This window comes from Carcharhinus amblyrhynchos, chromosome 7, assembly GCF_965287045.1.
Source record: "Carcharhinus amblyrhynchos chromosome 7, sCarAmb.v2.hapA, whole genome shotgun sequence".
Classification (NCBI taxonomy): Eukaryota; Metazoa; Chordata; class Chondrichthyes; order Carcharhiniformes; family Carcharhinidae; genus Carcharhinus; species Carcharhinus amblyrhynchos.
Genome location: NC_137330.1, coordinates 95,154,751 through 95,226,839, shown reverse-complemented (window position 1 = coordinate 95,226,839; position 72,089 = coordinate 95,154,751). Strand labels below are relative to the sequence as shown.

At 44.5% G+C, this 72,089-nt stretch overlaps 1 long non-coding RNA gene across 1 annotated transcript; it reads right to left on the bottom strand.

Annotated features, from left to right (window-relative positions):
- Positions 1-19,560: 19,560 nt before the first annotated feature.
- On the bottom strand, positions 19,561-39,482 carry LOC145345542 (uncharacterized). The gene is made up of 4 exons (XR_013887081.1): positions 39,329-39,482; positions 32,558-32,635; positions 31,960-32,097; positions 19,561-20,068 (listed from the first exon to the last, which is right to left on the bottom strand). It is a non-coding gene; the product is annotated as an uncharacterized LOC145345542 (long non-coding RNA).
- Between the last annotated feature and the right edge of the window lie 32,607 nt (positions 39,483-72,089).

Below are 72,089 nucleotides of genomic sequence, written 5' to 3'. Positions count from 1 at the left end.
TCCTCAACTCCGTTCTAAACCGCCCCCCCCTTTATCTTGAGGCTGTGCCCCCTAGTCCTACTGTCCTTTCTGAGCGGGAAGAGTCTCTTCACCTCCATCCTATCCATCCCATTCATCATCTTATATGTCTCAATGAGATCTCCCCTCATTCTTCTGAACTCTAACGAGTACAAGCCTAGTTTATTCAGCCTCTCCTCATAGCTCAACCCCCTCAACTCCGGTATCAGCCTAGTAAACCTCCTCTGCACTCCCTCCAAGGCCAAAATATCCTTGCGTAAGTACGGCGCCCAAAACTGCACACAGTACTCCAGCTGCGGCCTCACCAATGCCCTATATAGCTGCAGCAAGACCTCCCTACTTTTATATTCAATCCCCTCGCTATGAAGGCCAGCATCCCATTCGCCTTCCTGACCACCTGCTGCACCTGCAAGCTGGGTTTTTGCGACTCATGCACAAGGACCCTGAGGTCCCTCTGCACCGTCGCCTGCTGCAGTTTTTCTCCACGTAAGTAATAATCCTTCCTACCATTATTCCTACCAAAGTGGACCACCTCGCACTTGCCAACATTAAATTCCATTTGCCATTTCCTGGCCCATTCGCCCAGCCTATCTAGATCCTTCTGCAGACTCTCCACACCCTCCGCGCAATTTGCCGTTCCACCAATCTTGGTGCCATCAGCAAATTTCGACACCATACACTCGGTTCCCTCCTCCAGATCATCTATATAAATGGTAAATAGCTGAGGCCCCAACACCGACCCCTGGGGCACTCCACTAGTCACCAACCGCCAATCCGAATAGCACCCATTAACCCCCACTCTCTGCCTCAATAAACCCACCCTGCCAGCAACCTTGGCTCATGACAGATTGATGCTCCTATTTAAAAAGTTATCCTGATTTTTACCAAAAAAAAAGGAATTATGCCCTCCCAAGGACACAGAAACTCCCAGAGTGGGCTACCCACTAGGGACGCAGAGCGTCCACCTCACGAATCCCTACCCCCCCCCCCCCCCCCCCCCCACCCATACTAAACTTCCCCAAGGAAGCCTCCCTCCCAGTACTGCCCCCTTGCAGACTGCCCTCTTGCACTTCCAGTGGATAGTTCTGAGGGACACTATCAGGGTACTTCCCGGGCATGACCCTCTCCTCCCTGGGGGCTGTAATTAGCCGTGCCCCCTAATGGGTTCCGTTCACCAGTTCCCCATTTGTAAAGATCTGTCGCTAACTCCGGCGACATGACATGATGCTTCTGAGAGGGGTTTTCCTACGTGGGAGAAGGCTTTTCCAGTGGAAGGGCCATTAATTATGTTTAAATAATTTCACTGCCAGGGGATGGGGAAAGTCGAGAGGGGAAAGCCATTTTGGGACTCCTCCTCGATTCACAACTATTGCCTCCATTCTCGCCTGTGAAAACAGGTTGGAAAATTCCCACCCATAATCTGGGGATGTTTAGTTTAGCTGTACAAACCTGGATGAGAGCCATTAACGGAGTGTTAGTTGACCTGGGTTTAGATTGGTCAATGCCACACAACCTATAATTTGCCTGCTGGTAGGGACTGATAATGTCTTGATGGAGGTAATGGCTGAAGTGCATGATGGACCATAGTTATTTCTCCTAATCTGCGTATTTTTGGACTGTGGGAGGAAACTGGAGCACCCGGAGGAAACCCACGCAGACAGCCACCTTTGCTGGAATTGAACCCGGGTCCCTGGCGCTGTGAGGCAGCAGTGCTAACCATTGTGCCAAGGTGTCGCATAATAAAATCTTTATTAATTAAGTCTATGGTGGGTAGGCTAGGCCTGTGGACAGCTTTACTGCTCCGCTGCCAGTTGAGGTCCTTCGGTAGGCAATTAATGCTCATCTCTGCTGTTAGCCCAGCCAGAAGGCTCACTGCATAGGGAGCACAATAAGCAAACACTTCAGCACCCAGGAGTGAGTTCCTAATTTAAAGGCATTAAAGGACCTGGCCCAGCCACCTACCCCTGCACTTGCTGCCGACCCCTTCAACCCCACTCCCTGAACACCCCTCATTGTACCATCACTAATCTGCGCTTGGGTCCCTCCTCAATCCTAAGCCTTGGGTGGGTGTCATATGGGCAGCAGCCATCTCCTCTGGGGGGCACTGCTGCGGACAGAAGAGCTCCCAGCCTCTGATTCTCTGGTAGTTCAGTGGGTGAGAATTCCACCGCCAAAGTCCCTGATTCCAGGGGAGGGCCCACCATTGGCTTGTTAGGTGCCTGATTGGCACAAGATATGGCTGGCCATTCCAGAAAGAGGTGATGGGGGGGTGGTCACAGCAGCTCTCCAGCCAGTGGCCAAGATCTTCTTCTCCTCTACAAGATTCTGCCCATTGTCTTTAAGATAAGAGATAGTGTCAGGAGCAGGAACTCCTAATGTCACAATGTGCTATGGGACTTCAATGAGGCTGACATATGATTGCAGACTGTGGGACCAACCTGGGGGTCTGGGTTGTGCCTGTGGCCTGGGAACAGTCCACCAGCTGCCCCAGTCCCGACATGTCTACTACATTCCTTCAGACTGTCTTCTACCTAAAGTAGGAATCTATTCAACCCTGGGTTGATCACTACTCTCTGTCCCATTTGGTCCCTCTAGCTAGGGGACTATCTTCTGCTGTGTTGCCCTTAAATGGACAATCAACAAAATCACCACATGATTGAAGACAAAACCTTTCCAAAGGAGACCCATCCTTCCAGTCTCGTCATGGGTAGGCAGCCAGATACACCCCGAGTGGCAGGGATGCCTACCATTGTTAAGCAATCTCCCTCTGATTTTGTAAAGTCCTCCAGGGTCAAAGGCAGACGTAAAAATAGACATAAAAATACCTGGAATTAAGTACCTACTGATGACCATGAAACCATTGTTGATTGTTAGAAAAACCCATCTGGTTCACTAATGAGCCATCAGGAGCATAGACACACAGAGAAATCTGGGAGTATATGTCCCCGATCCTTAAAAGTGGCAGCACAGTGGAAAAGGTGGTGAAGAAAGCATATGGTGTGATTGCTTTCATTCGTCCAGGCATCTAGTATAAAAGTTGGCAAATTATGTTACGGTTATATAAAATGTTGGTTTGGCCACATTTGGAATACTGTGTCCAATTCTGGTTGCCACCCTACAGAAGGATGTGGTGGTTTTGAGGGGAGTACAGAAAAGGTTTACCAGAATGTTGCCTGGCGTGGAGGGTATTAGCTACAAAGAGAGATTGAATGAACTGGGATTGTTCTTCCTGGAAAGACAAAGGCTCAGGGGTGACCTGATAAAAGTTTATGAAATGATGAGGGGTATAGATAAGGTGAACAGTTGGAAGCTTTTTCCCAGGGCAGAAATGACAATTACAGGGGGGCACAAGTTCAAGGTCGGGAGGATTTGGTTTAGCAGAGATTTGCGGGGAAGTTTTTTACACAGAGGGTGGTGGGCGCCTGGAATACACTGCCAAATGAGGTGGTTGAGGCAGACATTTTAGTGACATTTAAGACTTATCTGGATAGAGACACAAACTGGCAGGGAATAGAGGGATACAGGCAGTTGGTCTAGATAGGACAACGTGATTGGTGCTGGCTTAATGGGCTCCAAAGTGCCTGTTCCTGTACTGTTTTTTGTTCTTTGTTCTTTATCCTTTAGGGAAGGAAATCTGCTGCCCTTACCTGATTGGCCGACATGTGACTCCAGAGCCATGGCAATGTAGTTGACTCTCAATTGCTCTCCCAGGGCAACCAGGGATAGGCAATAAATGGTCTGCCAGCGATGCCCATGTCCCATAAATGAATTTTAAAAAAAATCTATCTGCCATATCTCAGCGCTGATATCATTACATATGATTTGTAATGTGATATCACATTAAAACTTGTAATGTGATATGCCCATTACAAGTTTTTGGCGTGAAGCTATTGCACCGGACGTACCCTCACAAAACAACTGGTTTTAAAAGCAAAATAGATTGTCATTGGCCAGGTAAGTGATCATAAATCATCCAGTCAAATCATTTCTTAAAAAGTACCATAAATATTTACGCCAAATGTTTCTCCTTTGGGAGCAGATTGTGCACAAAATTGCACTAATTTTGTGAGGTGGTTTTTTTCACTAAACATAAATCTGTCTTGAACCATCGCAATTGGGCAGCATTTCAGAGCTTTGAAAAAAATGAATTAAAACCATTCCTTGATGTGTTTAAGAGTAATGAAACAGAAAATTTCACAAGAAATGTATTTTTATTGGAGAGTGCCGAATCCACCACCTGGGAGTCATCCAATTTTTAATAACTGAAAACCATTTTTAAAAACTATACCAAAACATATGGACGGCACAGTGGTTAGCACTGCTTCCTCACCTCACCAGGGATCTGGGTTCAATTCCTGGCTTGGGTCACTGTCTGTGTGGAGTTTGCACATTTTCCCCGTGTCTGCATGGGTTTGGTCTGGTTTCCTCCCACAGTCCAAAAGATGAATAGGTGGATGCTAAATTCTCCCTCTGTGTACCTGAACAGGCGCCAGAATGTGGCGACTAGGGGATTTTCACAGTAACTTCACTGCAGTGTTTATGTAAGCCTACTTGTGATACTAACTTAAACTTAGTTAGACTGATAGCCAATGGTCAATTTTTCAGTAAATTAAAAAAAACAAAAGCTTTTAAAAGATATCCATTAATGTCATTAAACCTGAAAATGTCAGAAAGCTAGGAATGGGCATAATTAGCAGAAAGTCGCCATGGTGATTCATTTGATTTGCTGCTTAGCTAGTTTTGTTTAAAACCCACAAATAAATTGCAGAATTTCAATTTGCACTGAACTTAATTTGCACTTGTAATTCTCAATGTTTGGCATTGATTCGGCTGATTTTGGGATGTGTTGTATTGAAAATGCAACTAAATGGAAACTCCAGGCCAAGGTCATTTAAGTAATGTTTTTCAATGGATCTCCTCTGTGTACAACATAGACATGTTTATGACTTATCATGCCAAGTACACAGTACACTTCTTTCCACCCACCCTTCCACCGCAACACCCCACCCCCCACCCCCCTTGGTAGCTATAACTGAGACCCGAAGCTAAGTGTTTGAACATTACAAGGCCCAGCTTTGAAAATACTTTATATTTGTAGCTGTAAAAGGGGAGCTTTTTCAACATAAATCTCCACGTGGGGATTAGCACTCTGGCAACAAAACTACTGCTGCAGGGAAAAATAAAGGGTTGGGTTGGGTTGCGGTGGCGGGGCAGAGGAGGCGTAGAATATAATTTTCAGCGTTGTGCTCAATTAAGTAAAGTTATTTTGGTTAAATAATTGCACAGAAAAGGTTACTTTTGGAGAGTTTTGAAGATGTGACCTTCCCAGCAAAATGTTTATGTGACATTTTACTGTGAAGTTTGGTGATGGGGATGGTGAGCTAGACAGAGGCATTCTCTAGGGATTGTGAAAATCTGTATAGCTAAGTCAAAAAAGTGGACTTTATTTATTTGTCACAAGTAGGCTTTCATTCACACTGCAATGAAGTTTCTGTGAAAATCCCCTCGTCGCCACACACCGGCACCTGTTCAGGTACATTGAGAGATTATTCAGCATGGCCATTGCACCTAACCAGCAGATCTTTCAGAATGTGGGAGGAAATCGGAGCACCCAGGGGAAATCCACACAAACACAGGGAGAATGTGCAAACTCCACACAGATAGTGATCCAAGCCAGGAATCGAACCTGGATCCCTAGGCTGTGAGGCAACATTACTAAGCACTGTACCACCATGCTGCCCCAGAAGACTCGAATGGTAGTCACAGTGGATCCCAAGCCAGTTAGATGGCCCTGCACTAACCCAGAGATCGAACACGTACTCTCCACGCGAGACGTAAATAACTAATAGACCACCGAGCACCACCAGGAGTGTTAATTACATTTTCTGCTGCTTTATTTTCATTTATTCACGAGGAAACCTGCTTTTGTATCTTCTTTGAAACTATTTACCTCTGATTGAATGAAGAATTTCAGGCATTTGGTCTTAACAACAAAAACGATTGGAGACCTGGCTCCTACAGGCGCCTTGGTGATTGGAGCCTGGAACTTGATTCCAGCGATATACCTTCACTTCAGGGCTTCTGGTACTGTGCTGCTAGCAACCCTTGGAGTCTTGTCTCTGGACACCCTTGAACCTAACTTCAGTCAGACAGATCAGGAGAGAGGGAGGAAGGGATGGATGGGTGGATGGAGGGAGGGAGGGAAGGAGGGATAGATGGATGGAGGGATAGAGGGATGGAGAATGGATGGACAGATGTGTGGATGGACTGATGTCCTGACATTCCAGCATAGCTTAGGTAAAGTGGTCACGGAGGAAGAGGGCATGAGTGTTTGAATGAAAGAGTACAAGAGAATGACTGACCAAAGGAGCTTCAATGTGCATGAGTGAAGTTGAGAGTGTGACAGAATGAGCGAATGAATTAATGTGAGCGTGTAGGTGAATGAGAGAGTAAAAGTTTGAGTTACTGAGTATGAGAGAGGGGCAGCTGAGAAGATGAATGAGTAAGAAGCGAAGATTACTCTAACACCTAGGTCCCATTACAATAGTGCAGGCCTGACTCTTGCCCTAACTTGGCTAGGAATGGATGGAGGCCAGTTAGCAGGCAGTGGGACCTTAGTGAACGCATCAGGAAGCCTCATAGTCAGGTGGAATGGATTAGCTTTGCATTGCACATTGTAGAGTCGGAAGGGCTGGAGAAGAATTCTTCTGTCTCCCAAAGTAACAATTAATAAAGAATCATTAAACAATAAAATGAATGTCCTTCATTTTTGCATGTCAGTTACCCCCCCTTTGGTGATTGAGGTGAGGACTTGCACACTTCCCAAATCGTGCTGTTAAAATTCCAACCGTATGTGGATTAGGTGAATATTGCACTGTTGATATTTTAACTCCACAGGCCACATTCCAGTGAGGCAAATGAAGTTAAAATCAGACCTTATGAGTCCTTACTTAAGGATTTAAATTATTCAAGGTTAGTTTGAATGGGTGGATGAGGAACAATGGTTGAAGGGATTTGGGTATCAAATGAAATATAAGATTTTTGTTTTTTGGAAAGCCAGTTGAGGGATAAATATTGGTCAGTTCACCTTTCCTGATCTTAAAGGTTACCCCATGGAAACAGGTTATGTAGTCTAGCTAGTCCATGTTAACATTTATCCTGCCTCCTGTTCCCATGTCTAGCATGACTACCTTAGGGGTTTAAAAAAAAGGCAGCATGGACAAGTTGGGCCGAAGAGCCTGTTTCCATGCTATAAACCTCTATGACTCTATGTCCTTGTTAAAGTAAAATATAGCTGCCTCATGGAGAAATGCCAAAACAATAGACTTTTCATACCCAGAAACTCCAGGTATGAGTGCACAATCTTGGATTGCACTTTCGTGCAGTACTAAGGGAGTGCTGCATTGTTGTAGATGTGTTATCTTTTGGATGACATGTTAAACTCCATCAGCTGAATGCAAAAGATCCCATTGCATTATTCAAACAAAATAGGTGAGTTCTACCCATGTCTTGGCCAAATTCTATCCACATGATAGAATCCCTACAGTGCAGAAGGAAGCCATTCAGCACATCAAGTCTGCATTGACAACAATCCCATCCAGGCCCTATCCCCATAACACCACATATTTACCCCACTAATCCCTCTAACCTGTACATCCCGGGAAATTAAAGGGCAATTTAGCATGGCCAATGCACCTAACCCACACATCTTTGGACTGTGGGATGAAACTGAAGCATTCAGAGGAAACCCACACAGACATGGGGAGAACGTGCAGACTCCACAAAGACAGTGACCCAAGTCCGGAATCGAACTCAGGTCCCTGAAGCTGTGAGGCAGCAGTGCCAGCCACTGTACCATCCTTTAATGAAAGTCATTAAAACACTTCAGTTGATCATTTAACTTCTTGCTGTTTGTGGAATCGTGCTGTGCAAATATTGGCCACTGCATTGTCCTGCATGATAACAGTGACTTCAAGTGTAGTCTCTTCAAATGTGATCCATTGGCTATCAAGCATTCTGGGACTCACAACAGTCATGAAAGGCTCTATATAAACAGAAGCTCTTTGCTTTACCTCTCTCAAGGAATTAAAATTCATAAAAAGACAGAATAATGCAGGTGTTGGAAAACTGACATGTAAACAGGAAATGCTCATCAGGTCAAGCAGCACCTGTGGAAGGAGGAACAGAATTAATGGGCTGAATGTTATCAGGCCCTGGAAACAGCAGTAAAACTGCGAGGAGCCAATTTTAGGATAGATGCTTCCCGGCAATGGGATGTGATTTGTTGCCCACTCCAAGAAGGTGAGCAGCCAATTTGCATCATGAAATGCTCCATTCAGGGATATTTTACAGGGCTGCCAAGAATTTGGCCATGGTAAAGTGGCCCCCACGGTGAGGGGAAGGGGCTGCTGCCTTTCTGGCGATGACTTCTCAGTGACGGTTCCGGAGATATCAGATCCTGAGGTTCTGTGACCCAAAGAAAGGGTCAAAGCCCCTAATATTCTAAAGCTCATGCTGAAGGGGCTTCTCCTTATCCCTGGGGGCAGGGGGGGGGTGGGGGGGTGGTTACCACCCTAGCCTCTCGAAGTTTTAACTTTGACTTACTTTTTCAAAGGTGGCTCAGCTCTCCCTGTGGGGCTGCTGACGTTCCAGGCCTCACAGCATCAAGAGCCCACCCACCATCCTTAATTGGAAGGTAAGTCCAGAGGAAGACAATGAGGAGGTCGCCTGCGGTGAAATCACCTAGCCAGTGCCGCTGCCAACAAGCGTGCAACCAGGACTCCCATTTTGGCCAGATATTCCAAAGCCCCGGAGACAGCGGTAAAAATCCAGCCCAGCATTTCAGATCCTCGGGCCGGAATCTTATCATCGTTCACGTCGGTGGGATTTTTTCATCCCACGGCAGTGAACGGAGATTTGGCTGGCCCCCAAATCCTCCGACCTCGCTGCAGCGGGAACGTGGAGTGAATGGCAGGTAAGACCGCACCCTTAATCTTTAATCAGAACCGGAAAATGTTGTAGAGGGGGAGGATAGGGAGAGGAGAGGAAAGGAAAAATGGGATAGGATTGAGGGTGGAAGAGATTAAAAGACAAAAGGGATGATGGTGCAAAAGGGAGTGGTAATGGCACAAATAAAGATACAAAGGATGAGCTGAGAGAAGTTTATATGGCAATAGCAAAATCATAATCAACACATGCAATGTGTAGAACTGGGGGCAGTGGTTATCATCTAGAACTGTTGAACGCAATGTTGAGTCCAGAACATTGTGAAATGCCTGATGAAATGATGAGGTGTTAATTTTTGAGCTGTTATTGTTGTTAATAGAACAGTGTAAAAACTGAGGACAGAGAAAGAAAGGTAGGAATTAAGATGGGGAATTAAAATGTGAGGAGACTGGAAGCTCAGCGGTTGCTTACAGTCTGAAGGATGTTGTTCAGCACGATGTTCACCCAATCTACACTTGGTCTTTCCAATTGTAGAGAGAACACATTGAGAGATGCAGACAACCCGGTAAGTTGAAAGAGCTATAGGAATGTCACTGGATAGGATGGCAGAACAGAAAATCCCCGGCCAAAGTCAACAAATCTTTGGCCATTATCCATATGTTCCAGATGTGTCCACAACAATTCTCGCTGCTGGTGGAATCAGAAAATCCCAGCCACTGTCTCAAGGGGGACCGTACATGGGACCTGGAGTCGGTGAATCTGTTGCATCTCCTGCGTTCCCATCTTCCCTCTCAAGAGTACATCACGAGCTACAGTGCACAGATTCCAAATAATGGAGGAAAATGATGTGAGAAAAAATATTTCCACCCAGAGGGTAGTTGGACTCTGGAATGAACTTCCTGAAAGGATGGTGGAGGGAAGTTTGATTATGCAGAAGAGAACTGGATTGTTATCTGAAAAGAAAGATAGCGCAAGGATATGGGGATAAGGCAGGGGAGAAGGATTATGATAAAATGCTCTTGTAGTGAGCTGGTGCAGACTCAATGGGCCAAATGGTCTCATTTGGCACTGTAGGGAACACTGTGATGGGTTGGCGATATTTGACAATAAGTGAGAAAGATCATGCAACACTTGCTCCCTGGTGAACGGTCCTGAATTGTTAGCTTTTCCTGAGTCCAAGGTTGCTCCTAATATACTGAATGATTCTGGTATACTCTTTGGCTGTTATTCATGTTTGAGTCCGACAGTGAGTATTTGACCAGAGCAGATATCAGTGCTGATCTGCTGTTGACCAACAATCATACTGTCACACTTGCAGCAGGGCTTGTGGCCAATTTTATTCTGCCTGTTGAGTGTTAAACTCAGTACAGCTAACTGAGATCATCTAAATCGGTTCAGTCCAATGGCTGAACCTGGGATTCTCTTCATCTCTGTGGCTCAGCTACTTACCAGATTAACTTACAGAGCTGTCACCTGTTTTTTTTACATACACAGAATGCATCACCTCTGGCAAAAGCTTTATCTGAGGCTGTAAAATTTAAATAATTGCTTTTAAATTTGAAAGGGGTATTTTCATTTACAAATACCTGCGTGTGTTAAAATATGAAGGGTCAGTCACAGGGAGGCAAAGTTTCAAGGTGAGGGGCAAAAGGTTTAGGGGGGATGTGAGGAAAAGCTTTCTTACCCAGAGGATGGTGACGGTCTGGGATGTGCTGCCTGGGAGGGTGGTGGAGGTGGGATGCCTCACATTCTTAAAAAGTATCTGGATGAGTACTTGGCACATCATAACATTCAGGGCTATGGACCAAGTGCTTGCAGCTGGGATTAGGTGGGAATTCAGATGTTTCTCACATGTCCGTGCAGACTCAATGGGCCGAAGGGCCTCTTCTGCACTATATGAGTCTACGATTCTACAATTCTATGATGACAAGTGGAAAATTTAATATAACCACAAGTATGCCAGCCAAAAGTCAGACAGAAGGTCGTGTATATTCCACCTGTGCAGAAGACTCTGATTTCCCACAAGGTGATGGTTTTCACCCCTTCATGAATATTCAAATAACACATGATGAACAATGTACAATTTTTGAGGTGAATTTTTATATATATGGCTGACAGTCATAAGACAGAGAGTGGGGATAATGGGGTCCCTTTCAGGAAAGCAACTGGTGAGTAGTGGTGTTCCACAGGAGTCAATGCTGGGACCACAATTTTTCACTATATACATTAATGATCTGGAAGATGGAACTGAGAGCATGATTGGTAAATTTGTGGATGACACAATGATATGTAGAGTGACTAGTAGTGTTGAGGAAGTATGGAGGCTGCAGAATTACTTGGACAGGATAGGAGAGTGGGCAAAGAAGTGACAGATGGAATACAATATGGAAAGGTCTGAGGTTATGCACTTTGATAGGACGAATAGAGGTATAGGTTATTTTCCAAATAGGGAAAGGCTTCAGAAATTTAAAGCATAAAGGGAGTTCTGGTTCAGGACTCTCTTAAGGTTAACATGCAGGTTCAGTTGGCAGTTAGGAAGGCAAATTCAATGTTAGCATTCAGTTCTAGAGGGCTAGAATACAAGAGCTGGGATATACTTTGAGACTGTAGAAGGTTCTGGTCAGACCCCATTTAAAATATTGTGAGCAGTTTTGGGTCCCATACCTAAAGAAAGATATTCTGACCTTGGAGGGGGTCCAGAGGAGGTTCACAAGAATGATCCCAGGAAGGAAGGGTTTGTCATATAAGGAGCGGTTGAGGAGTCTGGGTCTATACTCGACAGAGTTTAGAAAGATGAAGAAGGATCTAATTGAAACTTACAGAATACTGAGAGGCCTAGATAGAATGTGCATGGAGAGGATGTTTCCACAAGTGAGAGAGCCCAGAACTCGAGGGCACAACTTCAGAGTGGAGGGACGACCCTTTAAAACTGAGATGAGGAGGAATTTCTTCAGCCAGAGGGTGGTGAATCTGTGGGACTCATTGCCACAGGGGGCTGTGGAGGCCAGATCATTGAGTGTCATTAGAACAGAGGTAGATAGGTCCTTGATCAATAAAGGGATCAAGGGTTAGGGGGAGAATGCAGGAGAATGGGGATGAGAATCATATCAGCTATGCTTGAATGACAGAGCCATGTGCCGAATGGCCTAATTCTGCTCCTATATATTATGAATTATATATATGCATTTTTATACTAAGGAGAGTAGACTGGTTTCAGTTTCAGATAGGTGGTGTATGAGCTCAGTGCTGAGAAATTTCGATGGACCTGTGTCTGTAAGGTCAGTTCTGTTGGGTTTGTTTGTATGCATACATTTCTAATCAGGCTTTACAACCCCTGAAATTAAAGAGATGGGTCAAAAGAGTTAAAGATTTGATGATTTTGGAAAACATAAAGGGCAGAAGGTGACACTCCACTTGTTGGCAGCGGGAGCTTATGGTCTTGCTATCGTCAATGAAGCTTCCCATTGAATGCAGACATCACCATCAGGAAACACACAACATGAGTGCACCATCAGTGGGACTGTAAGATCCCATTGGTGTGAACGGCAGCCGGGTTTTGGTAAAAGTCAAAAAAACTTGACTTTGTCTAATGACAGTTCTGAAATAACACGGAGACAGAGAAAGACAGGAACAAAGAGGCAGTTCAGTAAGTGTGTGTCAAAGAGGGAAGACAGGATTTCTCAGCTCTCTGAAAAGAAACAAAAATACAAGGTTAGTGGAACAGTAGTCAACTAAACAGTCATTGGACTCAGTAATGTGAACAATTGAGTGGCGCTGCTGCTTAAATAGTGAGTTCAAATTGCAGTTATTTTTAGGTATCTCAGGGAGAGATATGAGTTGGGCAAGAAGCAAATGAACTCTCAAGAACTCCCCAGAAGAAAACCTTTTGAATGTGTGCCAAATTGAAGCAGGAAGCCTTTGTGTCAAGTTAGTGGTAACTCTTCACTGGGTTACGTGCCTATGAATATATTGCTGGATAAAGGAATATTGAGAAATTGAATTACCTTCTTGTGCATGAATTGAGATATTTCCAATCTTTTTAAAGTTTATTTGTTAGTCACTAGTAAAGCTTACATTAATGTTGCAATAAAGTTACTGTGAAATTCCCCTAGTCACCACAGTCTGGCGCTTATTTGGGTCAACGCACTTAACCAGCATGTCCAGGAGGAAACTGGAGCACCCAGAGGAAACCCACACAGAAATGAGGAGAATCTGCAAACTCCACACAGTGATCCAAGCTGGGAATTGAACCCAGTCCCTGCGCAGTGAAGCAGCAGTGTTAACCATTGCGCCAACGTGCTGCCTGGTGTAATACAGTTCTCTGGTGTAACACAGTTCATTTTTCTTGTTTTAATAAAAATTTTATTCTTTGTGTTAGAAGTCCATCAGCAGACTCCTGTGAATTTGTTTAGTAACTTTCCTCCAGTTTCTAAGTAAAAGTTAAGATCTAGCAAAATCAGGTTTCAATTTGGGATCTGGTCTAGTATCACAACACCAGGTTAAAGCCCAGCAGGTTTATTTGCTAGCACAAGCCAGTAGCTTTCGGAGTGCTGCCCTTTCACCAGGTGAGTGGGAGTTCTGTTCACAAACAGGGCATATAAAGACACAAACTCAATTTACAAAGTAATGGTTGGAATGCAAGTCTTTACAGATAATCAAGTCTTAAAGGTACAAAGGGGTGAGGGGGGTGGGTAGGTGATGGAGAAAAGGAGGCTTACAGTAAAATGACCACTATTGATTCACATGAGTTTCAGAGTCCCAAAGTCAGAGTCCAATGTGGAATTCTTTCATGTAAGCATCTTGAGTTCAGCTGGCTGGAGACTGATTTTGTAAGATTTGATTTTCAGGTGGTGTTGATGTTGCAAGATCAATTAAGCATGCAAAGATTGAATTGGTTCTGTTGGCAATGATGGTACAGAATCTTCCAGCAGGGACAGGTTGGATGGGTCAGTTGTCCTGTCTGACACAGCCAGGTCACATGGCAGAACAGCAAACTGGGTGTGCAGCTCAGAAAGGTAATATTAAACTGTTCAAAACACCAGAATAATGTGACCTCCCTTCTTCACAATAACTTCAAAAATTTGGCCAATATTTGGAATTGGCTTTGTTTTCAGAACTGATAATAGGAGCGATCTTACAAAAAAAAATTTAAGTCTAGAACAAGCATGAAAACAGAAGAGTGTATGATTTTTTTTGGGTGAGTCCAAATCTATGATCTTACATACTTTAAGCAGAAAAAAAAATCAAAAAGCAATTCTTGCCTGTAGGGGAAGCAGGTGGTCTAAAATCACCAGAAGGCTGTCAGAGAGCAGTAGAGTGCACCATTGTACATGCACAGATCTCTCTATTCTGCCCCATGGCCATTTTACACTCTGGACATTAATTGGTTGGAGGCGGGGCTTCTACCCCTTACCTGGGAGGAATCAGAGTGGTTGCAGCTCTTTAGCCTGCACACTGCCAGAGCTGCAGCTGACAGGCTGGGACTGCATGTAATTCCTTAAGGTGAAGTTGCAGAATTCCATGAAAGGATAATCTTTGGAGTCACGGGGCAGGGAGGCTATGAGAGGCTTGGAGGGGTGTGTGTAGGGGAGGGATGGGCTTTGGTGGAAAGACTGGCATGAAGGTTGTTCCTATGGTACCAGATCATAAGAGGTGGGGGTGGGGTGCACCCAATATTAAAAGAAGACACCTCATGTTTGTGGAGGTGTCTCCACCCCTCTCCCATTCCACCCCCCCCCCCCCCCCCCCCACCGCCAACCAGGGCCTACCGAGGCCTGAACCCAATTTATTTTTGGGCTTCCCCCAGACCCAGAAACTCCTCTTGCTCAGCCTGAAGATTGAGGCTAAGTAGAAACAATCCTTAAGTGGTCAATAATTGATAACTCAAAGGTGGGCCAGTGGTGGGGCTGGCTGGCTGAGGTCTTGCCCAGCATCAAATTGCACTGAGGTAGGGTTGAGCGTGGATCTAGGGAACCAACGGGAAGCTCATCTGAGGAACTTAACACTCATCTCCTGCTCCTCCACCTACAAACCTGCTGACGGGGGAGTGTAAGATTCCACCCATAGGTGATTTTCAGTTTAATCTCAACTGACCTCTGCCTGTTTAACTGGGTGGGTTCTGAACCGAGGTAATTGTGGGAATAAAGTCTGTAGCATGGATGAATACTTTCAGTTCCATTCCAGATTTTTTACAGGTGTGCATTTCAAGTTTCTGGCAAACATAATGGGCTCTTTAAAAGATATCTGACTGGAAGCGATTACGGCTCCGCTGGAGTTTGGACTGAGGGCATATCACACATTTGGGTGTGTTTAACTTTTTAGCCCAATGCAGTGTCAAGCTTGAAGGGATTTTGTTTGTTGGAAAAAGCAATCTTTATGATTTTATTTTTATTTCCACTTTTCTCCCTATTTGCCCTGATGGTGCTAACCTTTAGTGAGTGTAATTCCATGTCCATTGACCAAATCCCAGGTGAATAACTATTTTTCCAGTCTGATTCCAAGACGGAGAACATTCACTCTCAGCATCATTTTAGCTGAGCCTGCATGCAACCTCACTCCATATCCATGTTGATGCATTTTCCACAATGGAATGCTGGATAATCGGGAATACTGAAACCAATTTTGACATATCCAACTTCCTGCGCAACATCACTCAGAAGTAACATCGGGCAGGGCAAGGCAGGGCACATCATGTGAGATCATAGGAGGACCTACCCCTCTGCATTATAGCTATGTGCTGATAGGATCTTACTCTGTATATTAGCGCTAAAGAAAGACAGATCTTGTATTTATATAGCCTTTTCACATCTTCAGGGCATGGGAACACCTGCAAGTTTATTCCAGGCCAGGCATCTTTCTGAATTGGAAATTGTTGTGGGGCTTTTTCAGAGGCTAAGTAATGCCAAAACTTCAACACAAAGACTCACAAAGTCAGTATCCTGGTTAAAGACCACTACTTTATTTGGCCAGCGATGGCTGGGAGGGATAGCATTGGGCAGTCCATCACCTCTCCGATGAGAAAGCTCTGAGCGTTCCAATACCACTCTGAACTTACAGTACATCAGACAGTACACTTTCATGTACATTTACATTTACTTTCCCAGCCTTCTTGTTAATTATGAACCAGTCACTTTTCTCACCCTCCCACCCTGCACACACTCCTCACCCTCCCACCCCGCACATGCTCCTCACCCTCCCACCCTGCACATGCTCCTCACCCTCCCACCCCGCACACGCTCCTCACCCTCCCACCCTGCACACGCTCCTCACCCTCCTATCCCGCACACGCTCCTCACCCTCCTATCCTGCACACGCTCCTCACCCTCCCACCCCGCACACGCTCCTCACCCTCCCACCCCGCACACACTCCTCACCCTCCCACCCCGCACACGCTCCTCACCCTCCCACCCCGCACACACTCCTCACCCTCCCACCCCGCACACGCTCCTCACCCTCCCACCCTGCACACGCTCCTCACCCTCCCACCCTGCACACGCTCCTCACCCTCCCACCCCGCACACGCTCCTCGCCCTCCCACCCTGCACACGCTCCTCACCCTCCCACCCCGCACACGCTCCTCACCCTCCCACCCCGCACACGCTCCTCACCCTCCCACCCTGCACACGCTCCTCACCCTCCCACCCTGCACACGCTCCTCACCCTCCCGCCCTGCACACGCTCCTCACCCTCCCACCCTGCACACGCTCCTCACCCTCCCACCCCGCACACGCTCCTCACCTCCCACCCTGCACACGCTCCTCACCCTCCCACCCCGCACACACTCCTCAGTCCCCAACCCATGTCTCCAGTGACCTCCCATGGTCCCTCATACTCCCATGCCATGCCATGCCACACACCTCAGACATACAGCATGGTCTCTCATTCTCCCTACCCCAGCCCATGCCCCCCCACCCACCCTTTGCCTTTACTCCCTCCATACCAACCCAGCGAACATCCTTGCACATTTCCTCCACAATTTTGACATTTTCAATATTTCCTTGAAGACATTGACAGTTCTTTCATAGCTGTACAGTTTCTTGACAGCAGGATGATTCTGAAACAGCTGGACAGTTCCTGAACAGCTGAAAAGCTCCTTGGCAGCTCGACAGTTCATTGTCAGTTCCAATGAGTTTGTGCAAAAAACACTCATGTTTCATTTTAACAATCAGTCCTGAAGGGTGCCTTAACTCTCCCAAAGTGTGCCTGAATGTGTCCAGGTTCCTGTCCAAAGAAATATCTTATCTCTCCAAAGGGGTATAATTTCTATTCAAATGAATTCACCAAGTTCAGACCTATTCTTACCTGGCCTAACCTGCTTACTCTGAGTTTCACACTCCTGGCCTTCCAGAATCCCACATCAGTGGAGATGAACATACAAACAGGCAAAATAAGAGCCATGGCCAAATAAGCCCCCCATTCGGTCCCTCAAGCTTGCTGTCCATTCAATAAGATCATGACTGTTCGACCTCTGATCCACCTTGATAACCTTTGATACCCTTGCTTAGGCTGCATCTATTTATTGACCTAAGGCTACACCATCTTCTCCCACTAGTATATTATTTTCACTGACTTTGAAATCAGTCAAGGCTTCTGTTGTAGCAAGCAAGGGTCTGATTTAACTGGAAAAGTCATGGCCAGATGATGTCATCAGTTTTGCAGTGATTTTTCCAAAGACTTGGCAGAAGCCCACTTTGTGTCAAAGCTCCCAGGGAAACCAGGCAGGGCGCAGCATTGTGACCACCGTGAGGCCAAAATAAATAACACGTTTGATCCTTTAGTGGAGCAGGAAGGAATTCTTGGGCCTCCAATGCCCCTCCCATCGGCCTCTCTCCCCACTCCAACCTCCATTTGAGAACTCTTTCCATTCAGCACTTATTTATACCACAGTCAGTTCTCCCAAGCCCTGGGTGATAGCTGACTCCTGGCTCATGTTCCCACCCTCGCTCGCCTGCCTTTGCACAGTCTTTGCTGGCTTCAAGCAAAGCACTCATTCTTCCAATTGTGCAAATGTGGCCTTTCAATTAAGATACACTGGACTCATTTCCTTCCATAACTTCCATGTATGTATCCAATGCATCATACCTCCCACCCCTTTATAATTAAAGCTTCAGTTTTAAAAATTTATTTATTAGTGTCACAAGTAGCCTTACGTCAACACTGCAATGAAGTTACTGTGAAAATTCCCTAGTTGCCACACCCCGGCATCTGTTCTGGTACACTGAGGGAGAATTTAGCATGGCCAATGCACTTAACCAACATAATATAAGAACATAAGAACATAAGAAATAGGAGCAGGAGTAGGCCATCTAGCCCTTCGAGCCTGCCCCGCCATTCAATAAGATCATGGCTGATCTGTCGTGGCTCAGTTCCACTTTCCCGCCCTCTCCCCATAACCCTTAATCCCCTCTCTTATCAAAAACCCATCAACCCACATCTTAAAAATATTTAGCGAGGCAGCCTCCACCACTTCAACGGGCAGAGAATTCCAGAGATTCGCCACCCTTTGAGTGAAGAAGTTCCTCCTCAACTCCGTTCTAAACTGCCCCCTTTATCTTGAGGCTGTGCCCCCTAGTCCTACTGTCTTTTTTGAGCCGGAAGAGTCTCTCCACCTCTGTCCTATCCATCCCATTCATCATCTTATACGTCTCAATGAGATCTCCCCTCATTCTTCTAAACTCTAACGAGTACAAGCCTAGTTTATTCAGCCTCTCCTCATAGCTCAACCCCCTCAACTCCGGTATCAGCCTAGTAAACCTCCTCTGCACTCCCTCCAAGGCCAAAATATCTTTGCGCAGGTGCGGCGCCCAAAACTGCACACAGTACTCCAGCTGCGGCCTCACCAATGCCCTATACAGCTGCAGCAAGACCTCCCTACTTTTATATTCAATCCCCCTCGCTATGAAGGCCAGCATCCCATTCGCCTTCCTGACCACCTGCTGCACCTGCAAGCTGGGTTTTTGCGACTCATGCACAAGGACCCCGAGGTCCCTCTGCACCGTCGCCTGCTGCAGTTTCTCGCCACGTAAGTAATAGTCCTTCCTACCATTATTCCTACCAAAGTGGACCACCTCGCACTTGCCAACATTAAATTCCATTTGCCATTTCCTGGCCCATTCGCCCAGCCTATCTAGATCCTTCTGTAGACTCTCCACACCCTCCGCGCAATTTGCCGTTCCACCAATCTTGGTGTCATCAGCAAATTTCGACACCCTGCACTCGGTTCCCTCCTCCAGATCATCTATATAAATGGTAAAAAGCTGAGGCCTTTGGACTGTGTGAGGAAACCGGAGCACCCAGAAGAAACCCACACAAGCATGAGGAGAATGTGCAAACTGACCCAAGTTGGAGAATCGAACCTGGCGTTGTGAGGCAACAGTGCTAACCACTGTGCCACCATGCCGCACCTAGTGTCAGCTTTATTTAATTCACTCCTTTATTTAGAGTGAGACTTGAACCCAGTGACTTTGGACAAAGGGGTATGAACGCTGCCACTAGACCAAGCTGATAGGGGTGTTATTCCGCCTATTACTAACAGAGGCTAAAGGGTATTAATGTGTGACACAGCTACACACAAAAAAAGATGCTTCTCTCTTTAGAGAACCACTGGAACTAGAACGCAGTTCTGAAGTGGGAAACTGACACTTTTATTGAGCAGTTTGGAAGTCATTGCTAAGTATGAAGAACACATTTCAAACTGTTGAATGACATCAGACTTCTGGGAGTCCAATAGATGGAGGAAACAGAGAAATTAGCTTTACAGTTACTCTTACAGTCGAACTTTATAGTTCAGTCCTGTTAAAGCAATCTAAGCTGCTTACCATGAAAGTGAAAGAGCCACTCACTGTCACAGGAATTCAAGATAAAATATAAGAATTGTCCTGTTGTAGAAAACTCTGGCACAATTTATACTGTAGCAATGCTGATTTAAAAAAAAATCCATTTGCAAATCTGCTGTGCCCCCCTTACATTAATTTCATAATTGGGATATTCAGTCAGCGCAATTCAATTTGCCCAGTCTTGCTGTTTTCTGCAGTTAGAGTCTTCATTTTCAGTGTTGCCATCTCTCGAAGAGATCTTTCCTTCCCCTACTTGTGACGTTTTCTGTCTGTACTCAGGGAAAAACAAACTAATAATAATAGTACTGATAATAATGCTGAGCTAATAATAAACTTGTGCCTGCCACGTTAACCTGTAAACATTTAATTTATTCTATTAAATTGCCCTACTGACTATGTTAATTGAGCGTTAGCACATTGATGTAAATAGGTTAGCACCTGCGTTGGAACAATAAACAATCAAAGCTGGAAACCTGCTTAAAATTAATTTGCTAATCTCCCTGACAACCATTCCCAGTTTCGTCGAAGGGTCTTTCCTTCCTTGGGCCAAGTTCCTGTATGTATTGCCTCGGTGTGGATCTTCAGCACCGCGAATGTGTTTTGAGTTCAAAAATGTGCTATCACCCCCTCCACCATCATGCCCGTCCCCATCCAAGGCCATAAAATTCACGAATGGAGAATTGTGGTGGTGTGGATGATCTTCCTGAGGGGGCTTGACTGTTTAGATGCTGAGAGGATGTTCCCCCTGCTGAGGGAATCTAGCTGAGCAGGCGCAGTTTTAAATAAAGGTTGTCCTATTAAAGGACAAATCCCTTCTCTGAGAGTTGTTCATCTTTGGAATTCTGTTCCTCAGAGGGGAGGCTGGGCCACTGAAGATTGTGTTAGGCAGATTTTCAAACAACCCTGGAGTTAAAGGTTATAGGATCAAGCAGGAAAGTGGAGTTAAGACCACAATCAAATCAGCTATGATCTTGTTGAATGGTGGAGCAGAATCAAAGAGCTTAATGGCCTATTCCATAAGACCATAAGACATAGGAGCAGAATTAGGCCACTCGTCCCATCGAGTCTGCTCCGCCATTCAATCATGGCTGATTTTCTTTTTCTCATTCCCATTCTCCTGCCTTTTCCCGATAACCCGTGATCCCCTTATCAATTAAGAACCTATCTATCTCTATCTCAGACACTCAATGACCTGGCCTCCACACCTTCTGTGGCAAAGAGTTCCACAGATTCACCACTCTCTGGCTAAAGAAATTCCTCCCCATTTCTGTTTTAAAGGATTGTCTCTTTAGCCTGAAGTTGTGACCTATTCCTGCTCCTTTCCCATGATCTTATGACCTTATGAGCTTATATATGCCATGTGAAGTGCTGTGCTTTGATTTATTACTGTCACATGTATTGCAATACAGTATTGGTATATAAGTATTGCTTCTTGCACTCTTTTTTTAAAGCCCCTAAGCTAATCCCAATTGCCCACATTTGGCCCATTTCCCTCTATACCCGTCTCACCCATGTAACTGTCTAAATGCTTTTTAAAAGACAAAACTATACCCGTCTCTACTACTACCTCTGGCAGCTTGTTCCTGACACTCACCACACAGAGGTAAGTACTCAGCCAGGTACATCCAAGCACTGAGGCATCCCACCTCCACTGCCCTCCCAGGCAATGCATTCCAGACCATCACCACCCTCTGTGTAAAAAAGATTTCCCTCAAATCCGCCCTAAACCTCCCACCCCTCATTTTTAACTTGCGTCCCCTCGTAACTGACCCTTCAACTAAAGGGACCAGTGGCTCCCTAACCACCCTGTCCATGCCCTCATAATCTTGAAGAGGTCACGCCTCAGTCTTCTGTGTTCCAGAGAAAACAATCCAAGCCTATCCAACCTCTCTTTATAACTTAAATGTTCCGTCTCAAGCAACATCTTGGTGAATCATCCCCTCCAGTCTGTTCACGTCCTTCCTGTTACAATATCGTAAATATGGAGAAATTGTCTCCACTGGCAGAAGCGTCAGTGCCAGCAGATACGGGTTTGAAGTAATTAGCAAAAGAACCAGAGTGACATAAGGAAAAAATGTTTATACAGTGAGTTGATATGCACTGTCTGCAAGGATTAGTGGACATAGGATTAGTAAAACTTTTAATAGGGAATTAGATAAGTCAGGGCTTTGGAAAAAGAGAAAGAGGAGAGGGACTAACTGGATTGTTCTTTTAACAATCCAAATGGTCTCCTTCTGTGCAGCAAGATCCTATGATCATCTCCTTGGGGCCCACTGCAGCCTCTGTCAATTTTCTGCTTGAAGCAATGGGAACTACTCAATATGTTTACCCTAAAATGGGCCAGCATCTTTACAACATGTTTCTGAAACTCTGCTTCAGCTGCCCCAAAGGAATTCCATTACATTATCGCTGGCTGGAAAATGTTAACAGTGTAACAAGTACATGACCTTTCTGCAACTTTTGACAGGATTGACCACATCATTCTCATCCAAGTCCTATCCCCCATTCACATCCATTTGGGTGGGATTGCTCACACATGGTTCCATTCTTATCTATTCAGCCATTGCCAGAAAATCATTTGCATTGGCTTCTCTTCCTGTTTCCACACCCTAAATGTGATCTATTTGTACTCATTCTTTTGAACTTACTGAAGCCCCGTTGTGTTAATGTGTTCATGGAGTCACTGGAAATAACACAAGTCGCTTGCTTGGGAAATAGGCAGAGAAAAAATGGCCATGTAAGAGAGCACACACTTGTAAATAAAACTCATTTGTATTAACACTCCATGTCCCAAGTACAGCATATCCTCAACATACAACACAAAAACAGACGACGAGGATGGCAAACAGCAGTGCTTGCCACCTGGGACGAAATAATTTGTGAGAAAAGAAAAGTTAGAAAAGAAGATATGTGGACATGAGTAACGACAATCTGCTGCAGACCACTTATAGAGCTGCCTGTATTCAATAAGAGGTTGAAGCTTGGGTTGTTTCCTTCTGTGAAAGAAGAATCACTACCGGAAGGACATGGAGTCTCTGGAAAGGGTGCAGAGGAGGTTTACCAGGATGTTGCCTGGCATGGGGGGACTGGGTTACGAGGAGAGATTGAAGAAACTGGGGCTATTCTCCTTGGAAAGACGGAGATTGAGAGGGGACATGATAGAAGTATATAAGATACTGAAGGGAATAGATAGAGTTAATAGTGAGAGACTGCTCCCTAGACTGGGTACGAACACAAGAGGTCATCACTTAAGGGTGAGGGGGGGGAGGTATAATTTGGAGGTAAGAGGAAGGTTCTTTACACAGAGAGTTGTGGGGGTCTGGAACGCGCTACCGAGTAGGGTGGTGGAGGCAGGAACGTTGGACTCGTTTAAGATGCAGTTAGATAGGCACATGAGTGAAACGAGAATGGAGGGATATGGTAGGGGCTATTAAATAGGGTTAAACCTCGGGAGACACCGGAAGGGCAGGCTGTATGATTAATATTTTTTGTCTTTATTCCACAGGTGGAGCTCCACCTTGTGTCAAACGAGGGGCATGCACACGGCGGGTCGTGCGTGGGCTGCTCTTGGAAGTCCAAGAGTGGCCTAGTACTTCGTGTCGGTGTGTGTGCTTGATCCTGGACCGGTAGACGGGCGCCGCAACAGCTCAGTGACTAGCACTGCTAGCTGTGCAGATACATGGATTTGGGCCTGTGTCTGTGGGAGTTTGCGCATTCTCCCTGTGGTTGCGTGGGTTTCCTCCGGGCGCTCCGGTTTCCTCCCGCACCCCAAAGATGTGCTCTTAGGCTAATCGGTTTTTACCAAATTGACACTATTTCTTCCCTGAATCTGACTGAGTAGGGTTCCATTCGTAGACATGCAGGGTAGAATAGGTGTAGGGTGATGCGGCGGCGCGGGCTCGTTGGGCCGAAGGGCCTGTTTCCCGTGCTGGGTTGTTCTTTGTTCTTTGTTCTTTGTAATCAAGGCAGCTGCTAGAAACAGACTGCAAAATGAGCGGCACAGTAGCACAATGTTAGCACTGCTGCCTCACAGCGCCAAAATCCCATGTTCAATTCCCGGCTTGGGTATTACGGAGTTGCACATTCTCCCTGTGTCTGCCTGGGTTTTCTCTGGTTTCCTCCCATAATCTAAAGGTCTGTGAGTTAGATGGATTGGCCATGCTAAATTGCCCCTTAGTGTCAGGGGGACTAACTAGGGTAAATGCATACAGTTGTGGGGACAGAGCCTGGGTGGTATTGTGGTCAGCGCAGATTCCATGGGCCAAATACCCTCCTTTAGCACTGTAGGATTCTATGATTCTATAACTCCCCACTGCAAAGTGTGTATGCAGGAACCCACCATAGGTAGAAAGAGTGGTGGGAATTTCCAGCATGCTAGGACCCTTTGGTGGAAATGTGTCACGGTGGAGCTCCTTTACTGATGTCACTCAGCTCCACCTCAAAGCCATGGGTGGAATAATATGGGTGAGGGTGGACATGAAACCCCTCAGCCATAAAGCACCGTGGAACTGATCAACAATGGCTGGTTGGGACTTCCACCCCTCACTGAGGCACTAGCAGTGCCAGGAGAGCATCAGTAGCTCTGGTCATGACCACAGAAGAAAAGGAAGACCAATACCCATGGATCCCCGGTGCAGGCAAGCCTGGGGTCTTGGGCCGGGAGGGTTTGGGTAGGCTAGGGTTGGGTTGGGGTGGGGGGAGTGTGTATGCATAAAGGAGGGTGTGGGTAGCAAAGGAAGGGGGCAAGGTTGACCTTGGGTAGGTCTGCCCTGCAATCAGTAAAGGACAGCCCCTGAAGTGTGAATCCCCCTTTCCTTCCCACCCTTGACAATATTGGGCTGACCGCTCCCACCATCTTCCCAAAACAAATGCTTCATGGAATGGGAAGTGTATTATCAGGTTCAATTGGTTTGATAAAAAGTCTAATAGATCCTTGATCATTCATTTAGTTATGGCGGATAGACTGCAATTTCAGCACCTGTCTGTTGACCGTATTATGGGAATGAGCTCGGAGGATGGGTGGGAAGATGATGGATCCACAGTATTCCATATGGCTTCCCTGTGTGAAACTTGCCACTGGAGCATGTAAAACACAGCCCTATAGCTCCTGACCCCTACATCGTTGCTAAATTATTGGGCCGCTTATCCGAAGCCAGTACTGGATGAGCAGAAATTTCCTCCAATTAAATATTGGGGCATCTAAAGACATTATTATTGGTTTCTAGTCCAAACCCTACTTTCTAGCTACCTACTCCATTCCGCAGTCTGTTTGCAATCTGGGTGTCACATTTTATCCCAAGGTAAGCTTCTAACTTCCAATGCACACCATTGCTAAGACCACCTATTTACAGATCTGTAAAGCCTGACTTTGCCTGTATCAGTGAATCTGTTGCTGAAACCTTCAACCATGCCTTTGTTACCTCTAGACTCATTTATGTAAAAGCATTTTTGGTTGGTCTCCCACATTTTGCCCTCTGTAATCTTGAGGTCACGCAACACTCTGCTGTTGATATTTCAATTCACAACAAGTCCCCTCTCACTCTTGTCTTACATTGGCTCCCAGTCATGCATTTTTCCATTTTAAAATTCTCATCAAATCTCTCCATGACCTTGCCTCTCCCTAGCTCTATAATCTTCTCCAGCCTCACAACCCCTTAAGAAAACTGTTGTACCATTAATTCAGGCCTCTTTGCATTCCCAATTATAATCAGTCCACCACTGATGGTTGTGCCTTCAGCTGCTAAGCCCCTAAACTCTGGAACATATACCCTCCCTACATCTCTCTGCCTCTCGACTTCACTTGTTTCCTTTAAGATACTTCTCAAAATAAACCTTTGGTTATCTGACCTAACTTTACCGCTCTACACACCATGGGAATTAGAGCGAGTGACGGGTGGAAAATGGGAAAGCCCATTGACCTTGGGCAGGATTTTACAGTTTCAGGATGAACGAGGCTGTAAAATCCCACTGAATATCTTCTTCATAAAATCATAAGTTCATAAAATATAGGAGCAGAATTAGGCCATTCGGCCCATCAAGTCAGCTCCACCATTCGATCATGGCTAATATGCTCCTCATGCCTATTTTCCTTCCTTCTCCCCAGAACCTTCAACCCATTATCAATTAAAGATCTGTCTAACTCCTCCTTAACTTTACTCACTGTCCCAGTGTCCACCACACTTTGGCATATCCACAGATTCACAACCCTTTGGAAGAAGTAGTTTCTCCTCAACTCTGTTTTAAATTTGCTACCCCTTATCCTATGACCTCTTGTCCTGGAATGCCCCACCAGTGGAAGCATTCACTCCACATCTACTTTATCCCTACTTTTTATCATCTTGTATACCTCAATTTGATCTCCCCTCATTCTTCTAAATTCCAGAGAGTATAGGCCTAAACTGTTCAATCTCTCTTCATACAACAAACCCATAATCTCTGGAACCAATCTAGGGAACCTCCTCTGAACTGCCTCCAATGCCACTACATTTCTTCTCAAATAAGGGGACCAAAACTGTGCACAATACTCCAGGTGTGGTTTCACCAATGCCTTGTATAGTTGCAATAATACTTCCTTACCTTTATATTCTATTCCTTTAGCTATAAATGCCAACACCCCATTCACTTTCTTTATTATCTGCTGTACCTGCGTGCTAGTTTTCTAGGACTTATGAACGAGGACACCCAGATCCCTCTGCAACGGAGTACCCTGAAATCTCTCCCCATTTAGATAATGAGTCGCCTTCCCATTTTTCCACCAAAATGCGTGACCTCACATTTATCCACATTAAACTCCATTGTGTGTTGAAAAGTCTAATGGCAGCAGGGAAGAAGCTCGAGTCGGCCCTGCCATTTACAGCTGTAGCTCATACGGAAAGATAATATTAATTCCAGGAGTTTTTAATAGACATTCCTCAGAAAGCTTTTTCAACCAAATCCATATTGCATTAATGAAATTGGTAATTTGTCAAAACCATTACTGTAATCAGCTTCTAAAAAGAGGGAGGAGGAAATCTTAAGTTAAGGCAATCAGCGTAAGCAGCTAACTTCTGTTTGTTCAGGCACGTAAGGGACATTTTTCAATTCCCTGAATCATAGCGCCCTGCTACCAAGAGGTCAATCTTTGCTTGCAAGCTGGGCTAATTGAGTGAAGGCAGAGAAGTTAGACATCCAGCATTATTATAATACTGCATTATATATCACCCAGCAGAGCTCAAGCAGGTTTATTTTTCAGCAGTGGTAAAGGAAACCTTGGACAGGAGGTGAAAGGGCACCCAATTCTTGCACAGATAAAACCCATGCTGCCGACAGCGCATTGAAAAGAAGCTCCTAATTATCTGTGCACAGATTTACAGAGGTCATTACAAAGTGCGCCTTCCAGGTCCATTAAAACGTGGGTTACATTCCTCCTCATACAAGCGCTGCTTTCATTCAACACAATGGCCATTGGGTACCAATAAAATTATAAAAATGTAATATTGCTTCACAAGGACATGTCGGCCAGTCATCCCTGGATTCTGATTTTCACTGAAGATAAATAAAACGAGAAGAGGGCAGAAAAAAGCACTGGGTTTTTTTTACAGTCATTGCCCTTGAGCCATGCAAAGAGCTGGGAGTTTTTTTTATGAGGTACACGAAGCACTAAAGTCTTGCAAAATCTTGCATCCGGTTTTGATTAAACAATGTCTAGCCTTAGCAAACATTGTTAATATGTATTATGTTTTAAAGATTGATTGTTTTTCGTTTATTTCCCCCTTCCTGCCAGCACCCTACAGGCACAGACGCAGCTGCTGTTCAGCGCGCAAGGAATCTAATCTTCCAGCTCACTCAGACGCATTATGCGTTAGTTACCCGGTGCCTAAGATTTATTTACTCTGCACCCATCTGCTGAAAAAAAACCCAGTTAAATCTTGTTAATTTACAAGATGTTCACATTCCTTTGAGCTTCTGGAGTGTCGCCAAAATGAAAACCGTGACAACAGTGACCTGCCTCCCACATATTTTTAGTTAAAGGTCGGTTCCTTCCAGCATCCACAAATACTGAACAACAGACACGACCAATTTCAATGGAGTATAGATCTGTAATGTTGTTTCCATTTGTCATTTGGCTGATTTACACGCCGCCCGCCCCCCCTTATCTACAGGTGGCAGTGCGGTTGATTTGTCATGGCTACCTTGAGTCAGCCAAAGGTTCTGGTTGAGAAAACCAGTCCATGAGAACAGGATGGAATCCTTGTTTGTCCTCATGTTCAAATCTCTCCACGATCACTTGTCTCCACACATCTGCCATCTTGTTCTATCATCCCAGCCACTGACTCCGTCTATACTTCCCACTGCCTCGGGAAAACAGCCAGCATAATCAAGGATCCCACACACCCCGGACATACTCCCTTCCATTGGGAAAAAGATCTGGGGAAAAGTCTGGAAACGCATACCACAGACACAAGAATAGCTTCTTCCCTGCTCTCATCAGACTTTTGAATGGTCCTGTCATATGTTAAGCTAATCTTTCTTTTCATCATACCTGTAACTGCAATGTTATATTCTCCACTCTATCCTTTCCTTCTACCCTATGGACTCTATGAATGCTATGTTTTGCCTGTGTAGCATGCAAGACACAATGCTTCTCACTGGATACTAATACATGTAACAATAATGAATCAAATTATACTTCTGTCCCAAACTCACCTAAAACTCTAACTAAAGAAGGAAGAAAGATCTTGCATTTATATAGTGTCTTTCATGGACTCAAAATCATAGAATCTTACAGTGCAGAAGGAGGCCATGCTATCCATTGAGTCTGCACTGAATACAATCCTACCCTCAGGGCCTACCCCCATAACCCCATGCATTTACCTTGCTAGTCCCCTGGACACTAGTGGTAGATTTAGCATGGCCAATCCATCTAACCTGCAGATTTGTGGGAGGAAATTGGAGCATCCAGAGGAAACCCACACAGATACGGAGAGAATGTGCAAACTCCACACAGACCCAAGCTGGGAATCGAACCTGGGTTCCTGGTGTTGCAAGGCAGCAGTGCTAATCACTGTGCCACTATGCTGCCCCAATTTCAGGATGCCCTACACAGCCAATGAAGTGTAGCCACTCCTACAATATAATAAAAGCTCAAAAGTTTCAATACAGCAACATAGCATATACAACTTAACATAGTATATCTGAGCGTGATGTAACTGCTGGCATCTTTTTATTCTCAGATACTGACAAGTCTCCTGTGCATTGCTAACATTTCCTGCTTTTATTATGAGCATCAACTGTGTTTAATTAAAATCCATTCATATAACAACTTTAGTAGGAAATGCCTTTTGACTCGCTAGTCTAACTTATCATTTGAGGTCTGAAGTATCGTCATCTCAAATTAAAAAAGGTATTTTAATTTTGGGCAACAGTGCAAAATGAGTGCAAGACATCAGGAGAAAAGTATAAAGGGTTACTGAATCGATATCACCAATTTCATACCTTCACCCAAGCTCAGAATTACTCCAAAGATTTTAATCTCTAGATCCATTCAGGAAAGCATTTTTCGGATACTTTTCCATTTTATGTTGTCTTCTTTGGCATAGTGTATACGGTAATTTCAAACTGTTTGTGTATATTGTTCTTGCAAATTGACAAGTGTATACTTGTTTAAAAAAAGTAAATGATCCCATAAATAAAAAAAGTAACAGTTTTATATACATTTTTGGATGTTTCTGGCTATTACTGCTTTTATTATTATGACTGACACTATCCACAAACAGTTCCAACATGTCAATGTGACCCTCTGCTGATCTATTATATTCAGATATAAAAACTTACCTAAAGCAGAATTTGCTCTTAATCGTAACAGATTTTACTGTGTTTGCCAGAGCATCTAAATTAAAGAAAATAATCAATTCAGCACCCAGGCTGCTTTCTATCATCAACAATTGGCCTCTTTTAGGTCAAACCAAATAAACAAACTCAAGTTAAATCAGGATCAGCAATTGGAAAATGCAGAAAATACATCATTGTGTATTGAATTTTCCCAGCAATTTATTAGTCATTTTTTCTTCCCTTAACAACTTGCTTCCTAGATTAAAAAAACTTCCCCCTTTTAAACACATCAATTGAGGTCATATACTTAATAGTTTACTTATTAGTGTCACAGGTAGGCTAATATTAACACTGCAATGAAGTTACTGTGAAAATCCCCTAGTCACCACACTTTGGCGCTTGTTCAGTGACACTGAAGGAGAATTTAGCATGGCCACAGCACCTAACCAGCACGCTTTCCAGACTGTGGGAGGAAACTGGAGCACCCCGGATTAAACTCATGCAGACATGGGGAGAACGTACGGACTATGCACAGACTGTCACCCAAGGCGGGAATCAAACCCGGGTGCCTGGAGCTGTGAGTCGGCAGTATTGCTGTATGTGCCACCTTGCCATTCCCCCAATTGACCATGTATCCATGATCTTCTCTCACAACTTCCTTAAAAGAAAAATTTCCCTTGATTCACGTTTAACCAGTTTAGTTTAAATGTTAATATTCCATCTCTTTATTTTCAAGATTCTTTTAAGAGGGAAGAATTGGTCCCTACTTACTCTGCTAATTCCCTTCACTATTTAATAAAAATGTAAATATTTTACCAAATGATGGAACATTAATATTGTAATTATACTTTTGCTGTTACAACACTTTTTGAAGGAGAAAACTTTGAAGGGTTAGGCCAATACAAGTTTATTAACCTGAAGTGTTAAACACTCTCTTCCTCCATAAATGTTACCTTACTGTGCATTTTTTTGCATTTTCTGTTTTGGTTCAGATTTTCAGCAGATTAGGAGCTTTTGTATTACATTATCTAGTCTTTGTTGCATCTATGTCCACGTGCAATTGTTTTTTAAGGGGAAATTCAAACAGAATGGGTAAAGATTTAGGCTTACTTTGTGTGAGATGCAGATGAGCTGGGATTTCTGTACTGTTGATACTCAAACCTGGCTACAACATCATGATGCAATTGAAATGTCTAGGAATCAGAAACTAAGAACTAGTTTCTCTCTGCTCTTGTGGTTTGTCATGCCACTGAAGCTCATACTTAGGTTAAAAGCTTGTAATTCACTCCCATTACTCTAAAACTGATCTTGAGATAAAAAGTCAGCACAAATTTTTTTGTATGGAGAGTTTGTAGGCCAGCTTGGGTCTTGTAATAGTTTGAAGCAAGGTCTCTGCTTTAAATTTGTAATTCCTGCATTTTTAAGAATTATTCTGCTAACTACTAATAACATCATTTCCAAGGAAACATCTCACGTTGTTTTTTAACTTCTTGATCTTATTCCTCAAGATTCTTTTATTCTCTGAGTTAGTTCCTTCATGCAAATCATGCAGCCTCGTTATTTAAGTGGTATTGACAGTGAGTGTTAGTAGCCAGCTATCCAACCATGCAGCAAATCTCGACTAAGGTTAATCCTGGCCTTAGCTGATGTCCAAATACACAGTCCTACATATGCGGGCACCCATATAGACAGGCAGACACACACACATTCATGAACATGCACTCATACAGACATCCACACATGCATACATAGAAATACCCACACAAGTACATACACCAGTAATAGTAAAAGGAGACTGGCAAAGGTTGATTAAAGATAACCATATGTAATGAATGTGGGATAGTTGGGAAAAGTCTATTTCAGACATCTGCAACATATTACATGACATTCTTGAAGAGGTGCACTTCATGCTGGAGAGAATGACAATCCAGGATTTTTCTGTATGGAAGTGTGAAGTGGAGCTTCAAAGGATATTGGTAGCTTTGGGATTAACAGTTACATACTTCCAGGGTGAACCTGAATGTGACAACTTCACAGGATGCCCAAGGTTTGATTGGATCTATAAGATCTGTTATGACATTACCAGTAGTTTTATTGCCTGCATTTATAGGCATCAAGAGGGGGCCAAAGATGCTACTGTCTCTGCTTTCTTAAGGTTCCACCAATATCTGCACACAATAAAGCTTTAGATGTGGGCTTGGCACCATTTGATGTTACAAGAGATGAATTGTTGCAATTTGGACTCCATGCTTCAGTGAGGTGAACCACCTCAGACCTCCAGGAGAACTTTATCTTAGAAACCTAGGGTGGCATTTTAAGGCCTCGCTCGAACAAGACCAGAAATCCCCACCTGGGATCAACAGACACCTCCATTCTCCACCCCTCACCCTCTCCGATTCTGCAGCGGGCGGGGAATTCTTGTGCTAGTGTCACTCAGGTAGCATCTCACTGAGGTAAATGCACAGAAGTAGAGCAAGGCTGCTGGAATCTGAAACAAACACAGAAAATGCTGGGAAATCTCAGCCGGTCTACAGCATCTCTGCAGCAAGAATAGAGCCAATGCTTCAGGTCTGGATGACCCTTCATCAGAACGGAAGAAGCGCTGGTGAAGGGACATCCAGACTCAAAACGATGGCTCTATTCTCTCTCCACAGATGCTGTCATATGTTAGAGCAATTAAGATAGTGAGTACAGAGGACTGACATGACAAGACATGATTATATATGAATTAGTTGACATGCTTTGGGTGAGCATTGCTCTGGAAAATAAACAGGATTTGACTACAAAAATTAGAGTTTGTTTCTGTGTTTTCTTGCAACCATTCGAAGTTGAATAATAATGTGTAAGATGCTTGCTTTTATCTCACAGAGGTACAGACAAATGACTTGGCAACTGGACACTTTGTGAGGGTGGATGACAAAGAAAAATCAAACTCTAAGTGACTTTACCTTACAAGAGTGACAGCACTTCAGAAGTAACTTGTTGGTTCTTAAATCTCGTGGGATGTTCTGAGGTTGTGTAAGCTCCTTCAAAAAGATACAGGACTTGAGGTAAGTTTTTGAAGAGAAAGAGAGAGATCAGTAGTAAACTACCAAAGAAATTTCCTAAAAATCAGTGCCCACTCAATACTGCTGGCAAAGGACAAAGAAAATTACAGCACAGGAACAAGCCCCTCGGCCCTCCCATCCTGCACCGGCCACGCTGCCTGACTGAACTAAAATCCTCCACTTTTCCAGGAACCAAATCCCTTTATTCCCATCTTTTTCATGTATTTGACAAGATGCCCCTTAAAAGTCACTATCGTATCTGCTTCCACTACCTCCCCCGGCAACGAGTTCCAGGCAATCACCACCCTCTGTGTAAAAAACTTGCATTCTTCATTATTTGAAGATCATCAAACCATGGCTTATTCAGCGGTTTAATTCCCAGGCGGCATGAGGAGACAGGCCCCCAAGTCTACCTCAGCGGGACTGGGGATCAAACCCTGTGCTGTTCGTGTTATTGTGAGCCACAGGCTAGCTGTCTGTTAAGAATGATTATTCTTCTGCTATGTGAAGAATTGGAGAACAGGAGAGGGCCTCTGTCCACGCAGCGAGTTAATTAGTCACACAGGTTTTTGTTCCACCCCTGGGCAAGATTTCTTTATTGCAGACACCAGATGTGGTCACTTCCATCCACCTGCAGCTAAGTACTCACAAGTTTTTAACACTTCATTTGCATCAGTGATCTGCTCCTCATCATCACACCTCCAGGTATACGGTGCTTCATGGAGGAATATTCTGTAATTCATCCATTCACACCATCATTCAGCCTTATTTCTCACACTGGGAATTATATAGACCCTAATTTTCCTCTATATAATACAACATACTTCACTTGGTAGAGTTGTTGTATGTCCTTTTGTGCTGCAGGGTGAATTTTCTCTGCACGACAATCAGGAACAAAGTTAAGGGGGATTAGTACACAGCCCATTCCTGCCGCAGCTTCCAATCTGAGGGTAATTATATTCTCCATATGAGCTCCCAACAGTCAATCCACATGGTTGATGTGTGCAGGGTGAGCAGTGACTGGTTAATTAACAAGTTGCAGCAGCCATTAAATGGCAAGTGTACTTTTATCAAGGAAAATTGATCTGCAGCCTGCAAATATTTTTCTCAGCCATCACTGCAGCCCCAGGACACCACTCCAGGAACCATCTTTGGCCTGGCTATCTTTCACCCACGGCTATTCCATCCTTCACACGTTTAGGAACAGGAAATGATTCCAAAGAGTTTGCCTCCATTCCCAAGTCCTCCAATCATGATGACGTGGAAAGGACTACGGATCACAAACACATTCAAGCTGATCTATAGTAGAGACTAAGCTGAGAGAGTCTGCCGTTGTACCTCTCCAACTGTCCTGGCTTGAGACAATTCACACCTCTTTAACCAGTGATTATCCCACTTTCCATTCTCATTGTCTGTACCTATAAGACTTGATTACCTGTAAAGACTCCAAGCTTTCTTCACATTCCAATCTGTAATTATCTCACAATTGTGTCTTTGCCTTGTATGCCATGTTTGTGAACCTTCCTCCCCATTCACCTGATGAAGGAGCAGTGCTCTGACAGCTCGTGATTCCAAATTAACCTGTTGGACTTTAAGCTGGTGTTGTGAGACTTCTTACTGTTTCCAGTAATGAAGCAGTCAGTTCTGGCTTTGAGCAATAGTCACAACCTCACTGTGTCCACTCCTATAGTATGTCCATGCATAATGCAAACTAGAAAGAGCTGTTATTTGTAAACAATGTGACAGACTGAGAGACAATATCTTGTGGCCATTCATAGATTTTTTTAAAAGCATTTTTAACAAGTGCTTGGGATGTAAGTGTTCTTGGCAAGCTATTTTATTGCCCACCCAAACATCATAAAACTTCCTGCCTCATTTCTTAAAGAACCTTTAATCGGTTGAGTATTTTTGATAAGATGAAATTTTGATGAACATTGATCCTGGCATTTGCATTGAGATAATACCTGCATTCCTCTTCTTCCTTGGGTCTGGCCCAAGCCCACCTTACCTCAGCTCGGGTCCCTGTAAGGTTCAGGCATGGGAAATCCCACCTGCAGCCCAGCACTGTTAATGTTGATGGCCTTATAAGGGTGAAAGGATATTCGGTCCCCACATGACCCTCCTAGAACTGGGCCTTATGCCTGGGATTTAGCATGTCCATAAATCCATGGTTATTCAGGGAAACGCACAGATTGGCAGGGAACTTTCTAAGTGTCATTCCAAAAATCACATTACCGCTTGACTTGTAGTTATTTTTTCTAAACATATACTTTATCCATAAAATTTATAAAAATACACTACATGAAACCAAAACATGGGGATACATATCTTCTTTCTCGTTCCAGGTGGGGTGCTTAGCCCGGCAATACTTGCACATTGGCAGTTCAGACATGCATCTGCAGAAAATGCTGGAAAACCTCAACAGGTCTGACAGCATCTGTGGGCAGAGAATAGAGCCTACATTTCAAGCCTTGATGACCCTTCATCAGAACTCTGATTAATGTTAGCTAGACTCGAAACACTGGCTCTATTCTCTCCCCACTATTCTATCCTCAGCTGTCAGATCTGCTGAGATTTTCCAGCATTTTCTGTCTTTGTTTCAGATTCTAGCATCTGCAGTATCTTGCTTTTATCAGACATGCATCTACCCTGCCTAGTTCTGTTAGAATTTTATAGGTTTCTATGAGATCGTCCCTCATTCTTCTAAACTCCAGCGAATATAATAGTAACCGACTCAATCTAAACATACATGTCAGTCTTGATGTCCCAGGAATCATTCTCGTAAATTTTCACAGCATTATCTCCATAGCAAGAATATCCTTCCACAGATAAAGGGAACAAAACTGCACACAATATTCCAGCTTTGGCTTCACCAAAGTCCAGCATAATTGCAGCAAGTCTGACAAATTTACTGGAGTTCTATGAGGATGTGTCTAGGGCGGTGGATAGAGGAGAGCCGGTGGACGTGGTCTTTCTGGATTTTCAGAAGGCGTTTGACAAAGTACCTCACAAGAGGTTATTGCAGAAGGTTGGGGGACATGGAGTTGGGGGTAGGGTGTTAGCGTGGATAGAGGATTGGTTGTCAAATAGGAGGCAGAGAGTGGGGGTCAACGGGTGCTATTCGGATTGGCGGATGGTGACTAGTGGAGTGCCCCAGGGGTCGGTGCTGGGGCCTCAGCTTTTTACCATTTATACAGATGATCTGGAGGAGGGAACCGAGTGTATGGTGTCGAAATTTGCTGATGACACCAAGATTGGGGGAACGGCAAATTGTGCAGAGGGTGTGGAGAGTCTGCAGAAGGATCTAGATAGGCTGGGCGAATGGGCCAGGAAATGGCAAATGGAATTTAATGTTGGCAAGTGTGAGGTGGTCCACTTTGGTAGGAATAATGGTAGGAAGGATTATTACTTACGTGGCGAAAAACTGCAGCAGGCGACGGTGCAGAGGGACCTCGGGGTCCTTGTGCATGAGTCGCAAAAACCCAGCTTGCAGGTGCAGCAGGTGGTCAGGAAGGCGAATGGGATGCTGGCCTTCATAGCGAGGGGGATTGAATATAAAAGTAGGGAGGTCTTGCTGCAGCTGTATAGGGCATTGGTGAGACCGCAGCTGGAGTACTGTGTGCCAGTTTTGGGCGCCGCACCTGCGCAAAGATATTTTGGCCTTGGAGGGAGTGCAGAGGAGGTTTACTAGGCTGATACCGGAGTTGAGGGGGTTGAGCTATGAGGAGAGGCTGAATAAACTAGGCTTGTACTCGTTAGAGTTTAGAAGAATGAGGGGAGATCTCATTGAGACATATAAGATGATGAATGGAATGGATAGGATAGAGGTGGAGAGACTCTTCCCACTCAAAAAAGACAGTAGGACTAGGGGGCACAGCCTCAAGATAAAGGGGGGGGGGGGGCGGTTTAGAACGGAGTTGAGGAGGAACTTCTTCACTCAAAGGGTGGTGAATCTCTGGAATTCTCTGCCTGTTGAAGTGGTGGAGGCTGCCTCGCTAAATATTTTTAAGATGCGGGTTGATGGGTTTTTGATAAGAGAGGGGATTAAGGGTTATGGGGAGAGGGCGGGAAAGTGGAACTGAGCCACGACAGATCAGCCATGATCTTATTGAATGGCGGGGCAGGCTCGAGGGGCTGGATGGCCTACTCCCGCTCCTATTTCTTATGTTCTTATGTTCTAAGACGTTCCAGCTCTGGTACACAAATCCTCTCACTTTGAAGGCCTTCTTTACATCTGCTGCATCTGCATGCTTACCTTCAGTGACCTGTGTACAAGGACACCCAGGTCTCATTGCGCATTCCCCTCTTCCAATCCACAGCCATTCAGATTATAATCTGGCTTCCTATTTTTGCAATCAAAGGGGATGAACTCACATTTATCCACATTATCCTGCATCTGCCATTCATTTGCTCACTCGCTCAGCTTGCCCAATCACATTGAAGTGACTGAATGAGTCTGAGTGAACGAATCTGAGTGAGTGAGTCTGAGGGAGTGAGTGAATGAGTCTGAGTGAGTGAGTCTGAGTGAGTGAGTCTGAGTGAGTGAGTGAATGAGTCTGAGTGAGTGAATGAGTCTGAGTGAGTGAATGAGTCTGAGTGAGTGAGTGAATGAGTCTGAGTGAGTGAATGAGTCTGAGTGAGTGAATGAGTCTGAGTGTGTGAATGAATGAGTCTGAGTAAGTAAGTCTGAATGAGTGAGTCTGGGTCAGACTCACTGGCTGGGATTTTACCTGTTTGCCCTGCCCATCGATGGGCAGTGCGAGCTGGTAAAATTGTGCGAGACTTGAAAAATCAGGGTCACACCCGATTTCTTAGCTCTCACGACCTTACAAGAGCCGGATTTCCAGCAAGGTCAGCCTCTCGCCCATTTCTAGCGAGAAGCTGAATAAATTATTCAAATTTATTTTAATGTTGATTTCCATGTGTTTAGCAAGCCCAGCACTGATTCGTCCAGGCTTGCTTGCCTTTATGGAAAGGTTCTCTTCAGCAAGGACAACACCTGCTTTCCATGAATGAGGAACAGTCGTGTTAACCTCGCTACTTGAACCCGCAGCCATTGGGGCCCCCCCGGGAGGCTGAGGGCTAGCTCCAGTAGCAGGGGCCTGACAGTTCCCTCCCTGTCGGTCAGGTGCCTACTATTGAAATTGCGCATGTGCAGAATCAGAGGTCTGCACATGCGCAATAGCTTCCTCTACAGGCTGACTGGCGAATTAAGCCCAGCCCACAGCCTGCAGCAGCTAGAAATTGTCTAGTTCATATTTTCAATGTCTAAGAACATAAAATTGAGCATGAAAACTCACCCAATAAATGGATCAGGAACTCTGCCATTGTCACACTAGCTGGACACTTAGAATCATTCTCATAAAATACTGCCCACTCATCAGACTCACTCACACTGACTGACTCACTCACTCAGACTCATTCACGCGGACTCACTCATATCGAATCACTCACACACACAGCCTCACCCATTCCTCTCCTGGCCTGGGAGATTTGGACATGTTGCCATTGAAGAGATGTTCGGGATGCTGTGAAGGGGCATGTTTATTCTCTGTGTCCTGTTGGAGACACCAGCTGCCCTAAGCAGGCAGGGGGCTGGGAGGGCACTGTTGCTGCAAATCTGCTGTTCCTCATGTCCAGCCCAGCCCATCTTGACCACTGTGCTCTTTCGGGGGCGATACCTGTGCAGGAGGATGAGAGAGAGTGGCGAAAGATGGACAAAGCCCGTGCGGTGGAAATTACATAGAAACTATTAACCTTCACACTGACTCCCCCAGTCAGAGACAGTTTCTCCCTCACTGGAGAGATATAGCAGAAAACTGGGGAGGGAAACAGCCCATGATCAGAGGAGCAGCTCTTGGCAGAATCTTTCACTGAGCTGAGGTGTGGTTTGAACACAGGTTCCCTGGGCCAGAGACACAGGCGTGAAGGGCCATGGGTTGGGCAAGCCTGCTTTTGAATTTCTTCCCTGTATCTGTCTGACTCTTGTGCTTTCTTTGCTCCTTTAACACGCTCTTTAAGCCTACCACTTTGACAAAGCTTTTGGTAATCCAGTAATGAAATCTTCAGTGGTCTGGCGTCAATCCTGTCACGTGAAGCACATTGGAGTTATTTCATTGAGTTAATGGTGCTGTGTAAATGAAAGCTGTTATCGCGCATACATCTTTATTCCATGCTTCCAGACGAGAAAATAAAAGCATTGCCAACACCTCTGAGTTGGATTTCGGCCTGACTCACAATTGTTTGATTCACAATTAGAATTTATTTTCACTTCACCACTGAGAGGGGAAGCACAGTATGCCCCAATTTACAATCAAACCATTGACGCAGAGTTAATCATCGAACTGCCGCGCAGAAGTGTGGACTGTGAAACTCGAGCGGGGAGGAAAACTCATCTCATTTGCATTTCACCCAGACTCGCCAGCTGCAAACACGGGAAACTCTTCCCGTGTTCAACAATCTTTGAAATGTTCAGCTTCAGGCTCGACTTCTGTTTTCTTTCCTCCCTTTTTTTTCTCTTTTTAACAACTCGCTGCCCCCACCCCCTCCCTCCCCACCCCCTTTTTTCTCTCTGGGTGCGAAATGAACCCCACCTGATTCCTCACAACAGCTCGCAAATGAAGTGCTAACTGGTGTGGTTTTATTGAAGGGAAGCAGAGTGGAACAGCATACCTTTTTGTCAGGATGTAAAAGGCCTTCGGTCATGTGGCGATCCTTGGGGTGAATTCTTTATTGTGAGTTATAACCTGCTTACTGATGAGCTGTTAATAAAACAAAAAGTAACCCCGCGGTGGCAGTAGTTTTCTCTCCACAAAATGCGCAGGCATTTTTTTTCACAGGGTGGTATGGGAGGAGGGATGTTGATGTGAGTGTGTGTATGTGTGTGTCTGTGTGTGAAAGTTTATTGTTAATGCTTTGAGTGTGAATAAATCTGCTTTTAATTTATACGTAGTATTTCTGGTTCATTCTGAAACTCAAACACAATCAGCACACTTCAAAGGCCCGCCGCGGTGTCATAATAACACACAGGCTTTTTTTCTCCCTCTCTCAGAACATGTTCTGAGAGAAGAAAGACAAACACCCACACTAGACTGACGACACCACACACAAGAGGCACTAACACGGCAGACAGAATGGCCAAGATGGCCAGACAGCACTCACCTGCTGGCGGTGGGACACAAACTCCCCCCAACACCCCTTCCCAATAAAATGCTCGGTGATTAGCCACCAAGTATAGGAAAAAGCAAACCTACAGGCCTCAAACTCCCAACTCATTTTAGCTTCCAGCTGGAGTTGAATACGTTCGGCAGCCTGGGATAAGGGAACTGTTTAGGGGGAGAAAAAACAAGAAACAGATGGAGTCTCCTGTCGCTCCACGGTTTTATTTAGAGCTGCAATTTTTTTTGTGCATTGGCATCTGTTCACACAGGGGTGTCTATACATTTTCTCATTATTACAGTCAGACCCTGGTAATCGCACCTCTCACTTGCAAAAGAAAATTACTCAATTAACGGGGTTATGTGTTTAAATGGGGGTCTGTGGATTGTACAATTAGACTCAAAAATCTAATATTTCTGCGAGGCGTGGTGTTAAAGAGGCACTGTCATTATCAAAATCAAAGCATTGGTTTAAATGCTTTTCTATAGCAATAAAAAGGAGGAAAACTGGACTGGAAACCTGAAATGAAATATATGGAAACCCACTACATCCAAAAAGGAAAAAGATGACCCAGTGCTTCCGGTTCTGACACACTGAGACCTACTTTTGATGTTTAAGGGGGGATGAAGATGGGGAATAAATAGTCCACCCATTTACCTTTGAAGGCCTCCCATTCAGAATTTCAGCTTGACCTTTATTGAGGCAGTTAGTACTCCTGCTGGAAACAGGTGGGGGCCTCATAAATAGATGTAAATAGGGGTCAACTGACATTGTCAGGACCTCCAACCCCATTTTAGTGTCAATTAGTGCAGTCACAACAACTTCCACTACCCACCCGCAAATGATGACTATGTCAGCGCAGGAATGGCATGAAGGTGTTACTTAAAGGCAGCAGGGCAGACTGAATCTGTGCTTCTCTGGGGGTCGCTATCGCAAAACTCTATCACCTCCTACTGCAAAGTATGCAGCATTCTGCCACAGCTGGCATTGTGCTGCCTATTTTAGTCGAGGCGGTTGAATTCTTTGCCTCAGTCTCCTTCCAGATTGCAGCAGGGTAAATCAGAAATTATGGTCAAGTAACAATTGCACCAAAAAAGTGTCAGGCAATAACCATTTCCAATAAGAGAGAGTCTGACTCTCTTCCCTTGACACACAACAGCATTGCCATCACTGAATTCTCCACCATCAACATCTCAGAGAGTTACCATTGACTAGAACCAAACTGGTCCAACCACATAAATGCTGTGGCTACAAGAGCAGGCCAGAGGCTGGGAATCCTGCACTGCAACAGTTGAAATTAAGTACATACAGATGAATTACGTTGACTAGATGGTTACTTCAACACACATAAAGAGACTTATTGACACAGGAGTAGAATGGAGCCAGTAGGTATATACCTCTGGTGTTTCAACCTATGAATGGATCTATTCCAATTAATAACTGGCTCTGATGTCTTCCTTCACCAGTTGGTCAACAGGAGTATAACTGTAGGCAAATCACCTCTTGACTTCCTAAACTTATCCACCGTCCACAGGACACAAGTCAGGAGTGTGATGGAATTGTCTCGCTTTACTTGATGAGTGCAGCTCCAAAACTCAAGAAGTTCAATGGCATCCAGCACAAAGCAGCCAGCTCGATCAGGATCCTTTCATTACCTTTAATGTTCACTTCCTCCAACACACAATGGTGCCAGTATGTACCATTAATAAGATGTCGTACAGCAACTTGATAAAGCTTCATCATCAGCACCTTCCAAATCTGTGATCTCTATCTCCTGGAGGAACGAGGGAAGCATATACACACAACATTTGCATATTTCTTAACTTGGAACTGTATTGCCATTCCTTCTTTGTCACAGGATCAAAATCCTAGAACTCTGTCCTATAGCACTGATGGAATGCTCCACAAGAACTGCAATGGATGACTGGATTTGATTTGATTTGATTTATCATTGTCACATGTATTAGTATACAGTGAAAAGCATTGTTTCTTGCGCACTATACAGGCAAAGCATATCATAAATAGAAAAGGAAAGGAGACAGTACAGAATGTAATGTTACAGTCATAGCTAGAGTGTAGAGAAAGATCAACTTAATATACATCTATTCGAAAGTCTGATGGTAGCATGGAAGAAGCTGTTTTGAGTTGACAGGTACATGACCTCAGGCTTTTTAAAATCTTTTTCCCAGTGGAAGAAGATGGAAGAGAGTGTGCCTGGGGTCCATGGGGTCCTTGATTATGCTGGCTGTTTTTCTGAGGCAGAGGAAGTGTAGACAGAGTCAATGGATAGGAGGCAGGTTTGAGTGATGGATTGGGCTTCATTCACAACCCTTTGTAGTTTCTTGCGGTCTTGGATAGAGCAGGAACCATACCAAGCTGTGATGTAACCAGAAAGGAATGTTTCTATAGTGCACCTGTAAAAGTTGGTGAAAGTCGTAGCGTACATGCCAAATTTCCTTAGCCTCCTGAGAAAGTAGAAGCATTGGTAGACTTTCTTAACAACAGCGTCGGTGTGGAGGGACCAGGTGATCTGGATGCTTAGAAACTTGAAGCTCTCAACCATTTCCAATTCATCCCCATTGATGAAGGCATGTCCTTCACTATGCTTGCTGAAATCGATGACTATCTCTTTTGTTTTACTGACATTGAGGGAGAGACTATTGTCACTGCAATTCAGCAGGTACTCTTTCTTCTTTATAAGAAAGCAATTCTGTGCCACTTCTTCAAGGGCAATTAGGGATGAGCAATAAATGCTGGCTGTGCTTGTGATATCCACACCTCATGAACAAATAAAAGAAGCATTGTTAAGTATTGCTGAAATGTCAATTGATGACAGTAACACAGTATTCAACAAAGAACAAAGCAAAATCAGCCCGGGAAACAGGCCCTTCGGCCCGACGAGCCCGCGCCGCCATCCCAACACCACCAGTCCCCCTCTCCACCCATGACCCTTGCCTAATGTTTTATGGCCATCCACATTGAGGGAAACTAATTTAGGGACAATTTATTACTGCCAATCAGCCTAACAGCACACCTTTGGGGTGTGGGAGGAAGCCGGAGCACCCAGAGAAAACCCATGCAAGCACGGGGAGAATGCGCAAACTCCCACAGACACCGGCCCAAATCCATGTGTCTGCACAGCAATCAGTGATAGTCACTGAGCTGTCGTCTTGCCCAGTATCTTGTCCAGTTTAGGCACACACTAGCGACATGAAGAACTAGGCCAATCTCGAACAACCAAGAGCAGCCCAAGTACGACCCATCGCGTGTATGCCCCTCGTTGGACACAAGGCGGACCGACTTAAAACCTGTCATTGCTGCTCTGGGGGTTCTTATCAAAAATTGATTAACAGATTTGAGTAAAAAAGTATGAGGTAAAATTGCCTTTTATTTCTGAAGGCCTCGCTATAGTATTGTTAAAACTAAATGTTGAAATCTGGTGACACTGTTCAGCTATTTTGTCAAATTGAAAAAGAACTCCAAGTCAAAACGAACACAGTTGAGTTTAATGGATGGGAAACGTTTGCAGTATTCTCAGAACAATGACAAAGTGAGGAGGACACAAACATTTCTTTGTCAGACCACAAGGGCGCACCTGACATTGGGGTTGGTTGACAGTGGAGCAGACTGAGGGAGAGGTCAACCAGGAACACATAGATCACAGAATGCACGGAACCGACAGCAAGTGCTGACAACAATAGAGAAATCTAGCTGAGCAAAGGGAAGACCAAATATGTGAGGATCCCTAGATTTAGCAGGGTGGAATTGTGACTGTGCTGTGTCATGTTATATTGCAACATCTTGCAGGCATAACCATTTGCGATCTATAGCGCTATGAGAGACAAACGTTGTTGTTATCAACTTTGACACAGAGAATAGCAGTTAAGAGGCTCATCAATGTGTGAATAGTGTACATTAAGTGTCTATGAATTACAGTTAGCATCCTCACTGCTACCTTTACTTGTATTCCAAACAGATTGCCCCTAATCCTCCTGTCAAATAATGGAAATGTTAATAGCACTCAAAGTTATGTAAAAAGGATGCATCAGCCTCTGGGACAGGGGTAGCTGTGAAGTTAGCTGTGAAGTATCCAAGGTTGCTATCCAATTTATACCATTCTAGTATCGGCTTCACAAAAATGGCTCCTTTGTTCACCATTGATATGCATTAAAAAGCATGAGTTTGCACTTTGCAGGATAAGTACAATTTAAACTCATTACAGAAATTTAAGTCTAGTGCATTCCATCAAATTATAGCGAACATGGTAATTTTAATTACGACCAATTAAGCTCTTTGATACTGAGGGCCCGCTTTTACTATTAAAGTGGAAATCTTGGTAAAGTCACGCATGAGGCAAGTAACACGATCCATGCCCACCTCTGCAATGGTCCCCCCTTTACCGAGGCCTAGAAATGGCCGCAATTGGGACTGTGCTCAAAACATGCATTTAAATTGACTTAATGGGCTTCATGCCCAATCTTACCAGCACTTCCCCTTTTTCCACTGTGTTCACCCAACCAGAAGTGGCACGAAACGGACATACTCCACATAAGTCTGATTCCAGCACTCCAGTTAGTGAGGAGATAAGTGCTGAGCATCCAACAACACTCTGCTTGAGATCAGTGGAGGGGAAAGGGGGGAGGGGGGGGCACTGCCACTCTTCCTGTGATCAGCAAAGGGAAAAAGGGGGTCTGCTGCGACTCCGCCTAAGATCAATGATGGGAGGGTAGGAGGGAGGGGAAGGGGCCCGCAATAGGTCTGGGTGGCGGAGGGGCTGGGGGGATAATGGGATCAGTAATGTTGTGGGGATTAGGGGCAGGCATTACCTGGCGTGGGACCGATGCAGCAAGGAAGCAGCATTCTATCTTTTTTCTTCTGCGCACGTGCAGTTGGAGGTGCTGATCGGACCTGCAGGATTTTGGGACGTTAAACCCTGCCCACAGGCTTGTGCAGCGCAATTTAAAATTGCTGATATTTTCTCAGGCAGTATGTGTATGGAGACGCCTGAGTACAGGCCTAAAAATGGGATCTGAAACACTCCCAGTTTCAAGTCCACCAAGAACTTGAATCAAAATGGCAAAATAGGGCCCTGAGAATCATCAGTTGCAAGTATAGTCTTAATCCTTTCTATTTAGAGATGTTTTCTGAAATTAGGATTTCTTTTCCTCTCTGTTTCTTAATCTTAATCCAATCTTACTTCTCCTCTCTTTATTTCTCTTTCTGTGCCTGGTTTGACATTGAATTTCCTCACCTTAATTCACACTTCCTTCTCATTCCCTGCTCCACTTTGCACTCCTTCAGATTGTTTAAGGAGATTTGCAAACACACACACACACATATATTCTGTTCACTTTGTTCTAAGGTGTTTCGCTCACTGTGACATGATCAACTCACTTTTGGCAACTTGTCATGCAAGAAAAATGTAGGATCAAAATGTGCAAAGGCTAGCTTAACCAATCAGAGACAGACGCCCTGTTGTGGCAAAGTTTGAACCCCAAAGATTGATCTCGAATTGTTTTAGAATTTAGACCAAAGCCTCTAAAACAACATTCGGAACAATCATAAGGGTGCTGTCATTGGGTCAGTTGGCTGCTTTACTGGGATGAAGGTATTAGGGAACAGATCAGAAACTCCAAGATATGTTATGAAATTAGTCTAGACCCTAACTTTACTTGAATTTGGCATTAGTGAGAGCATAAGGTGTTTCACTCCAAGTTTGATTCTAATGACCCAGTAGGTAGTTATCATTAAAACAAACTTTATTTAAGAATACAGTTGGAATATAGCAAAAAGAATTAGCATAGCTTTTACCAAACAAAATACTTAAAACATGACAAAGTATAACTCTAAACAACATCTATTTCTATAGTTCCAATGTAAGCAAAATACAATTACATAATACATGAAGTATTAATTTTCAAATCTTCAAACAATCTCATCATAGAATCATAAAATCCGTACAGTGCAGAAAAAAAGGCCATTCACTCCATCAAGTTTGCACTGACTCTTCAATGGAGCACCTTACCCAGACCCTATCCCCGTAACCCTATACATTTACCCCATTAATCCCCATAACCTACAGATCTTTGAACACTAAGGAGCAATTTTACATGGTAAATCCACCTAACCTGCACATCTTCAGACCCTGGGAGAAAACTGGAGCACCTGGAGGAAACCCACACAGACATGGGGAGAATGTGCAAATTCCATACAGACGTCCATGTCTGGAATTGAACCTAGGTCCCTGGCGCTTTGAGGCAGCAGTGCTAACCACTGTGCCACCACTATGCATGAGATGTATGAGGCATTGATTTCAAACAATCAGGTGCGGGTGGACTACATTGTTCCAAATGTCTGTGCGCATGCCTGCATGAGCTGGACTAAGAGCAGCCTGAGCCCATCTCACTTTAACTTCACAATCACATCACTTCTGCATCCGGCAGCACTTTCTGGTTATAACATGGAGCACTTGAATTTTCAAAATCCAAGAATTATATCAATGTCTGTTTTATCTACTTGGTTGCCAGCTTCAAAATAAATACTTTTATTGACAAGACCAACACTACCCTCTTTGTTTGTTACTTATGTCACTAAATCTGTAATTGTGACTGCCTTGATAACAGACGCTAATTTCTTTTGTGACATACACAAGTGACAATGGTTTTATTATGAATAGGTGACCTATTATATATTAATACAAATTAAAATTATTCTGCCTTATTAATATTGCATCTTACATCAACATATAGCTTTTACTTATTCTATAGTAAAATCCATGACGCCTTGAAATTTAAAAACAGAAAATGCTTGAAGGACATGTTAACTTAGCCAAAACCTGTAAAAAGACAAAACAAGTTTTGAGAAACATTAAATTATTTTATCTTAATAGTATTATAGCATTATGTTACTATCTAAAAATATCATAATCTTGTAACCTTCTCTTTTCCTTTACAGAGGCTCAAGAGGGTTATTGTGGGACGGAGTACTGTACCGCTCACCCTGTAATATAAAGGAACACATAATCCACATTATTGGAGTCAGCCTATTGTTGGACAAAGTTGAGTGTACTCTCAGGCATGGGAACAGCTTTGAGCTTGAACGCTTTACTATACATTGTTCCTGTAATTAAAGACTTCCAGTTAACTGACTTCAGATTACAAAGACCTTATTAAGACCTACAAAACTGTAACTAACACCCTGCAACAGTGCACAAAGCAATGTAAAAGCTGGGAAGCGCCTTGCCTGGGACTTTTGCAGCTGATCTCAGTTTGTGGAAATCTTCTTATCTCTGAGGGTTCAATTGCAAATTGCAGAGTGGGATGCCAGTCTGTGTTGGCCTTGATACCTGGGACTATCAGCAGAGTAATCATTTATAAAGAGGTGGCATGTCAATAGTTTCCTTCTTAAAATTAATTTTTGTTTGGAACACAGTTCACACTCTCACCCTAGATCCCCAAGTGGAATCTACTTCTGCTCTTTAGCAACGTGGTCTGTTTCAGACCAAGCAACAAAGAAATTATATAGTGTTTTTAAGAGAGGAGGTTGTCCCCAGACACTGCATCGGAGCATGAACAAATGCAATCTGTGGTTACAATTGTTAATGGAACAGCAGATCCCGCAGAGAGCTGGGTATGGAGGAACACCCCAAAGCTTCTGCCTCCTCGTTCTGTCTCTTCTTATGTTACTGACTTTGGATGGGGAGACTGCAGGGATCCATCCCTTGCAAGGCTCGTGAAAGTTCCCATGTAAGGCAATGACTAGGAACATCCCAGTCCAAGCTTAATTTCTGATGCAATCCCATTTGTTACCAAATGGCCCTGGATTTTCAGCTTTATTACTCACCTACTGCTTTCCTTACATTGCTTGTCCACTTTGCCCTCCTCCCACCTCTTTCAGTTCACAGTCACAGATGGAGATTATAATATATCCATGGTTTCTTACTCCTCAAGTTAACCAGGATTTCACTGCTCACCATTGCTTCAACTAGAAATCGCTTTGTTGATGGTATCATTACATGAGCACTTCATGCATTTGTAACAAACACTTTACTCAAACACATTTAACAGTGGCATTGATATGATTAAAATGAATGGGATGACAGCGCAACCAAATTGGTGCAGAGTGGAAATTTATGTGACCTTGTTAAGCGTTCATATAATAATGGCAGCAAAGTGGTTCCAGGTTTATTTCATATAATGGCGAGCTACAACAGGATCGTAGCTTGTGAAAGAAAGAGGTTACTGCTGAGTAATCCTTACTGGTGCAATATTCTGAGGTGAACTGCAAATTATGAAAGCCTTTGGAATTAATGAAGCCCATTCATTGCCATCCCCTTTTTATGGTAGGAATAATCTGTGCATAATAACAACTCACATGGGTTTACAAGGTTCATCCATGGTTAAATGTATAAAGAACCATTTAAGATATTGCACTGGCACAGAGGAGATCAGGGTGATTGTTTACACAACCAAGTTACTGTACAATGCAAGCCTTCAGGCCAAGGAAGAGCACATCTAAGGACCAAGATCCTAAAAGTATGAATCCAGAATCCCTGACTGCAAACAGGACAAATATTTGGCCGATGCTTTACCAGCAGCTCAGGGAATTTAGCTACTAACCTGAATAAACTACAGGCAGATGAAAGTCTTTCACACAGAGCTTGGCTGTTGCCACGCTTGGCTGGAGTGTGTGATATCTGGCAAGGGGACAGTGCTAAAAGGGTTGCAATTTCTGAAAGTAAGTTGGAGAGGTAGAGAAAACTGTAGAACAGAGAAGTTACATTCAACTTTTATACACCCTTGCGTGTTTCTAATCTCCAAATTTCCAAATGAAATAGAGGTACAGAAGAAAGCGAAAACAAGATTTAAAAGAAAGATGCCACAAGTATGGGGTTATACAGGCAGTCCTTGACTTGACAGCATTTGAGTTGCGATGAGTGGCACTTAAGACGTTTATAAATTGACATCCTGTTTTGACATTATTCTGTTGGTTTCAACTTTAAAACACCACTCCAAATAAGTTTAAAGCTTTATACATGCTGATCAACCTCTGGTTCTACCTGTCTTCTATATTTTGATTATATATTGGATCACCGACTCTGAACAAGTCCAGGGAAGTGGAGAAACCTCCATCTGATTTGCTGGTAAATATGTGGTCTTGCCTGCATGAGGGTTTTCCCATTGATTATAGGACAATGGGATTTGAATGCCTGCCTTCTGATGCCTTTTCCTCTGGAACCAAGTCTCCAATCCAGGTCAGGGGTGGCAGGAAAGTCCTGAAACACCCTTCCAACCACCCAGCCGCTGGCACCCCTCAGTCAGGCAGTTCTGTCACCGATACTGAACTTGGCAATGACAAGTGATGAATATGAGTAACCGACATGAAAGCTACTTTGCACCTGATTGGCTCTGTGCAACCCTTTGGTCCTAGCTGGGATCAATCGATGTCTCACATTGCCAGGTCCAAGTTGGCCAGGCCTCAGATAGTTGTTCAAGAGAGGTCTGAATTCATCAGGTCGGAGCAGTACAACACGCAGGGGAGGAGTTTGCCCTTCGTGGGGAATTCTGTTCTCCGGGGCTGGGGACATGGATTCCTGTTCATAAAAACCTTTGGACTCTAAACTATAAAAAACCCATTACAATTCCCAAAAAACAGGTAAAATGTCTGAAATCATTAACTGGCATATCGAGAATAATTTCCCTAAATTAATTTGGGAAAGAGAAATGGTTACCTAGTAAATATGGTATTGGGCCTTCGTTCATGAACCAATCCCACATTTTCAACATTGTTCCTATGGGAAAGTTGTTTCTGATTTTCTTTTCGATGTGGTTTTCAAGAACCAATTGTGTCGAAAGTAAAGGCTTGTCTGTACCTTTCAGGAGAGACTCCACACGCTGGGACTTTTCTCCTGAGAAGGCTGAAGGGCGGCATGGTGGCACAGTGGTTAACACCACTGCCTCACAGTGCCAGGGATTCAGGTTAAATCCCCAGCTTGGGTCACTGCCTGTGTGGAGGTTGCATGTTCTCCTTGCGTGGATTTCCTTTGGGTGTTCTGATTTCCTCCTACAGTCCAAAGATGTGCTGGTTAGGTGCATTGGCCATGCTAAATTCACCCTCCGTGTACCCGAACAGGCGCCAGAGTGTGTTGACTAGAGGATTTTCACAGTTACTTCCCTGCAGTGTTAATGTAAGCCTACTTGTGACTAATAAATAAATTTTAAACTTTTGATGGGTGATCAGCCCTTAAAAATTATAAATGCATTTGATAGAGTGGATGTAGAAATGTTTCCCTTGTGGGGAGTCCAAAACTAAGGCAACATAGTCACTTGTAAATTCAATAAGAAGGTTAAGAGAAACTCAGGGGGAGAGTTCACTGGTCCCATTCACCATTGGCGGAAATCCTGCTATCCCACTGAATAGGACAACAACTAAAAATTGGGATTCCAGCCGGGTGAGAAGGCAATTAGTCCCGATCCATCCCATTGGCCCCTATCTAATACCCATCCAGAGCAAGCGGCAACCCAATTATTATTCAAAACCTCTCATTAAAATCTCATTAGTGAGTTTGAAGCCTGATTCGATGCCCTCTCATCATTCACCCACCTTCCCAGCAGGAACAGCACCAGGTGGGCTTTGGTGCTGGTAATTACCGGCATGGAACTGGCGTATTGGACCCCATGGGAATCAAGGAGGTAGATCCTGTGGCCATTTGCTCCTCTGCCACTGCCAGGCTGCAGTGGGAGGGTCTCCCAAGGGTGCTGGGTGTTGGGTGAGTTCAGGCTGGGGGAGAGGGATTGGCCTTGACACTGTCCCCTGGCATGGGGGTGGTCTCATGGCTGGACTGCCCCTTCTACCCAGGCAGACCTGAAGATAACTCCTGGAATTGTGATTTCAGACAGGCATGTGATCAACATTTACATTCTTGCCTGTCAGCCGTGGAAACTTTGAAGTGGCCAGGTCACTTTAATCTCCATGCCCCCTAGTAACCTGGCAGACTTTAAAATCCATTCTGCTTCAAGGATTTCTCTCTGTCAGAAGCTGCAGGTGTGAGCAGACCCCTTTGAAGTCCTCTAACAGTGTGGAGGTGTCCATTGAAAACCTTTGATTTCTTTTAATTTCACAAAGCAATGCTTTGAAATAGGCTTTGGTTGAGAGCTTCATGCTTTGCTACTCAGCCTCCAGTCAGCTGTGTTTATTAACTTTTCCCTTTATGCTTGAATGCATCTCAACCACCCCCGTGGTTACTTACCATAATGTTCACCATAATGTTCTGAGCCTGATTGACAGCTATGGTTTCTTCAAAGGGAATAAGTGGCCTGCAAATGAAACCAATGGTTTTCAATGGAATAGAGAGGATTTCATAGCATTTGAACTTTCTAGGAAGGCTCAGAAACTTCAAATAAAAACTGTGTGACTAAATTGGGGCTTAGTGAATAGCTGCGGAGAAGGGAAATAACCGCTACCCTCCCCATTCCCATACTGTGAAATTGAGACCTCCTCTCTGCTTGGGTGGATGGGTGATCCATTATTTGAGTGGTGGGGGAGGATTCCCCTCTTTGCCGAGAGGTTGGTGGTACTCCCCTGATAAACAGGGCAGGGAGGGCACCTTTTTTGTTTGGGGGGAGGGGGCCCTGTCTATAAACATGGAGACTGGGGGGGGCACCCTTTTTAAAAGGCAGCCCAACCTCTGAACAGCTGAAGTGGCTGGCATGAATCACAGGATGCATGAATTTGCATCCATCAGGTGGGTGAATCCCACCTGACAAGATGTCCCCAGTGCTAGCGTGAAACACTCCCATTTTCACACCACCAGGGGCCCTTAGTGGGAAAGTGGGAGAATTTTGCTCTTAGTTTCTTAATCAAAGATTGGTGAGAATGTGACTGAGGGAAATAGCATAAAGAGTAGCTGGCTAAGAACACACAGGAGAAAAGAATAGAAGGATATGCTGATAAGGTGAGATGCAGTGGGTGGGAGGATGGGATGAGTGTAAACACTGGCCTAGTGTTGAATGGCCTATTTCTCTGCTGCAAAATTGTACTGTACCAATTTTTCTCAATAACTGAAATCAGTAATGTCCGAAAATTACAATTCACCAGATGATTTCACTAGTGGACTTAACTCTTGCACAAAGCTGCAGAAGGTGCATTTGAAATTGTAAACTCACTGGGCCGAGCTTCGTCTCTAAATGAAGATGGAAACTGAGGTGCACAATTGTGCACTTAGGCCCATTTCGTTATGATGGAGAGGCCATTTAAATCGGGAGCTGTCTGCACTGATTTCCAATTTTTGCTTCCCAGCTGTGTGGACCCCAACATGCGCAGAGCTGTCCAGGTCGGAGGAGTGTGTTTGTTTTGGAAAGGCGCCCTTGGAGAGCTGAGGTACCCCTCATAGAGTTTTATTTTAGCTTGTATTTAATAACCTGGAATTGTCAAGAACCGGACTCTCTCTGCCATCTCGTGACAGAAAGGAGTGGGAGGCAGGGGCTGCTGGTCTGCCAGGGCAATTTTTGTTGCCCCCACAGGCTGTTGCACGTAGATGCATGGAAGAAATTAAAGTTTTAAGTTTATTTATAAGTGTCCCAAATAGGCTTACATTAACACTGCAATGATGTTACAGTGAAAATCCCCGAGTTGCCACACTTATTCGGGTACACGGAGGGAGAATTTAGCATGGCCGATGCACTGACCCAGCACGTCTTTCAGATCGTGGGAGAAAACCGGAACACCCGGAGGAAACCCATGCAGACACAATGGAATATTGGTCACAATTCTCCCAAAAGCGCTGAATTGGCAGAAGAACTGTTCTTAGATCCCGACTGTTTTTTTCAGTGCAGCTTCCCGCTCGAATCTCCGTACTCTGTGCACTGCAGAGGTCCCAACTGTGAATCTCATTAAAAACCCAGGGGGAGGGCCCTATTCGCACCGGGATTTGACAGTTCTGGAACTCTGCTCATGCGCAGTGGTCCCGATCTGTCAGTCTCCCCCTTTGCTGGCCAGCTTAATCGCTGGCCAGCCTGGGACCTCCATAGTGCTGCCCCTCCAGCCCACCGCATGGTCTGATCACGGATCCCACAACAATTCTCAGGCCCCCCCGATCACCCCCTGCCCCGATGCACAGCCCATTCCCCCCAGCAGTGGCGATCTCCCCATCCCTCTCACCCCAGCAGGCCCCGCTGACCCTCCCTGGGGTTCAGACCCTCTGGCATGCAGGTCCCCCCTGGCATAGCACCCCCCTGCTTGCGCAATGGCTGCCCTTCCTCCAGCCCAGACCAATCGCCATGCAGAGTGGCCGCGGGGCCCCCACCCCCACCGATTGCCCCTAGCCCCCACCCACAATAGGCCCCACCCCCCTTGGCACTGCCCAATGCCTGGTGGGCCATGCCAAGGTGCCCCTTGGGCAGTGTCAGCAGGCACAGGCTGGCACTGCCAGGGTGCCCATGCTCTTGGGGCACCAGCCCCTGCTGTCTGACTGCCTGGTGGGCCCCAATTGCCCCCTCTTCATTCCGGCGGGGTCACCCGTTAATTCTCTGAATGTGGGGAGCTACTCTAAACCTGCCAGATTGAAGTACTCCTGGTGGGGTGGGAGATTCAGTCAGGACCGGTAAGTTCCCGATAAGTACATTCAAACTACATTTAAGATACATTAAAAACAGATTCAATTTACTTACTGCCTTCCTGCTGGTTTCTAGCATGGTTTGGCTTGCGACTGTTCACCAGCTTTGGAAGGTGCGTATGCATTCCTGGCACATGCGCAAATCCCAGAACAAGGCCGACAACATTGTCCAACTCCAAATCACCAGAAAAGTTGCGGGTCGCGATGAGAGAATCGTGGCCATTGTTACAGTTTCTTTTTCAGATGATTATAAAATAATTCCCATTGTGTCTCAGCCCATGAGGACTGTGCATAGTAGATACTGGGTAAGTGGCTATGAAGGACATTTGGGAGCATGGAGATGGCATGCGGATCTTAGATTGCATGGGCTGGGTGAGCAGTGGTGTTTAGGGTGTCTTTAAACCATGTTTGGAGCTAGGTTAGAGAACAGAGGCAAGCCTTCTAATTGGTCCTTTCCAGACTTACATACCTCACACACTCCACTGTAGCTCTCAAAGTATACTGTGAACCCAGTGTGAAAAGACAGAGATCCTGGGCAAAGTCACACATGCATCAGCTGTGCATTTTCACGATGCAAAAATGCTCAGGTTGTTTTTTTCCTGAGCCCACACAAAAGTTCAGTTCATAGAATCAACCATATGGCCACTAAAACTATGTTCACATATCAGCATTATGGGCCGAATTTTCCTGTCCTGCCCGCCACGGGAATCTTAGCGGAGGTGGGGGAGGAAGGGGACAGATCATGCAAAGGACCATTGACCTCGGACAGGATTTTCCAACCTTAGTGGACACTCCTCTCTAGTTAATCAGTGGCATTAATGCATTTCAAACAAACAGTATCAAGCCATTGTTAAAACTCCAGCCAGGGGAATATCAGGCAAACTCAATCGGCCCCCGTTTGCTCCCATCACCAGCAGTAGCTTTTCGCTTATGTTGCACGTTCCATCTTGACATGGGGCGGTCTGTGTTGGCAACTCATTCCCATCACTTCTGCTCAAAGTATTGATGGATCCTCAAATCTACAATTTCCACTTCGTCAAAATAAATGGTGTGGAAAATCAAGGATAACATTGAAGTTTTCTGATATTCTTGCAAAGGTCTGGCTTAAAATGATGGACTGAATAGTCTCATTCTGTGCTATATCTCTGATTCTATGAAAGGACTGCTTGAGGATACTAATTTAATTCAATATTTTAACCAACGAATCTCTAGGGGAACTGAGTAAACCTTACTTTACGTATTGTAAACCAAAGCATTTCTGTATAGTACGTCACACGGTTCTGTGGTGACACCATCAGAAGCACCTGGGAGATTTTTCCCTCTCTTTCATCCTGAACTGTAAGCAAGCAACACCTCAATGGAACGGTGGCAGAGTGATTAGTGCTGCTGCTTCAAGGCGCCAGGGACGCTGGTTTGATTCCCGATTTGGGTCACTGTCTGTGTGGAGTTTGCACATTCTCTCTGTGTCTGCATGGGTTTCCTCTGGGTGTTCCGGTTTCCTCCCACAGTCTGAAAGGCATGCTGGTTAGATGGATTGGCCGTGCTAAATTCCCCCTCAGAGTACCCGAACAGGTGCTGGAGTTTGGTGACTAGGGGATTTTCACAGTCGCTTCATTGCAGTGTTAATGTAAGCCTACTTGTAACATTAATAGATAAACTCTCTCATAAAGCTCCATGGACTGGTTAAGTAACACACTGTGTGGCAACATTTTCATTCTTTTATCTTTGCTGTTAAAGTGAACTGACCACTTTAGCAAACAACAGTAAAAGACAAAACTGGCGACAAAGGTGGTTTCCCAGTAAAATTAGTTAGCAGAAACAATTTAGACTTGGACCTCAAGTCAAGGATCAACTTTCAGGAGACCACTCCATCATCGAAGAAGTGCGCTATATCTGTCTGTTGGAAATAGGTTTTTAGCCTTTGCTAAGGATGCATATTCATTTTTAAACTGATTTAAAAAAAACACTTTGGACCGTCCCTTAATTTTTTTTTGCTTGACCACAGACTTGGGAGCACTGGGGGAGTCGAAGGCAGGAAAGGAAAAAGCTTTACAGCCGCTGTGTCAGTGGTAATACGAGTCGATTATCACAACCGGTGGGCTCAAAATCCATTGGAAAATAAGCAAAGTAAGAAAATAAGGAAGTTAGGCTCTATAAAAACTTTACTTACCAAAGCAGGAGAGTTTTTACAGCTGTGTATTTTCACTTGCGGAAGGCTGCACTGTTCCTCGAACTCAGCGAGAAAGAGAGAAAGAAGCCTGCTTTTGGAAAGCAATTGTGCAGTTCTGGTCACCACGTTATAGGCAGGATGTGATCGCCATAGCAGGAGTGCAGAGGAGATTCACCAGGGTGTGGCCTGGGATGGAACAGTTATGAAAGTTATGTAGAGAGGTTGGATAGGCTTGGGTTGTTTTCTCTGGAGGAGAGAAGACTGAGGAGTGACCCACTTGAAGTTCAAGATTATGAGGGGCATGCATAGAGTGGATCTGTTCCCCTTATTTGAAGGATCAGTTACAAGGGGACACAAGTTAAAAGCGAGGGGTGGGAGGTATGGGGGGGTGGATTTGAGGAAAAACGTTTTTACTCAGAGGGTGGTGATGGTCTGAAATGCCTGGGAAGTGGTGGAGGCAAGAAGCCTCACATCCCTCACAAGTACCCAGATGAGTACTTGGCACAACATTCAAGGCTTTGGCCAAGTGTTGGCAAGTGTGATTAGGTGGGCAGGTCAGGGCCTTTCAGGCATCGGTGCAGACTCGATAGACCAAAGAGCCTCTTCTGCACTGTAGGATTCCGTGATTCTGCTCAAAAGTGAGAATGGATAATAGTAATGAAGATTAATTAAAATCACAGTGGAAGTCTCTTAGTTTTAACACAGATTGGTGGGGGGTTTACAAAGATCAGAAAAAAATTCTAACTAGCAGTACTGGGTGTTACACAAAGGAAGGATGTGATTGCACGAGAGAGAGTACAGAGGAGATTCATCAGGATGTTGCCTGGGCTGGAGCGTTTCAGCTATCAAGAGAGACTAGATAAACTGGGGTTGTTTTCCATTGAGCAGAGAAGACTGAGGGGGGATCTGATCGAGGTGGAGAAAATTATGAGAGGAATTGATAGAGTGGATAGGAAGGAACTTTTCTCCTTCACAGAGGGATCAATGCCCAGGAGGCATAGATTTAGAGTAAGAGGTAGAGGCAGGAACTGTCACAACAATTAACAAGTATTTGGATAAGCACTTGACATGCCATACTGGAAGATGGGTTTAGAATATGTAGGTGTTTAATGGCTGGTGTTGACACGATGGGCCGAAGGGTCTTTTTCTGTGCAGTAAAACACTGACTCTATGATAACGTAGTTGTTACTTCACTGGGCGAGTACTCCAAGGGCTCAGGAGGATGTTGTGAGAATGTGAGTTTGAATCCCACTAAGGCAGGCGGCGGAATTGAAATTTCACTGACAAAATCTGGGCTTGAAGTTACTTTCAATGATGGTGGCCATGTAACTATCCTTGATTGTTTTTAAAAACTTATCTGATTTTTCCATTAGGGAAGGAAATCTGCCATCTTTGTCTGGTTTACACATGTCTCCCACAACAAGTAAGGACCTCCAAGATGACCTAGCAAGCCACTCAATCCAAGGGATAGGCAACAAATTCCAGCCTTGCCAGTGACGTCCACATCCTGTGAAAGAATATATCTTAAATATCCTTGCTAATAGAAATCCACCATTCCTTTGCATCTTCTAACACATCGAGTCTATCAGTTCCATGTGTTTTATTATTAATCAGCCTGTTACTTTTTTCCAGTGTGATATGAAGGTAGCTTTAGGTAGGATGGAGAGTGATGAAATCATTCTCAGAGTTATATTCACAGACTGTTTTTAACACACATACTTATCCAGCTACTGAGTGAAGTTTGGAGCCAAGAACCAACTAAACTCATTACAGCTGTGCTAAGTAGGTCTTTTAAAATTCCAATTAAACCCCAGATATGTTCTAGTTACCCATATTTGTATCTCTGGTGAAGTACAAAGTGTTGAATACGTGTAGAACCCATTTTTCTCTTGAAGCGCTATCCTATCACACCACTTGTCTTGGGGTTGATTGTTCAGTGAGATTGGCCACAGTTTAGGCTGACACAGTTATTCAGTGCTAAATCTGACCACAGATTTAGGATCTCTCTCTCTATTCTCCTGATCAACAAGCTCCCCGCAGGGTGGATAATTTACAAGTCACAAATCATAGGTCATATGTGCAGACTATCACTCAACAGTTGGCAGCGGTACTCTGCTTCGGATAACTCATTTAAAGAAACTCTGAAGATTCCATTGGGAGATACGAGCCAAACTTCAGCCTCTGAGCGGACCAGATGAGTTCCAGACATTGTGTCGTTCATGTGAAAGATCTCCAAAGCTTATGAATCATGATTCTTTCACATCTGGGACAGATCTCACTGTCCTGGAAAGTGATGCTTGAGATTATTGCACTACAGCAGGGTAATGCTCTTCAACACTCTCTTCAAGATGCCTCGTTCATACGATAACAGTTATCTTGAGACTGACGGAGGCAAATGAGTCCGCTGCTCCATTTCCACAGAGTTATAATACATTGCCTCATTTCTTGTGGCGCTGCTTCAGACAAAAACCATCATGCCGCTTTTTTGGATCTCGCAAAAAAATGGTGCACTCAATTGTTTGTCATCAGAAGACGGCTGGTCTCTGAACGAAGGGGCAATTGTTTGATTGGTATAGCTATTTACGTAGTGGGTATCTAAAATCCACAATGGGGGACGGTTTAACTCAGTTGGCTGGACTGCTGGTTAGCGACGCCAACAACGGGGGTTCAATTCCTGTCCCAGCTGTGCTTAGTCATGAAGGCCTCACTTACTCAACCTTGCCCCTCGCCTGAGGTGTGGAGATCCTCAGGTTAAATCACCATCAGTCAGTGCGGATGGTCATCTGGGATGATGGTGACTTTACTTACTGTGTAACACATAGTTATGGGCATCCTTGTGAGGTTGGTAAAGGAAAATGTCAAATAATCAAGTACTTTACATATTGGCCAGAATTTTACTCGCCCACTGACACACAACACCAAACACCCCCACCCCTCACCTCCAGTGCAGGCTGAGAGGCTAAATTCAGGTGGGAATATGGAGGCTGCCATGCCTTCCACCTTTGTGGGTCTTTTACTTGCAGGGAGAAGGTGACATGCGGCCCACCTATCCTGAGCCAACTGAGGCCTTAAGTGACCACTCAGTGGCCAGTTAAGGTTTTCTTCCTCTCGCTGCTGGTATTTTATTAACAGTGGTGTGGGCAACTTCACCACCTGGGGAGACTGCCCAATAAAAGCTGGCAGTCTGCCTTCAGGTGAGAGAGGTGAGGGTGGGGTTATCCCAATTGATCAACAATTATATTTACAGGCTTCCCTTTATCCAGAGCATGTCACTCCTTCGAGGAACACCAATAAATTAGCTAAACATGATTTCCATTTCACAGAACCATGTTGACTCCTCCCAATTACTCTAAGTTTTTCAAAATGCCCAGCTATAATCTCCTTGACGACTGATTCGAACACCTTTTCCATAACAGATATCAAGCTAACTAGCTTACAGTTTCCTGTTTCCTGTCTCCCTCTCTTCTTGAATAGAGGGGTTATATTTTCTACTTTCTCAGTCTGATGAAACCTTTCTGGAATCTAGTGGGTTTTAGAAAACTGAAATTAGAATACTTACTTTAATTTAGAAAACTAAACCACTGCATCTACTAGCTGATTAGCCACCTCTTTTAAGACCCTAGTGTGGTGTACATCAGGATCCAGAGATTTGTCAGCTCACAGCTCCACCAGTTTTCTCAGTATCGCTTCCCTTGTAATTGTAATGTCATCAGGTTCCTCTCTTCCTTTCGCCTCCTGATTCGTTGCTTTTACTGGAATTTTATTTGTACCTTCCATAACAGGAGCCAAGTAGTTGTTCACTTCATCCACCATTTCCTTATTATCAACAATTAACTCCTCATTTTCAATCTCTGGAGGACTAACAATCACCTTACTTCCTCTTCTCCTTTTTTAAGTACCTGTAGAAATTCTTGATATTCATTTTTACGTTTTTATCCAGCTACCTGCACACTCAAATTGATTCCTCCTGCTTAACCTTATAGACATTCACTGTCATTCCTTATATTCTGACCGATCATCTGACCTGCCATTCATCTTAGCACAGTTACATGCTTTTTCCTGAAGTTTGATGCTTTCATAACTTATTTAGTGAACCATGGATGGTGGCCCTCCCTTTAAATTGTTTATTTACGGCAGGAATATAATTATTCTGAAATATCCCCTTAAATGCCAACCATTTCTTCACGAACGGTCTATCATGTAACTTGATTTCCCAGTTCATTTCAGCTAGCTTAGTTTTGTTGCCGTTTCTTAAGCTTAAAATACTAGTCCTTGACCCACACTTCTCCCTTTCAAACTGGATGTCAAATTCAGTCACACTGTGCTTGCTACTACTTAGGAGTGCCTTTACTGTGAGGTCACTAATGAATAATTAGTTAATTAAATGGGCAGAACAGTGGTTAGCGCTGCTGCCTCACAGTGCCAGGGACACAAGTTCAATTCCGGCCTTGGGTGACTGCGGAATTTGGACATTCTCCTCGTGTCTGCGTGGGTTTCCTCTGGATGGTCCGGTTTCCTCCCACAGTCCAAACATGTGCAGGTTAGGTTGATTAGCTATGGTAAGTATGTGGAGTTACAGCGATATGGCCTGGATAAGATACTCTGTCAGATAGTTGGTACAGACTCGATGGGTTGCATAGCCTCCTTCTGCACTGTAGGGGTTCTGTGAATATTGTTACATTATAAAATACCACAATTTGTAATAAAATGCTGAAGGACCATCTCTTGTAGGAATAGTTACTGATTTTTCTACTTTAATACAAAGAATGACAACAATCGAAATATACGAATTTCGTCCATTTTGTTTTTATGTACCGTCAAGTTTATGCCGTCAAAACTATGGTAAGAACAGCACATGACTTCTGCCTGGATCCATTACCCTATAGTGAGCCTGTGTAGAAGGAAGCTGAGAGTGCAGAAACCAGTTGGAGTGCACAGAGAGAGGGCAGTGGTTGCAGAATATGGCTAAGAGCAGGCAGGCTTGCTGCAGAGCTGTCCAGTTGTAGGGAGATAGGAAAGAGGGGTGCAGGGCAGGGATGCACTCGAAGTGGAGAGAGATCAGACACAGATTCCTGCTCGGAGCAAAGAGGGTTGGTTGGTCAAGAGTTGAGTCGGGAATGAGTGGGAGTGGGATGGGTTTGGGTATTAAGATTTGGACTCTGGTATATACATGATGCATTCATTGTCTTGTCTGTGGCAATGACAAAATCATCAATTAATCCAAAAGCAGACACACTGGATGTATTTTTAATCTACCCTGCCCAGCTGAAAACTAATAGAGTCGGGTTGGATGCCTGACTTACACCCTAATCAATTTTACACTTGCTAAAACCGGATGGTGTCGTTTTGTTTATGTTAATGCATTCTCTGCCAGCTAGTGTGTTTGGATGTGTGAATGTGACACAGAGAGACCACACTCAGGCAGCAAGTTCCATTATTTGTCACCTGCCGAGCTAATCATTTTTTTTATTATTTCATGGGATGTCGACATCGCTAACAAGGCCAATATTGAATGAAGTTTCATAGAAAGTGCAGAAAGAGGCTACTCAGTTCATCAAGCCTCCACCAACAACAATCCCACCCAGGCTCTATTCCATAACCCCACATATTTACCCTGTTAGTCCCCAGGTCAATTTAGCATGGCCAATCAACCTAACACGCACATCTTTGGATTATGGGATGAAACTGGAGCACTCGGAGGAAACCCAGGCACACATGGGGAGAATGTGCAAACTCAACACAGACAGTGACCCAAAGCTGGAACTGATCCATGGTCCCTTGTGCTGCGAGGCAGCAGTGCTAACCACTGTGCCACCATGATGGACAATATTTGTTGCGTATTTCTAATTGGTCTTGAGATGAGTGGCTTGCTAGGCTATTTCAGGCGGCAGTTAATGGAGTCATGTGTAAAACTGACCAGGTAAAGACAGCAAGATATTAGTGAACCAGATGGGTTTTTATGACAAAGGTTTCATTAGGTTTTCAATTCCAGATTGTGTATTGGATTCAAATTTCACCACTTGCCTTGGTGGGAATCGAACCCAGGTCTTTGGATTACTCGTGAAAATAACACCACATCTCTATCTCCCCTACTAGCAGAATAAGCTGCTTATCTCATTGTTTTTATGTCAGGTCAACCATGATTCCACTGAATGGCAGAACAGATTCGATGGGCCAAATGGCCTACTTCTTCACCCGCATCTTATGGTCTTTCTCTCAACTCTAAAACATAAACTTGCATAATTAGACAAACCTCGCGTGACCTTTAAAAAGTTTGAAGTATTCACTGTGTCCATAGAAGCAATGAAAACGTAAGCAAAATCTTTACAAAAATAAACTCTTTTTGAAGTCAGGAGATGAGTGTCTCTGTGTTTCCTTTGAGTGAATTGCGATGTAGTGTACACAGTTTCACATTTCAGCAACATATTGGAAAACCAATTAAGAATTTGATACACTTCACCCAGTTATCCAGCCATCATATAGGATCAAATGCTCACTGTTCCTATGGTAAAAGATACAGGGGAGTGATAGAACGCCCAGAGTTTAATCCTGCCCTGGTAAAGGCTTGCATGGGGGAGAGAAACAGAGGGAAAGAGAAAGAGAGAGAAAGAGAGAGAGGGAAGAGTTGTGCAGTTTTCCAACTGGAAGTGTCGAAAACAAAGTCACAATTTTGCTGAGGCAATGACTTGTATCGACAGTGACCAGGGAGTTGACTTCTATTCTCTGGCACCATATCTGGGGCCAAAGCAGGGTCTAAGTAACTAACATGTTCACAGCACAGCCTTTATTGTTTCCCAGCAATAGCCTCCGAACATGTGGAGTTTGTGGATCAGTCTGGGAATCCAAATGGCTGGTCGTAAAAAAGGAATTGGGAGAAGATTGCAAGCACATTTTCTGCAGGAGTGCTAATGTGCTAATCTGCAAAATTACATGATCCAGGTGCAGCTCCCTTTGGAACATCATCCTTCGGATCCCGGAATCATCAGGTTTTTACAGTGCAGAAGGAGGCCATTCATGCCATCTTGCCGGCACCACCCCTCCGAACAAGCAATTCACTTAGTGCTATTCTCCTGCCCTCTTCCCCTAACCGTGGAAATTCTCCCTCTTCAAAAAAAGTTTTCCCCTTTCAAAAACTTGGATTTAACCAGCCTCCACCACCACCTCAGACAAGGAATTCCAGATTTTAACCGCTCGCTGCGTAAAAAAGTCTTTTCTCATCTCACTTTTGTTTCTTTTGCCAATGTTTAAACATCTGTGCCCTCTTGTTCTTAACTGTTTCACAAGTGGGAACGGTTTCTTTGTGCAGAACCCTCATGATTTTGAATAGCTCTCTCAAATCTTCTCACAGCCTTCTTTTCTCCAGGGAAAACAGTCCTAACTTCTTCTTGCCATCTCCATAGCTGCATTCCCTCATCCCTGGAACCGCACCAATGTCTTCACATTCTTTCTAAAGTTTGGCACCCAGAACTGGCGCAATATTCCAGCAGAGGCTGAATTAGTGATTTATACAAGTTCAAAATAACCTCTTTGCATTAGCGCTCTCTGCCCCTGTTAATAAAGCCAAGGAGTTTGCAGAGATTTCCCTTTCTCCAGATCTGCAGTTGTGAGCAGACCTCTGTGAAGTCCTCTGACAGGGAGGAGATGTCACTTTCATCCAGTTGTGTGGGGGGTGGGGGGAGGCAGGGGTCCCATTCTGCAAAGCTGTGCACTCAGCCCCAGTGTATTCACACATATTTGATTTAAAGTTTCTGAGGCTTTCTAGCAAGCTGAAACCTTTGAAACCCTCTCCATTTCACTGGAGTCCTTTGGTCTCCATCAATTTCAACGTGATGTGGAGATGCCGGCATTGGACGGGGTGGGCACAGTGAGAAGCTTACAATACCAGATTAAAATCCAACAGGTTTATTTGGAATCACAAGCTTTCGGAGCGCTGTTCCTTCATCAGGTGAGTGCAGAAATAGGTTTCTCAAATGCAGCATATATATAGACAAAGACACAATTGCAAGTTAATGGTTAGAATGCAAGTCTTTACAAGTAATCAAGTCTTTACAGATACAGACAGTGCGAGTGGAGACAGCGTTAATCACAGGTTAAAGAGGTGTGAATTGTCTCAAGCCAGGACAGTTAATAGGATTTTGCAAGTCCAGGCCAAATGGTTAGGGTGACATGTTGTGTGACATGAACCTAAAAGATTCCAGTTGAGGCCATCCTCATGTGTGCGGAACTTGTTATTAGTTTCTGCTTGGCGATTCTGCATTGTCCTGTACCTTAAAGGCCGCCTTGGAGAAAGCTGACTCAAAGATCAGAGAGTGAATGCCCTTGATTGCTGGAGTGTTCCCCTACTGGAAGCAATTGTTGTGTAGTATCTGTTCATCCATTGTAGAGTCTGCTTGGTACACAGTACATACTCATGCCAATGTTGTCTACCTCATACACTGCAGGAAAGGATGCCCCAAGGCATGGTACATCAGCCAGACCATGCAAATGCTATGACAATGAATGAACAGACTTCATGTGGCAATCAACTGGGATCTTGGGTTCATGTCACACTACATGTAACCCCCATCATTTGGCCTGGGCTTGCAAAATCCTACTAACTGTCCTGGCTTGAGACAATTCACACCTCTTTAACCTGTGATTATCCCTCTCTCCACGCACACTATCTGTACCTTTAAAGACTTGATTACATTTAAAGACTCGCATTCCAACCATTATCTTGCAATTGTGTCTTTGCCTATATATGTTGTGTTTGTGAACCTACTCACTCACCACTCACCTGATGAAGGAGCAGCGCTCTGGAAGCTCATGATTCCAAATAAACCTGTTGGACTTTAACCTGGTGTTGTGAGTCGTTTTACAATTTCAAAGTCAGTGCTTTGAAAAAGACCTCAATTGATGTCTCAATGGATTTCGATTGAGCCTTCAGTCAGTTGTATTTACTTACATTTCCCTTCATGCTTGAATGCATCTCAAGTACCTCCATTAATCCTAAACAAAATGTTGACGTTCACTCTAAGCCTGCTTGACACCCTGTGGTTTCTTCAAAAGGAATAAGTGGTTTAATTTCCTCCCTTGCAAACCGCATTCATTTTGAAGAAACCACAAGATGCCAATCAAACTTAGAATCTTTGTCAACATTGCAGTTAGAATCAATAGGATACCTGAAGTGCCTTTGTACTGGCGTGGACCATGTCTGCTGCCTGTTCATCTTCGCTCCTCAGTGTGCTCTGCAACCAATCAGTGACATCCTTGATCCTGGCACCTGGAAAGCAACACACAAGCCTAGTTTCATACTGGAGTCACAGAAACACCTAACTATCCCTCTAACTATTCAAACACCCATTACAATTGCTCTTTCAGACTTCTTTGTACTCCCACTCCCTACGCTTGGTTTAGGCTGCGCTGCCCAGATGAACCATTTACCCTCATCAGTATTCAGAAGTGAATACAGGTTAGAGAGTAGAATGCAATCAGGGGACTCCTGCACTACCTGCCCATGTCTACTTACCTATTTTGATGCTCCCATTCACTCTTTCGTTGCATATTATTAAGCTGTGGGCTGATTGCTTCTGTAACTGTAATGTCTATGAAGCTGTCTACTTCATGGATTCATCGCAGTAACACCAGCTGCTGCTCAAGTTTGGAAACTCAGAACTGATGCCGTTTCCTGCACAAATGGTTTTCCAGGATACAGGTCCCGGAATTCCCACACGATGATTCCCCGGAGTGCACATGATGTGCATTCTAGAGGTTGGAGCAGTCCCCCATTTTCTCTAAAGCTAATAAACATTACTATTAATAAACCTTACTAATACTAAACACCTTACCACTTTTAATACACCTTGCCTATACTGACAAATGCTATTAATACTTAATAGACCTTACTAGTAGTAATATACCCTACTTTAAAAATAAAGACAAGACTCAGCAGTTGATTCTCTCGGTCAGATTAGATGAAGAAGAAATACTCATCAGTCAATCACCCATCACTTTCCTGTGTTGCAATTTGCCTTCCTGAATGCTACTCTGACTGTTCTTGGGCAGGGGCAGCTTAGACTTGCTTAGTTCCAAAAACTTGTTCTCTCTCCTTTTCCACTGTTTCTGCTGCTCCTTTAGACCCCACTGGGTTCCTGAAGACTTCCTCGTGTTTCTCGCTCTTTTGCTTGTTCTTGCTCCTTTGTAACCCATTGGGATCCTGAATACTCCCTCTGTTTTTCATTCTCTCTCTCTCTCTCTGTCTCTCTCTCTCAGTCCTTGTACCCCTCTGCGCTCCCAAAGTCTGCCGCTCTCCTCTCTGTCTTTCTTTTGCTCCTTTGTACAATAATAGTGGGTTCCCATTATTATTCTGCTATTCAGTACTTTCCTTCAATAATACCACATTGTATATTTATAATTACCGCATTAATTATTGTCTGATTATATTTTGATACCATTAATCTCATTGCATCTACAATATAGCAATACCACACACATTAATCAGATTGTCTCACACTCACACAGACCACTACGCTATGAAACTCAGAGCATTACAAAGCATGCTCAGGCCTCTTTCTTAACCTGCATATGTGCAGCATAGAACGAACTTGCATCTACATAGCAGCTTAACATATCCCCAGGGTATCCTATAACACAGATTTGAAATGTAGTCACTGATGTTATGTCGGCAAACCAATTATCATGTGGCAAAGTCCCACAAATACCAAATTAATGAACACCAGATGTCAGGTTTTGGGATGTTTCAACATTTTGGGATGAATTATATTCTAAGTGTTGAATTTAGAAGTACCTCTTGGCAACATCATCAAAAGAGTTGAGCTTAGATTCCACATATAAGCTGATGAGACCCAGCTCCACTGCTCCATCACCTCTCAAAACTCTCCTCTGTGTCTGCTTTGTCAGCCTGCTTGACTAACATCCAGTCTTAGATTCACCACAATTTCTTCCAGTTAAACATTGAGAAGATCAAAGCCATTGGGCTGTATTTTCCAAGGCCCAAAGATATCTTGGAGTTGAGTGAGGGCTCTGGGAATATAATGAGGGGCTGCATTAGGACCACTACCTGATGTATTCAGCTGCCCATTGTACAAGGTGGCAATTTCCATGCTTAAGGCCCCAATTCAGGCCGATTTTACAGCAGCACTGGCAGTTTGCCAATTTCTCTTTATTCATTTATGGGATATGGCGTCACTGGCTGGGCCCATCCTGAATTGCCCATTCCTGAAGGCATTTAAAAGTCAACTACATTTCTGTGGCTCTTGAGTCACATGTAGGCCAGACTAGATAAGGACAAAGAACAAAGAAAAGTACAGCACATGAACAGGCCCTTCTGCCCTTCAAGTCTGTGCTGATCATGATGCCCGAACTAAAAAAAAACTTTCTGCCCTTACTCAGTCTGTATCCCTCTATTCCTTTCCTGTTCATGTGCCCATCAATGTTCCTCTTAAATGTTGCTAATGTGCCACTTCCACTGCATCTTTGGCAGCGGGTTCTAGGCATCTACCACCCTCATAGAAATCATAGAAACCCTACAGTACAGAAAGAGGACATTCAGCCCATCGATCTGGGTATGTGCCCAGATCCCTCTGTATGTTAATATTACTAAGGGTTCTGCCACTTATTGTATAATTCATACCTAAATTTGATCCTCCAAAATGCATTACCTCACATTTGTCTGGATTAAACTCCATCTGCTATTTCTGTGCCCAAGTCTCCAATCTATCTATCTCCTGTTGTATCTTCTGAGAATCTTCAGCACCATCAGTAACTCTGCCAATCTTCGTGTCATCCGCAAATTTACTAATCAGACCATCCACATTTTCCTCCAGATCATTTATATATACAACAAACAACAGAAGTCCCAGCACTGATTCCTGTGGAATATGATTAGCTACAGGTTTTTATTCTGAAAAACACCCTTCCACCATTATTCTCTGTCTTCTACAACCAAGACAGCCCAGCCCAAATTCTACTTGATTTTAGTTTGTGCACCAGCCTGCCATGTGGGATCTTGTCAAACGCCTTACTAAACTACATCCACAGCCCTTCTGTCATCAATTTAAACTTCAATCAACAGCTCTAAAAGCCTCCCACATGCCAGACATGGATTTGCCCTCAAATAGCCACTCCCAATCCACATTCTCCAGCTCCTGTCTAATTTGGATATAATTGGCCCTTGCCCAATTAAGCACCCTCATTTGAGGGCAAATCGTAACCATGACTTCCGGAAATCTTATAGAATTATGGTGGCTAAGCCCAAAGTGCTCCCCCATTGAAACATCGATCACCTGGCCTAGGTCATTCCCCAATAGCAAGTCTAGCATGGTCTCCTCCCTGGTTGGATTATCAACATACCGAATCAAAAAGCCCTCCTGGACTTACCTAACAAATTGTTTTCCATCCAAGCCCCTGGCTGTAAGGGAATCCCAGTCAGTATGGGGGAAGTTAAAGTCACCCATCACAACTACCCTGCTTTTTTCACACCTTTTCAGTACCCCTGTCTCCTGCAGGTTATTGGGAGGTCTATAGTATACTCCCAGCAATGTGATTTCACCCTTCTAAGTTCTGAGCTCCATCCATAATGTCTCATGACAAAATCCCTCCAATGTCTCTTTCCTCAAGGCAGCTGTGATCTGCTCCCTAATCAGCAATGCAACTCCCCCACCTCTTTTGTTTCCCCTTCTGAACCGTCTAAAACAATGATATCCCAGAATGTTCATACAATCATAGAATCCCTACAGTACAGAAGGGGCCATTCGGCCCATCAAGTCTGTACTGATCACAATCCCACCCAGGCCTTATTCCCATAACCTGCTAATCTCCCTGACACTAGGGCCAATTTAGCATTGCCAATCATCTTAACCCGCACATCTTTGGACTTGGAGGGGGGGAGACCGGAGCACCCAGAGAAAACTCACGCAGACATGGGAAGAAAATACAAACTCCATACAGACAGTGACCCAAGGCCAGAATTGAACTTAGGTCCTTGGTGCTGTGAGACAGCAGTGTTAGCTACTGTACCACTGTGTCGTTCTGCTAGCCACTGTGCTAATAACTGGTGACACAGTTAAGCTGCCAGTTCTGTTCCTGGCAGATATATGGTATGCAATATCGTAATTCCATGCAGTAATCCAGGTTCTCAGTTCGTCTGCTTTACTTATTATACATCTTGCACTGAAGTAAACACTTCCAGACCTAGAGTCCCACTGAGTCCTGCGACTTCCCTCTGCCTGCTCTTATTCCACGCTATGCTTATCTCAGTCTCAATTTTTTCTCCAGTCTCTATATTTAGTAACCTGCTGTTCCAGTTCCCACCCCACTGTCACACGAGTTTTAACCCTCCAAAGAGCACGAGCAAACCTCCTACCCAGGATATTCAGTTGCAACCCATCCTTCTTGTACAGGTCCCACCTTCCCCACCTTGGGAATCAAGTAGATAGGGTTGTTAAGAAGGCATACGGTGTCTTGGCGTTTATTGGTAGGGGGATTGAATTTAGGAGTCGCAGCGTCATGTTGCAACTGTACACAACTCTGGTGCGGCCGCACTTGGAGTACTGTGTGCAGTTCTGGTCCCCACATTACAGGAAGGATGTGGAGGCTTTGGAGAGGGTGCAGAGGAGGTTTACCAGGATGTTGCCTGGTATGGAGGGGAGGTCCTATGAGGAGAGACTGAGGGATTTGGGGTTGTTTTCGCTGGAAAGAAGGCGGCTAAGAGGGGATCTTATTGAAACATATAAGATGATTAGAGGTTTAGATAGGGTGGACAGTGATAGCCTTTTTCCTCGGATGGAGAAAGCTAGCATGAGGGGGCATGGCTTTAAATTAAGGGGGGGTAGTTATAGGACGGATGTCAGCGGTAGGTTCTTTACCCAGAGGGTGGTGAGGGATTGGAATGCCCTGCCTGCTGCGGTTGTAAATGCGCCTAGTTTGGGGGCGTTTAAGAGATCCGTGGATAGGTTTATGGACGAAAAGGGATTGGTTTAGGTTAGTGGGTCATTGTTTTTTAACTGGTCGGCGCAACATCGTGGGCCAAAGGGCCTGTTCTGCGCTGTAATGTTCTATGTTCTATGTTCTATGCTCCCCAGAAGTCATCCAGTGATCCATACATCGAAAGCCCTCTCTCCTACATCGGCTCTTTAGCCATGTGTTCAACGGCACTATCTTCCTGTTCCAAGCTTCATTAGCACTTGACATGGGGAGTAACCTTGAGATTACTACCCCAGAGGTGCTGCTCTTTAAGTCCTAACCTAACTCCCTGAATTGTCTGTTCCGAACCTCTCTCCTCTTCATGCCTATGTCATTAGTACCAATGTGGACAATGACAACTGTCTGCTTATCTTCCCGTTTCAGGATGCCCTGTACCCGCTGAGAGACATTCAGGACCCTGGTACCAGGGAGGCAACACACCATTTGCAGCCACAGAAATGCTTGTCTGTGCCCCTGACTATTGAGTCTTCTACTGCTATTGCTCACTTGGACTTAGCCCGACCCTGTTCTACAGCAGAACCGTTGTGATGCTGCAGGCCTGGCTTCTACTGAGAGGTTATTCCCACTAATAATATTCAAAACAGTATATTTGTTTGAGAGGGAAATAGCCCCAGGAGACTCCAGCCTTGCCTGCCTGCCTCCTGGCAGTCACCCATCTACCTGTCTGGACCTGTGGTATAACCACCCCGCAGAAGCTGGTGTCTATTACACTCTCTGACCCTATATGCTCTACAGCAGATTTCCTTCTCTAAAGAACATTTGTGAATTTTTACAACAATTGACAATGATTTCAGGATCATCATGATGAATGAAGATGGTGAATGGGATGGATAGGATAGAGGTGGAGAGACTCTTCCCACTCAGAAAGGACAGTAGGACTAGGGGGCACAGCCTCAAGATAAAGGGGGGGCGGTTTAGAACGGAGTTGAGGAGGAACTTCTTCACTCAAAGGGTGGTGAATCTCTGGAATTCTCTGCCCGTTGAAGTGGTGGAGGCTACCTCGCTAAATGTTTTTAAGATGCGGGTTGATGGGTTTTTGATAAGTGAGGGGATTAAGGGTTATGGGGAGAGGGCGGGAATGTGGAGCTGAGCCACAACAGATCAGCCATGATCTTATTGAATGGCGGGGCAGGCTCGAGGGGCCAGATGACCTACTCCTGCTCCTATTTCTTATGTTCTTATGTTCTTATCATTAGACTTTTAATTCCCGATTTTTATGGAATTTAAATTTCACTATCTGTCCTTGCAGGATTCGAATTCGGGTCCCCAGAGCATGACATGCCAAATTTTCTTGGTCTTCGGAGAAAGTAGATGTGTCGGTGGGCTTTCTTAACTATAGCGTCAGCATGGGGGACCAGTGATCTGGACACCTAAAAGCTTGAAGATCGCGACTCTTTCTATTTTAGGCCCGATTTTACCATCACGTTGAGCCCATTTCCAGGCGCAAAAACTTGATAAAGATGGGTGTGAGGCAAGTAGCGTGATCCGTGCCCACCTCTGTGCCAGTTCCCCCTTTACCAAGGCCTGAAAATGGCTGCAATTGGGACTGTGCCTGAAATAGGTGTGACAGCCATTTAAATACATTTGCATGTATTTACATTGACTTAATGGGCTGCATGCCCAACCTTACCAGCACCTCCCCCTTTACCACGGCGTTCATCCATCCAGAATTGGCACGAAACGTTCCACAAAAGTCCGATTCGGGTGCTCCAGTTAGTGAGGAGGTAAGTGCCGAGCGTCCAACAGCTCTATGGTTGAGATCGATGGTGGGAGGGAGGGTCGGGGAAGGGGGTTCCGCTGCCACTCTGCCTGAGATCAGTGAGGGGAAGTAGGTGTCCACAGGCACTCTGCCTGAGATCAGTGAGGGGAAGTAGGTGTCCACAGGCACTCTGCCTGAGATCAGTGGGAGAGAAGAGTGGCAACAGTGCGAACAATGGTGCCACCGTGCCACCTCCATTGAAACATTGAGCCCCTTTTCCAATCTAAACATCAGATTTAGGGAGTCTTCACCCCTACCTCTATCTGGTATAACCATCATTTGCCGTGTTAGGAGTGGTGAAGACTGCCGTTTCTCTGCAGGTTCAGCAGTGTCTCACTTGAGTTACAGTACAAGATCAGTAACACCCTTGGAGATATGTTGCTTCAAACTTTATGGCAGTCATGATGTGGAAATGCCAACGTTGGACTGGGGTAAACACAGGCAGAAGTCTTACAACACCAGGTTTAAAGTCCAGCTCTCCGAAAGCTAGTGGCGTTTGCTACCAAATAAACCTGTTGGACTTTAACCTGGTGTTAAACTTCTGACTGCTTCAAACTCTGTAAGAAGTCTCACAACGCCAGGTTCAAGTTAAAGGACTTTAACCTGGTCTTGTGAGACTTCTTACTGTGTTTACCCCAGTCCAACACCGGCATCTCCACATCATGACTGCTTCAAACTCTGCCGGCAAAGATAGAGGGAAATGGATTCTATTCCAGATTTCTGAAATAAAAGGGCATAAGTGTCTACCCAG